This window comes from Kogia breviceps, chromosome 16, assembly GCF_026419965.1.
Source record: "Kogia breviceps isolate mKogBre1 chromosome 16, mKogBre1 haplotype 1, whole genome shotgun sequence".
Lineage (NCBI taxonomy): Eukaryota > Metazoa > Chordata > Mammalia > Artiodactyla > Physeteridae > Kogia > Kogia breviceps.
The window spans coordinates 17,652,860-17,724,948 of NC_081325.1; the positions used below are offsets into that span (position 1 = coordinate 17,652,860).

A 72,089-nucleotide genomic window follows, 5' to 3' on the forward strand; every position below is an offset into this window, starting at 1 on the left:
GCTGTATGATTATAGATTGTTCACATTTAAGACTATGACACATCTTAAATTAATTTTCCTCTACAGAGTGACATGGGAGTTGAAGTTTATTATTAAAATATGGATATCCAGTTCTTTCTAGCACCAATTACAAAGACTTTCCCCCATTGATTGATTTTTGTCAAAAATCACCTGAGTATGCATACATATATATAGTATAAGTTCTCTAGTTCTGCTAGTTCTAGTTCTCTAGTTCTCTAGTTCTGCTGAAATTTTGAATGAGATAATGTTGAATCTGTATATCCATTTAGGAAGAATTAACATCATAATATTGAATGCTTCCGATCAATGAACATGGTGTATCTTTCCATTTATTTTCATCTTTTATTTCTCTCAGCAATTTCTTATTATTTTCAGCATACAAGTATTCCACATATTTTGTCATATGTATCCCCAATTATTTCTTACTTTTTGATTTGTTATAAATGACATATCTTTTAAAGTTTCAATTTCTAATTGTTTGTTGCTAGTATATAGAAATACAATTGAGTTTTGAATATTGACCTCCTGCAAACAAGCTAAGTTCGTTTGTTAGTTCTAGTGATTTTTAAAATAGATTCCCCTTGGATTTTCTACATAGATAATCATGTTGAATGCAGAAAAAGATAGTTTTACACTTTTCTTTCTGATCTGGATGTTTAATTTATTTTTCTTGCCTTTTCCCTCTGGCTAGAATCTCCTAGAACAATGTTGAATAGAAATGGTGATAGTGAACATTCTTTCCTTGTCCCAGATCTTAGGGGAAAAGCATTCAGTTGTTTACCATATGTATGGTATAGCTGCATGTTTTCAAGGACGTACTTTTTCAGGTCGGGGAAGTTTCTTTCTATTCCTAGTTTGCTGCAAGTTTTTATCAGGGATAGATGTTGTATTTTGTCAAATGCCTTTCTGTATCTATTGATATTATGATATAGTTTCCTTTTTTAGACTGTTAGTATGGTGTGTTTCACTGAATAATTTTCAAATATTAAATCAATATTGCATTCCTGAATAAACCTCAACTGGCTATGATGTATTATAATTTTTATATATTGTTGGATTCAATATGCTAAAATTTTATTAGCATATTTGGGGCTTGTTTCTGAAGGACCTGGGTCTGTAGTTTTCTTGTATTGTCTTTTCCAGGTTTTGGTGTTAGGATAATACTTGCCTATTAGTATGTATACCTTCACTGTGTGTAGCAGACACCGTAGGTTGGCTGTCCCACTCTCCACATACAACCTCTCTTTTATTTGACTCTTCTCTTGATGTTACAAAAACCAAATATTTTTCTTTTCAACTAAGGATGGCCATATGATAGTGTTCTGGCCAATTACATAAAACGAACTCTGTTGATACCTGTGTTTTTTCTTCCTCCTTCTTCATGCCTGGAATCCTGACCAAATGCATGGATGGGCAGTTGACATCTTGCAGCCAAGAGGATGAAAGCCACCTGCTGAGGATGGTACAAAAGGAAGCTAAAAGGAGCTGCATTCTTTCATAACCTATCATCAGCTTCCCTCTCCCTCACCTGAGTTTCTGTTACACATGCTAAATCCTTATTCACTTAAGCCTCACCTAACTGGGTTTTCTCCTACAGCTGAATGCAGTAAAAAAATGACACACCATGCTTTCTTTTTCTTTTTCTTCACAGCACTTATCATTATTGGACTTTATGGGTGACATTTATTTGTTGATTTGTTTATAGTCAAACTTACACTAGAATGTAAGTTTCTTGAGGGAGGGATTTGTGCTTTTTTTACTTATTTCTGTGTCCCAGCATCTAGAACAGTGCCCGACCGGTTAAGATACTCACTATTAATATCTGCCAGGTGACTGCATTGCTTTGCAACTTGCTTTTTTCCATGTTAGCACCTGTAGTTCTACCTATTTTTTGTATCGGCATTCATTGTAATAGGGATATATGCTATCCTGGTGTTCCCTGATGTTCTATGATTTTATGTATCCTTTCCCCTACAGACAGGTATTCTAGTTATTTGCATCTTTTTTCTTTTTTAAAAAAATTACACACGTTGTGACTACAATTGGGTTCATATGTGATTATTTCTGTAGGACAAAATTATCCTCCAAAAAGACTGACTCAGCACACTCCCACCAATTGCATATGAGACTAGCCATTACCCTACATTGTTAGCTAAGTATATATTAATCAACTTTTATTTCTGCCAACCTGAGGGGTTGAGAAGTAAGGAGTAAGGCCATATCTGAATTTTTAAAAATATTTTAATTTTATTAGAATATAGTTGATTTACAATGTTGTGCTAGTTTCAGGTGTACAGCAAAGTGATTCAGTTATACATGTACATATATTCCTTCTTTTTTAGATTCTTTTCTAATATAGGTTATCACAGAATATTGAGTAGCATTCCCTGTGCTATACAGTAGGTCCTTGTTCATTATCTATCTTATATATAATAGTGTTGTGTATTCATCCCAATCTCCTCATTTATCCCTCCCCCCACATTTCCCCTTTGGTAACTGTAAATTTGTTTTCGATATCTGTAAGTCTGTTTCTGTTTTGTAAATAAGTTCATTTGTATCTCTTTTTAAAAAAAGTTAGATTCTGCATATGAGTGATATCCTATGATATTTGTCTTTCTCTGTCTGACTTATTTCTCTTAGTATGATAATCTCTAGGTCCATCCATGTTGCTGCAAACGGCATTTTTTCATTCTTTTTTATGGCTGAGTAATATTCCATTGTGTATAAGTAACACATCTTTTAAATCCTTTCCTCCACTGATGGACATTTAGATTGCTTCCATTTCTTGGCTGTTGTAAATAGTGCTGCAATGAAAATTGGGGTGCATGTATCCTTTTGGACTATGGCTTTCTCCAGATATGTGCCCAGGAGTGGGATTGCTGGATCATATGGTAGTTCTATTTTTAGTTTTTTAAGGAACCTCCATACTGTTCTTCATAGTGGTTGTACCACTGAATGTTGATTTCATCTGCATTTTCCTGATAATTAGTAAGACTGACTATCTTTTCATATATTTATTGGACCATTGATTTTCTCTATATCCTTTGCCTATATTTCATTAAAATCCATCTTATAAAAAAAGTTTATAGTTATTCTTTGTATATTCATATATTAATCCTTTGCCTGTTTTTTATGTTGTGAATATATTTCCTCAGACTGTACTTGTTTTTAAATGTTATTCATGATGTCTTTCATCAAATAAAGTTTTAATATTTTATATAATAAAATCTATCCAGTTTTTCCTTTATGATGTATACATACCGTAGCATGTTTAGAAATGCCTTTCCCACTCAGTAATTATAAATATATACAGTATATATTTGTATATATAAATATATATATTATATATTATAATATATAATATATATAATATATATTATATATTATATATATTATATATAATATATAATATATTATATATATTATATATTATATATAATATATATTTATATATTATATAATATATATTAATATATTATATTATATATTATATAACATATAATATATATAATATATAATATATATTATATATTATATATTACATATATTATATATAATATAATATATTATATATAATATATATAATATATTACATATATTATATATAATATATAATATATAATATATAATATATTATATATTATATATTATATAATATATTAATATATATTATAATATATATAATATATATAATATATATAATATATAAATATATAATATATATAATATATAATATAATATATATTATATATTATATATAATATAATATATAATATATAATATATAATATATTATATATAATATATATAATATATAAATATATAATATATAATATATATAATATTATATATAATATAATATATTATATATATTATATATAATATATATAATATAATGTATATAATATATAATATATATAATATATATTAATATATATTATATATTATATATAATATATATATTTATATATATATTATATATATATTTATATTTATATATATATTTATAAATATATATATATTTATATATATGTATATATAAATATATACAGTATTTTCTAACTAAAGTATTTAGCACTATATTATTTATGTTTGCATATGAAGTTGGAACAGATCTTTGTTTTCATCTAAATGGATAGCCAATTGTAATACCACTAATTTTTCCTTCACTGATAAGACATAAATGAAATTATACTTTAATATATAGGCTATATAGAGAGATTATCATTCTAGTATATATATAAATACCTGTTTTTACTCTATTATTTATTTGTCCATTTCAGTACCATTACCCCACTTTTAAAATTAGTACAGCTTAGAGTACATTTTGATATGTGTTAGGGAAAGTCCCTCGTAACTGTTCTTATTTCAAAAATTTCTTGGTTATTTTGAGGCTTTCTCTTCTAGATCAACTTGAGAAGATCAACTTGGGAATGAGCTTGCTTAGTTTTATAAAGATTTTATTGAGGTTTTCTTGGAATTGCATTGGGTTTATAGATTAACTTAGAGAAAACTGATAGCTTTACAAATGTGGACTATTCAATTAGAAAAGAAGTATTTTTCTCCATTTATTTAGATCTTCTTTTATAGTTTGTAGTAATTTTGTTTTACATGTAATTTTTACCATAAGTCTTGAAAATTTTTATGTTTAGTACATTGCCAGCTATTTTGTAGCTTTGTTGTTATTATGAATTGGACCTTTTTCCTTCTGACATTTCTAATCGGCTATTGTGGTACATAGGAAAGCTAATCAGTTTTTGTATGTTGACTATATGTATCTGAAGTCAATTCTTCTTTGTTCATATAGTTTTTCAATTTATTTTTTTGAATTCTCTAGGCAGATGTTTCTAGCATCCATAAGAAGTCAATCTGTTAGCTTCCATACTGTGTTGCTTCCCCTATGAGTGTTAAATTTGGGAATTTAAAATATTAGCATGGAAATTTAAGGGGGCTAAAAAGGTTTTAATTAGAAACACGAATATATATATGGGCAAAATATATATTGCCCACCATATATATTTTAGATTTTGCCCTGGTTTTGGAATAATAGTCATTAAACTTAAAAAAAAATAAGGCATTTTTAAGAAGAATTGTGTATTAAAATAACATTCACTTAAATTATTTTATATATATATATATATATATATATATATATATTTTTTTTTTTCGGTATGCGGGCCTCTCACTGTTGTGGCCTCTCCCATTGTGGAGCACAGGCTCCGGACACGCAGGCTCAGCGGCTATGGCCCACGGGCCTAGCCGCTCTGCGGCATGTGGGATGTTCCCAGACCGGGGCACGAACCCGTGTCCCCTGCATTGGCAGGCGGACTCTCAACCACTGCACCACCAGGGAAGCTCAAAGTATTAGATTTTATTCTTAGCTAAAATGAATAGGGCATTAAGAATTCCTTTCATGTTTCTTTAACAAATTATCTACCATTATCTAAGAATGATCCACCAAAGACTACAATTTAAGCTTCTGAGGAAGCTTAGATAGTTGAACAGAGGTATTCAAGATCCTATTGAATGTGGTTTTAATTTTCAGATGGGAAGTACAGACCAAATAAAATTTACATATGATTTTTTTGAACAAATACTTGGTAATTTGATCACTTCTATGGAACATTTGAGTTTTATGGTCAGATTAGCATCTATAAGATCCCACTTGCTAATTAACAGTGAGCAGTCAGTAAAGCAGATGATGACAATTAAAAAATAGACAGTCTTTATACTGAAATATGTAATGCCATATTTTTATGTAAACATAAATTTTAAAGTATTTTATATCTTTTTCATCCAAGGAAAAAAAAATGGGTCACTTCAATCATGTGGAGCAGATTTTTATTTTTTTAATTATTTTTACCTGATTTAAATTTTTCTGACCATTCTCAATAATATTTTGAAAGAAAATGATTAAAATGACCAAACAAATAAAGCAAGCAGGTCTGTTGGCCTCTCTTGTTTTCCTAGCACAGAGAGCCAATGTGGGAAGGCACTAATCCACCCCTCCCACCACTATTATTCAACATAGTTTTGGAAGTCCTAGCCATGGCAATCAGAGAAGAAAAAGAAATAAAAAGAATACAAATTGGAAAAGAAGAAGTAAAACTGTCACTGTTTGCAGATGGCATGATACTATACATAGAGAATCTTAAAAATGCCACCAGAAAACTACTAGAGTTAATCAATGAACTTGGTAAATTAGCAGGATACAAAATTAATGCACAGAAATCTCTTGCATTCCTATACACTAACAACAAAAGATCAAAAAGAGAAATTAAGGAAATAATCCCATTCACCATTGCAACAAAAAGAATAAAATATCTAGGAATAAACCTACCTAAGGAGGTAAAAGACCTGTACTCAGAAAACTATAAGACACTGATGAAAGAAATCAAAGATGACACAAACAGATGGAGAGATATAACATGTTCGTGGGTTGGAAGAATCAACATTGTGAAAATGACTATACTACTCAAAGTAATCTACAGATTCAATGCAATCTCTATCAAATTGCCAATGGCATTTTTTACAGAATTCGAATTTTAAAAAAATCTTAAAATTTGTATGGAGACACAAAAGATCCCGAATAGTCAAAGCAATCTTGAGTGAAAAAAAATGGAGCTGGAGGAATCAGACTCCCTGACTTCAGACTATACTACAAAGCTACAGTAATCAAGACAATATGGTACTGGCACAAAAACAGAAATATAGAACAATGGAACAGGATAGAAAGCCCAGAGATAAACCCATGCACCTATGGTCAACTAATCTATGACAAAGGAGGAAAGGATGTCCAATGGAGAAAAGACAGTCTCTTCAATAAGTGGTGCTGGGAAAACTAGACAGCTACATGTAAAAGAATGAAATTAGAACACTCCCTAACACCATACACAAAAATAAACTCAACATGATTTGAGACCTAAATGTAAGACCAGACACTATAAAACTCTTAGAGGAAAACATAGGAAGAACACTCTTTGACATAAATCACAGCAAGGTCTTTTTTGACCCACTTCCTAGAGTAATGGAAATAAAAACAAAAATAAACAAATGGGACCTAATGAACTTTAAAAGCTTTTGCACAGCAAAGGAAACTATAAAGAAAACGAAGAGAACCCTCAGAATGGGAGAAAATATTTGCAAATGAATCAACAGACAAAGGAACAAAGGATTAATCTCCAAAATAAATAAACAGCTCATGCAGCTCAATATTAAAAAAACAAACAACCCCATCAAAAAATGGGCAGAAGACCTAAATAGACATTTCTCCAAAGAAGATATACAGATGGCCAAGAGGTACATGAAAAGCTGCTTAACATCACTAATCATTAGAGAAATGCAAATTAAAACTACAATGAGGTATCACCTCACACCGGTTAGAATGGGCATCATCAGAAAATCTACAAACAAAAAATGCTGGAGAGGGTGTGGAGAAAAGGGTACCCTCTTGCACTGTTGGTGGGAATGTAAATTGATATGGCCACTATGGAGCACAGTATGGAGGTTCCTTAAAAAACTAAAAATAGAACTACCATATGACCCAGCAATCCCACTACTGGGCATATACCTTGAGAAAACCATAATTCAAAAAGACACATGCACCCCAATTTTCATTGCAGCACTATTTACAATAGCCAGGTCATGGAAGCAACCTAAGTGTCCACTGACAGATGAATGGATATAGAAGATATGGCACACATATACAATGGAATATTACTCAGCCATAAAAAGAAATGAAACTGAGTTATTTTTAGTGAGGTGGATGGACGTAGAGTGTGTCATACAGAGTGAAGTAAGTCAGAAAGAGAAAAACAAATATGGTATGCTAACACATGTATGTGGAATCTAGAAAAATGGTACAGATGAACTGGTTCGCAGGGCAGAAAGAGAGACACAGATGTAAAGCACAAACGTATGGACACCAAGGGGGGAAAGTGGGGGGTGGGTGCTGGTGGTGGGATGAATTGGGAGATTTGGATTGACATATATACACTAATATGTATAAAACAGATAACTAATAAGAGCCTGCTGTATAAAAAAATAAATAAATATAATAAAGTTTTAAAAAAACCAAAAAATTGGTTTAGTTCTCCCTTGCTGCACCCAGGGTTTAAGAGTTAGAGACTGACTTGAATCTCCCAGTATGAAGTTTTCACTTCATGGAAACACAGGCATAGTGATCTTGTAGCAAAAGCTAAACACAAAACCATGTGCCTCGAATCTCCCCTTTCACCCCCTTTTTTCACTATAATTACCATAGGAAAGGGATCACTGGAAAAATAGAAGGGAGGGAGGAGAAAAAGAGAGGGTGGATAAAACCCCAATGTCTGTTCAACCATAAAGCATGACAGAAGAGACACCGGAGAACAAGAGTAGATAATTTCTTAGAGGAAAAAACAATGCATAAGGGTATGGGGATGAATGTAAGGAAAGGGATAGGGAAGATTAAATTTTTAAAAATATATCAATCCAAGTCAAGCATTTTTTTTCCCCATCATGTTAAAAGGGTACCTATCAGAGCCTGAAAATAAGGGTGATCATGAAGAGTGATGAGGGTGGTTACATTTTTTTTCCACTAAGATTAAAGAACCTGGAATTTAGTTGGATTTAAGCACTCCCCATATTGATCTCTTTTCCATTTTTATTACTATTTCTCCCCCAGTTTCAATATTACAAGCCATATCTACACATACAAGTGAGGGTTTAAGAGTTGGAGACTGAACTGAATCTCCCAGTATGAAGTTTTGACTTCATGGAAACACAGGCATGATGATCTTGTAGCAAAAGCTAAACACAAAACCATGTGCCTCGAATCTCCCCTTTCACCCCCTTTTTTCACTATAATTACCATAGGAAAGGGATCACTCTTCAGAAAGCCAAGCAGGCTTTAAATTTTTCCCACCAAGGGTAAGGATATTCTTCAGGGGTTACATCTTGTAATCAGAAATAAAGGAGAAAACCCGGCAGGGCTGTCTTGTTGGAATCATGTGTAGGCAGCATGAAAATCCATGGCCATTCTCTTACTCTTAAGCACGAAATCATCTACCAAAGGTAGAAGAAATAGGAAAAGTTATATTTACTCTTTTAAAATCCACTTCTGATTTTTTTTTTTTGCCAACATCAAGAATTCTTCCTGGAAATAAACTTATAATTAAGACAGAACCAAGTAAAATGATGTGTATGTCCAGAAAGAATTGCATTTTGTGTCGAGGAGTTTAACTGCACATCAGATTATGTCAGCACAAGCAGATGGGGTTCAACATTTTTAACTTCTCTTTTCCCTCCCTTTACTAGACTTCCCTATTCTTCTACACTTAGTTTTACCAAGCTTCCCTTAGCTTCACCAGCTTAACAGGGTCTGGGCAGGCAGCACATACAAGATGTCCTGAAAACACATTGCCCTATGTAAACAATTGTTTTTGGCAATTCAGAGGTTTCGTGGCAGGACTGCATTTTTTTTTTTCTGAAAATCAAATGTTTAGGCCAAAATTAGACTTGCATGTGCATTTTTATGACTTGGCATATTCAAACATTACAATTGTGTGTTTAAAAAGGGAATTTGATCTTTTTTTGCTCTTTTTTCTTTGGGCTTCCATCTTTTCCTAGTTCCATTGTTTTCTCTTTTACAGTACATTTTCATATCTCGGTACATCGCTTAAGCATCTGTTTCTCCTCAATCATAATTTTCATTCAAGAATAATAACTCTTTGGTCTCTTTGCACATGTTTTGTTTTGCCCCCACCTATGAACTTCACCAGAGTGTGTTGAAGGTTAACGGCTCCATTTCTGGAATTTTCTTGGATCCCTTTTGGAGAAAATTGCCAAAGTATATAAGGAGGGCTCAAATGTATCTGGGCTTTGCCAAGGCCTTTGAGAAAGTCTCCACATAGCTGCACCTTCTTCCAGATCCCTTCTGTTCTCACTGTGCCTGGCTTCTTCATGATTCCACATAGGGGTTCGTATCTTTTGCTCATGTGGGAAAAGAACCTTTGGGTTAATAAAGCACCAGAATACTTGTTTATCTAGCAATGCTCTACCTTGTATATTAATGGGTAGAAAATTGCTTCTCACTTCACTGAGTTTTCCATCCTCTTCCCTTTTCCATCCCACACTGCCCAGAGTCATGAATGTCTCCGTTGGTCATTTTCTAATGCTCCTGTCAGTCTTTAGGAATGATGACAGTTGCTCAAATATCTTTTCCCACAACTGCTAAGGTAGTAGAAAGATGAGGTAAATGACATAAGCCTTGCTGGAAAGGTTGGAGGGACCTTTTAGCAGTGTTTGCCTGAGGGGCACTGGATCATGGGGTCACTGCATTAGCTTATCTATCCTGTAACATATGTCAAGCAGTTTGCTTCAGTTGTGACTTTCTGCTGCAAGAGGCAGTAAACTCAACCTAAAGTAAATGCAAGCAAAACAGATTTTAGTGGTTTGTATAACTGAAAAGCTCAGAGATGGGGCTCTCCTCTCATGCAGCACAATGAGGGGCTCAGATGGTATTATAAGACCACTGGTCTCTGTCTAGATCTCTTAGCTTTTCTCTCTTAAGTGTTGGCTCATTCCTAGGCAGGCACTCCCCTCAAACTCACAAGATGGCTGCAGAAGCTCCAGAACTTACATCTTCTCAGTTTCACATCCACAAGGGGTCACTGCAGTCAGCCATCTGATATTAGGAGTGTTAGCCTCATGAAGCTAGATTTCCAGTGTTTCTGGAAAGAGGAGTACCCCTGGATATCTGACACTCCTGAGGATTAATCAACCCTGGAGCCATCCTACCTTAAGGCTTGTGATCTGAGACAATAACTTATTGATTAAACTATTTTATGTGAAGCTTTCTTGTTAAAGGGGAATTCATGTTTTTTGCCGTTTCATCTTTTGGCCTACACCTTCTTCTAGTTCCATTATTTTCTCTTATACAGTACATTCAGCTGAAAGCATCCTAAATGAGATTGTCATTGGCTGTAGTTGGGTCATGTGCCTATTCCTGACCATTCACAATGGGAACTTGTACTGATGTGTGACTGGCCTCAGCCTAGATGCTCCAGTCCACTTCTGCCATGGGACATGTTCATCCTACCTGATGACATGGACTGAGTGTAGAGGAGGAGGAATAGCTACTGGGAAATTAGGGTATGGTTTACATAAAATAGTGAAATAGATACTGTGAAGCAAAAATATTGGTGTCCAGTACTTCATCCTTTGAATGTGCCTTTTATTATCCAGTGGCCTCAAATTGTCAGTATAGTGAGTAGGGAGCGTATAATTTGTTACCTGGTCTGGTAGCCCAGCGTATATAACTTTGGAGCTGTTTTAGATCAAAGGCGGATCTGCTATGCTATTGACTCATCTCAATAGTCTATGTATACTTTTCTTCAGCTAGGACCTCATATATCCAGCTTTGGAACATCAGCCATTTCAGGTTATGGCAAAGGAAAAGGTGGCTCATGGCCAAGACAGACAAAGCCTTGAGTTGCTGGATAATCTAGTGCTCTCTAAAGAATACCAGAAAACCTAGGCAGCTGTTGAAGCCTCATGTACCATCCCGTAGGCTCTATGGTTTTCTGGTCCCCTCTCTCTTACCTCCTGCAGTTCAGTTGGTCTCATGGCTCTCAGAGTCAGCCTGGTATGTAGAATAGTGGGGCCTCAGGTCAGCCTGTGTCTAGTGATTTCAATTCTGCAGTTGGCTGGAATTCCATCTGTCAAGAAGCTTTTGAGTCAGTCATTTGATAGTGGAAGAGTTGGCCTACTAGGGTTTCCTGCATATCTGGAAAGAGGAGCACCCCTGGAGATCTGACATGCTTTGTGAAATTAGGGGTTCGTTTTTGTTATTCACAGTTAGTCTCTGCTGAACCTAATGTATTTCAATGTTTGAGGATTAAAAAAACACATAAAAAAGAATTTCTCTCTTTTTCGTTATGAACTTAAGTAACTTCATCAAGAGAATCTAATCAATATTAAACTATTTACTTCCCTCCAAAATAATTTCCTCTCTGTCAATGCACAGACATGCGTTTTTACTTACTTATAATTAGTGTGAACATACTTGTTTTTGTTTAAGAAAGGTTTTCTTTACCTTGGCATTCAGATTTGTTTTCATAGGCGAAGAAAACACTGAGAATTAGAAGGAACCTTCACTGGAGAGTTGGGAGGATTATATTGGGTCATACTATCCCAGAGTTAAAGAAACCTTAAAGGACCCCAAATCCCTCCCCGTATCTCTGATGACTGCACTTCTCGACTAATGGACTCACTGGAGTAGCTTTCCCATGCAAAGGCCTCCCCAGATCTTATTCCACAGCACCAAGGGTGGACTCTCCCTTCTAAAGGAAGAATGAAATCCCATCCTCTGGGTCTGCTAGGGTCTACTTGTCTGCCATGGGCCTGCACCCTTGTCCTCTGCTTTACTTCGTGTAGAGTTATCTACATGGTTTCCCATGCAAGAAAAAAGTGGAAAAACCGTGCTACTCTGAGACAGTCCTCCATACCATTCCCCTCAAATGTCTTTTTTTTTTTTAAAGTGTAATCGCACACCAATAGTTTCCAATCTATCAAAGCATAAATTTGCCCGTCTTTTTGCCTAAGTCAAGGAAGTAGCGAAGTGAGGTTTAATTAAAAGCAGCAACTATTTGTACAGCTGTCCCTGGGTTCATGGCTTGTAAAAGGATTTAGCTTCAAACTCTGCTGCCTAAGTCCTTCGGGAGTTTCACAAAAAAAACCATTTAGCCTCCTCATCTGGACAGTGCCAAGCCCTTGCTTCGCAAGTTGCGACCATGCCAAGCCCTTGCTTCTCAAGTTGCTTCAGGAGCAGGCCGAGCTGGGCCCTGATGCAACTTCAGCTTCGGCAGTCAGGCCTTCTCAGCACATGTGGCTTGGAGCAAAGCGGAGAAGATACCCAAGTCCCCTTCTTTTGTATGGGGGACAGGAGCCTTGAAGGCTACTCCACGAAGTTCCTGATAATTCCCCTACGGTTGGGAAAGGGAGGGAGGAGGATCAAGCACAGTTTTCGTTTTGTGAGCTTTTCTCTGGCACCTCACACCTTCCGGTTCCTGGTGGGTCTTTGACCCGTGCACTCCCATCCCTAGTCCCCAAGGCGTGAACGGTCACCGGTAGGCATACTTCAGAGGAGATGGGGGCGGGGTATACCTGCGGATAGATGCATCCACACAGAGCGGCCATGCCAGCGTAAGCCCTGGAGAGGAGGAGGAACCAGCGCTCAGCATTTGGCTGATTTTCAGGTGTACGGGAAGCAGCACTTCAGGCAGCCTTGATTCCGAGCAAGCCTATTCGGACTTGAAGCGAACGCAGTGGCCAGCGTAGGTCACTGACAGCTGGCGGGGGGCGGGACCGGCCCCACGCGCAGAGAGGCAAGGAGGCGGAGGAGCGGCGGCTTAGGAAGAGTGACCCTGGCGACCCCAAACGCCCCGCCTCCTTCGCTCGCTGCTTCACCTGCCGGCGGAGCGCGCCGAGCCGCGGGCGGAGGCGATGGCTAGCCCCGCGCCCTTAGTGGCCTCCATCAGCCACCAAATGGTGGCTCTGCACACCCTGCAGCTTCTGCAGCAGGAGTGGGGCTGGGGGGATGGTCCGGGCGCCCCCGGGAGCCCACGCGACCTGGACCACGTGTCCGCCGCCCCAGAGCGTCGCTCAGACCCACGGCTGGCCCGTGCCGGGCAGGGGCGTGGGGAGGAAGGCGGGGGCAAGGGGGCCAGGAATGTGGGGTCCGGGGCGCGGGCGAGCTCCCCCGAGGGGGAAGTGGTGCGAGGCGCCGAGGGGGGCGCGGAACTGCTGCCCTTACCCCGGGGTCGCGGGCCCTGCACCCTGGCCCAGATGGCGATGCGCAGCGCGCTGGCCCGCGTGGTGGACTCGACCTCGGAGCTGGTCAGCGTGGAGCAGACGCTGCTGGGCCCCCTCCAGCAGGAGCGGTCCATCCCCATCCACCTGAAGGTGAGTCTGGCCTCCAGGACCCATCCCCCTGCGCCGGTTCCCCGTGGGGCGGGGCAGCGGGCCGGGATGGAGACGAGGCTGAGTCGCAGGATCCAAAGTCGAGCTTCCCCCAGAGATTCAGCACCTCGAAGTGGGAATGAGGGAGGTGACATTCCGGGGATTAGGTACTTGGGACGGGGAACTCAGGGCCCACCTGGGGCCCACCTGACTGCAGAACGGAGATGCAGAAAGGCTTTGCCAAAACCTTCCTCTGGCCCTTTCCACATGTGCAGTTTCTAGGGACAGCTCCTCCCACTCCCCTTTCAAATTAAAAGCCGTTTCTCCAGAGCCTTAAATATACGTATTAAGTTCCCTCTGCCTTTTGTATGACGAAATCACCTACATTTATTTGAAGTTCCTTCACACTTATGAATGGCAGTTGTTTTTGCATAAATCCAATTCCGCCCAGAGCTCGGGGGCCTCACAGAGTCAACCTAAATTCTCATAAAGTAGCATGAGAGCGGGCTGGGTCCCGGGTGTTGAAGCAGGAATACTCATGCTAAACTCCTGCTAAGTCACGCAGCTCATATTTGTAGGGCACAGTTTCCTCTTAAGGTACCAAACTGTGTTAGCCGATTTAGCCAGGGAACAGAGCAGCTGCCTCCCAGGCTGAGTGGGTTTGTGGAAATCTGGGGTTCTGGAATCCAGTCTCGGCCTTGCCATTAACCTAATTGGCTTAAGGTCACAAATCTCTCTGAGACCTTCTGGCCTTCCAATTTTGATCTGGAACATTGCTTCATTCATTCCCTGGGGAGTCTAGTGGAAGGAAATGGGGGAGGGGTAATGAAAAAAGAGCATTTCTCAAGACTTGCTGTTCTTGCTCTACAAGCCAAAGTTTGGAAAACATTGATATATATTAGGTTGCACTATATATTGTAAAAGATTGATTTAAAATTAAAAAAATAAAGCATAGCATACACCTGAATAAATATTGTTCCTCTAAACTAGGGTTTCTCAACCTCCACACTATTGACATTTTTGTCTGGATGATTGCTGTGGGGTTGGCCTATGTACTGTAGGATGTTTAGCAGCATCCCTGGCCTCTACCCAGTAGATGCCAGCAGCATACCCTCCCCACCAATTGACAGAACCGAATACTGCTAAACGTATGTGGTGGGAGGGGAAATAAGATCGCCTCCAGATGTGAAGCACTGATTCATTCTGAAAAGTTTAAAAAAATGAAGCTGCATTTCACCAGTGCTCTTGACTGTAAGAGGTACCTTTTTTTGTATCACCAAGAAATTTTAAAAATCCTGCCAATTAAACTGTGATACACATGACGAGCGCTGTGATGCTAGGAACGTATACAGGGCACAGGTAGGTTGGCAAAAGGAGAGACTGAGTGATCAGTCTTACCTTGGGTGATCCTGGAAGGCATCTTGGAGGAGGTAACCTTAAAAAAAAAAAAAAAAAAAAAGAATGTTTACTCTCCAGGCATTAAAGGGAAAAAGCATTTCAGAGGAGCTGTGGGATCCAAGGCCAAGAAGCAATGAAAGGGCCTAGGGCTTTGGGGGAACTAAAATTAGTTCAGTATGGCAGAAGGCAAAAAAAAGGATGCTGGAGAGTTAGGTGGGGTCAGGTGGGAAAAGGCCTGTGGGTCACGCTGAGAACCTGGACTGTCTTGCAGGCAAAAGGCAGCCACTGATATGACTGAAGGAAGGACCCTGATAAATCACAGAGGCAAGGTCAGGTCAGAAGACCATTGTCAGAGGGCCTGACCCGGTTTAGGAGCAATGGCACCCTCTGCTCTGGACTATAAATCATGCCACTTGAGGTTAATGCAGCTGCCACTTCTACTTGGTAATCCTTTTAACCCTCTCTACTTGACTTTTTGTCCTAAACGTTTTCTACTCTCCTCAAACTTTCTTCATCCAAACCTCAACCCTCTCACTCCTTTACTGAGAAAATTGAGGCCATCTGGCACAAATATCTTCCATCCTACCTAAAAAAATCTCATTTCCAATCATCTTCTTTCTTGTCTCTAATAAAGAAATACTGTTTGGTTCCCACCCCCTCTGCCTCCCAAATAAATTCTTTCTCTTAAGTGCTGGAGCAATCTTTCATCGGCCCCTGCACTTTTTCTCTCAATTCCTTCCTCGCTCTTTGTATTTTCTAGTGCTTCCACTCTGCCAAGTCCTCTTAATCCATAAATATGCTCAAATCTTCCTTCACCTACCCAGCCCCTTGAGTCTTGGTCCCCTTCTTCTCCATCACGAGCAAATGTGCAGATGTCTGGATGTGTTGCTGCCAGTGTTTCTAGAGGCACCCAGAGTCCCCATTAAGAACAGGGATCTCCACAAGGAGCTCAGCTCTGTGATGACCTAAGTGGGTGGGGTGGGGTGGGGAGGGAGGTCCGAGAGGGAGGGGATATATGTATATACAGAGCTGATTCACTTCATTGTACAGCAGAAACTAACACAACATTGTAAAGCAATTATACTCCCCCCCGCCCCCACCAAAAAAAAGAATATAGGCAACAAGAACGACAACAGAAAAAGAACACGGATCTCAACATTCTTGCTACTGGAGTCTGCTATTCACCTACAGGGGAGTAATGAGTTTCAGGGCTCCTGAGAACAGCCAGTGCTTTCAAAAGCAGGGAGAGAAGCAGGGAGAGGTTTCTCTGGATGATTTGCCTCCTTGCCAGCATCTTGAAATTTTGCTTGGTTTGCTGTTTGGAGAAAAGGCAGTATCTCCACTGGGTTTGTAAGGTAATGCTTACAAAGCACTTAGACTCAAGGACACAGCAGTCTGTCTCTCCAGGGGGGGCTGGTTATACAGATTTGGCATCATCATTACTGGTGTTAATTCAAATGATTTGGATGAGTGTTCTCTATATTTTTAAATTAAAAACATGCAGATTGATTTTATACATGAGAATGGTTTCAGGAGGATTTGTGCTAAAGGAAATAATGCTTGCATGTCACTTGGAAGTGTGTGGAAATTTCCCTAACATCAGATCTCTTCCATGGCATTCCTTGCCACAGAGAGGAGGAAGACTCACTTGAACAGCACAGCACAGGACAGCGATCAGGTCCCATGAAGCATTCCAAACCTACTGTGCCACTTCGTGCTGCAGACCCTTGGGCAAGTTATTTAGCCTTCCTGTGCTTCAGTCTCCTCACCTGTAAAGTGGGAACAGTGGTATTTAACGTTATTGAGATAATGCATATAAAGTCTTAGCTACTGGCTGCTCATGGTAAATTGTAACACCTTTGAACTTTATTATTATTATTATTGATTGATTCCTCAATCTTCTTCAATAGTCTTATTGACTATTATTATATTTCATTCTTGATATTGATAGATCTGACTCCTGAACTCTGTATTTACTTTTGAGACTGTTGACAAAAACAGAGTTAGGATGACCCAAAGAGACTTCCAGGAAGCCTCCACTTTCCAGAGGTCAGCTTTAGCCCATGGCTGATGACTGACTTAGAGATGTGACCATTGAGTGACTCGCTGATCAAACCACCAAAATTAAGGGAGTGAAATTTTCAGGCCTGAAGGCAGAGAAACCCTCACCACAATAATAATGGATATCTTTAAAGTAGTTTACTATTTTCTTAGAGAAGCCAACACTTGATATTCCTTTTGAGCATTTAGAGATTATCGAACTCATGCAAAACAAACAAACAAACATGAAATGAGTCTTTTCATGCTGGTTAAAAATGCTTAACAAAACTGAGTCTTGTTAAATTTGGTGGAAAGGATGGAGTTAACCAGCTTGATAAAAATTTATTATGGGAGGAAACTGAGGCTCAGAGGAATTTAGAACTGCTGAAGAGCCTGCAGCTGAGAAGTAGTGGCCCATGATTCAAACGTGGTTTTGTCTGACTCTTTCTACCAATCACAGTGCTAGCTCATAGGGGTGTTATGAACATTACACTGAAATAAAGTACATGGGAGTGCACAGTTGTCAGGGCACGGTCACACATGCCATGCACTGCACACCACTTCGGCTGCAATAGTCATTCTGCACACTGAGTATCAGAGTCAGCTTGGGCTGCCATAACAAAATGCCACAGACTTGGGTGGCTTAAACCACAGACATTTATTTTCTCACTGTTGTGGAGGCTAGGAAGTTCAAGAGCAAATTTGGTTTCTGGGAAGGGCTCTCTTCCTGGCTTGTGGACTGTCACCTTCTCACTGTGTTCTCGTGTGGCCTTTCTTCTGTGCCAGAGAGAAAGAGAGATCTTGGATGTCTCTTCCTCTTCTTGTAGGACACCAATCCTATTGGATTAGGGCCCCACCCTTATGACGTAACTTAACTTTAATTACCTCCCTAAAGATCCTATCTCCAGATACAGTCACACTGAAAGTCAGGTTTTCAACACATGAATTTTGGTGGAACATAATTCAGTCCCTAACACTGGGTGATTTGTGTCTCCTCTAATGATGGTCACCTTACATAGTGACAAAAAGCCCCAGGTAAGCATAGGAAATCTTTATCAAACTAGTAAAACTAGCAAAGATGCTATAATACTTGCCACCCAAAGGAAGCATAGAAATGTGTGGAGCACCAGAAGGAAGAGAGTCTAGGATTTTAAAAACTTCTAAAAATGACCAACCCAAAGAGATCATTAACTAAGCCAATCATGAAGTCACTCTGGTTGAGTTTTGTCTGTCTTCCTTTGATAGTTAAAAACATTTACGGTTTCCAAGAGTTCTGTTCTGAAGCAAGTTTCATGGAACAGTGGCTGATGCCAGCTTTTAGAGGCAGAAGAACTTTCCTGCCTTTGCAGATAAAACTTGCCTGTGAGCTCACCCATTGCAATTAACTAATTCTGGTACCAATAATTCTATCACGTTCAGTGGTACACGCTGGTTTTCTTATTCCATAGAGCAAGAGCAGCAGTTGTAAAACTATTGGCTTTGGCTCCACAGTCATTGCTAAGGCTTTTTGCAAATTGCAAGTGTGGATATTGAGTTACTCAGAGGCAGACATTGATGATGAGTACTTTTTTTCCCCATTAACATTGGTTAGTGAAGCCAGTTTCTGCAAATTTGGGAATTGTGTCTTTAAAAATTGCTAATATTCTATTGAAGAAATAAATTCTCATGGTTATATTATTAGTAGCCTTAGCCAGGGGATTGTTCTTTGTCTGGGACAAAATTGTGCTTTTATGTTAGGAAAAGGCCAAGTGACAGCTCTAGAAGCAGCTTAGTTATAGCTTTGTCATTCCTTATAAAGTGAATGATATGAAAATCAGGACCTAAAAGCTTTCTGAAATGAACATTTAGGGAAAGATATTGCAGGAAGGCCCTAAAACAAACCTACTTATGTTTAATGTCTTGTGGAAATGCTGCCTTGCTTTATTTTACAATTTGGGGGTTTGCCTTGTGAGCATACCTGAATCAAGAGCTTGTATCCATCACAAAGTGCTTTTCATTAGACTTTTCTGATGAAAATGGTACTGTACCCAAAGCAAATGCATAAGGAACCTTAGTTACTTGTGAGCGTTTACACTGGGTACACCACAAGTAAAAATGTTTAATTTCCTGTGGGCGATAGACTTTTTATGGTGATGGCAGATACTGCAGTTCTTCACTAGGTGTTTTATTAATACGAAGTTGCATATCTATTTGAGATTGACCTAGAGTTTAGGCAATTGGTGATTGATCTGGGCCCTGTGAATTTGTTGTTCAAAGCCAGATGTCAATGAACAAAATGCAGTTGGGGCAATTTGTAGTATACTGTTCCTGATAGTATGGTTTTCATAACGCCACTCTAAAATAGAGAACGACACTCCCATTTTCTGTGCATATCTAGCATGGAGGGTTGTGTTGGGTGTAGGGAAGAGATCTGTGCTCCCTCGTAGTTCCCAGCCCTGGGAAACTTTAGTGGAGAGTGGTCTGCTGTCCAGGCCGAAGTTCATTAAGGTCAGACCTCATCACAGAAAGCTGGAGGAAAGCTCTTTCTTCCATTAATACTCTCTGTAGAGTACATTCGGCATTCAGGGAGAGTGAGAGGGAAAAATGTGAGAAGAAACAAGTTTGTGGAGGCCATTATAAGAGAATATAGCTCAAGAAATGAGTGTTTTGTAAAGAACCAACTTATTTTAAAGCCAGGAGTGAAGGGAATAGGAATTGATTTATAGTTCGTGTAGATCTAGAAGTGATTTTGAAGATGATGTGATAGAAAAAAAAAAAACCAAAAACCTTCTTTGTGTATTGTTTAAAATTACCTGCATTATAGAGCCTATAAAGTCGTATTATATATTTGACTTTATTATCTATTGGTGTTGGTTTCAGAAATCGAGCTTTGAAACTGACTCCTAATGCTAGATTGTTTTTGCTTTTAAGCCTTTGGTTTTTGTTTTGTTTTGTTTTGTTTTTTTGCGGTACGCGGGCCTCTCACTGCTGCGGCCTCTCCCGCCATGGAGCACAGGCTCCGGACGCGCAGGCTCAGCGGCCATGGCTCACGGGCCCAGCCGCTCCGCGGCATGTGGGATCTTCCCGGACCGGGACACGAACCGTGTCCCCTGCATCGGCAGGCGGACTCTCAACCACTGTGCTCCAGGGAAGCCCAAGCCTTTGGTTTTGATGGGAGTGTTTATTTTCAATAAGAAGCTAAAAATGGGCTTAACTTTTCTTCCCTTTTTGGACTTTGCAGGTGCATTTTCAGTTGTTCAAAGATTCCAGAAGTACACATTCCTAATAAACACAATGCATCATGCAGAAAAGTACAAGTGGGGTGGATTTTCTAAGAGACCTCCCTTACACTGGGTAGGAGAGAACAGACCAGAGGAAGGGAGAGCTCCAACTAAGAGGTCTCTAATTAGCTAGGAGTTGGCTTTACATGGGGCGTGGAAGGTTCCATGCCTTGAATCCCTTCCAGATAACCACACCCTCTCAACTATGTTGCAGGGAAGAGGGCTGGACCGATGGGACAGTCTTCAATTTGGATATGACCATTGCCAATTTGAGCTTTGTAACACTTAGTTAACCTTAAGAAAAATAGCATGAATATAGCCAGAAAACAAACAGGAGACCATTCACATACAGACATTTTTGTTTCTCCCTCAAAGCTAGTTGGGTGCCTCCCAGCTTGCTTCCATGGTGTCCCTGTTCACCCCATGGTGGCATCTGCAGCTCTGTACTTCCCATTCACTAGTCTGTCCCCAGCACTGGACGGTGAGCTCTGCTCTCTCTGTCATCCTGGCATCTGGCCCAGTTTCTGATTTGGGGTGTCTTTGATGAATACTTGAGTTTTGAGAGAGAGGTTAATTCCAGCTCTGCCACTTACTTGCTGTGCGATTTAGGGATGTCATTTAATCTCTCCAAGCAGCACTTCTTTTCATCTCTCATTCACGGACGGTTGTGAGGACTGAGTGAAATAAGGTATATTAGGAGCCTTGCTTGGAGCCTGGCGCCTAGTAGGTGCTCAGGCTCATAGGCCTGACCAGTGTTCTTCAAACACTGGTTTGCCATGTTCCTCCCATGCTCAGAAGTTCCAGGGACTTGACTGTGACATTCAAGGCTTTCTGCACTAGCTTAAACTGATAGGCAACACAGAGCTCTGTTTTTTTCAGACTGGACTCCTCCTAGTCCTAGCCCCTGCTTGGCTCCAAGCCTTTGCTGGTATGGTTCAATCTCATTGTGGGGCCATCTCTTTTCCCTAGGGGTCAAATACTGCTTTCTCCAACACCACCTCTCGTATCATGTCTATACAGTCCTGCTCACCTACCACTTTGCTGACGGCTCATCCAAATTTCCATTCCCTTCTACAAAGGCTGGCAATAATCTGATGGTCTCAACCACTCTTTTAAAAAAAATTGTATTAAAAAAATACAAAACAAAATTTACCATTTAAAGGGTAGTGTTAAGTACTTCACATTTTTGTGCAAATAATCTCCATAACTTTTTCATCTTGCAAATCTGGAAACCCTATACCCATTAAACAAAAAGTCCCCATTTCCTCCCTCCCTCCAGCCCCTGGAAACCACCATTCTACGTTTTATTTCTATGGGTTTAACTACTCTAGGTACCACATATAAGAGGAATCACACAGTATTTGTCCTTTTGTGACAGGCCTATTTCATTTAGCATGATGTCCTCAAGGTTCATCCATGTTGTAGCATGTGTTAGAATGTTCTTTCTTTTTAAGGCTCAATAGTATTCCATTGCATATATAGACCACATTTTGTTTATCTATTCATGTGTCCATGGATACTTGAGCTGCTTCCACCTCTTGGCTGTTGTGAATAATGCTGCTATGAACATGGGTGTGCGAATATCATTTTGAGATCCTGCTTTCAATTTTTTTGGTTATGTACCCAGAAGGTGGAATTGTTGGATCCTATGGCAATTCTAGTTTTAATTCTTTTGAGGAAACTCCATACTGTTTTCCAAAGTATCTGCAGCATTTTTACGTTGCCAGCAGCAGTGCACAAGGGTTCCAATTTCTCCACATCCTCACCCACACTTGTTATTTTCAGTTTTTTGGATGGTAGACATTCTGTTGGATCTGAAGTGAACTGGGCTACTCTTTCTGAGCCTTAATCTTATTCTGTGTCACATCTCCACTGAAGGGTTTTAATAGGTTTTATCTCACTAATTAGAGTCCAAGTTTCTGTAGAGAATATTTTTCTTTTCTCTTCTATACTTCCTTCCTCTCCTCCTCTTCTTACTGACCTCCCATTTAGTGGAGTATTTAATTCATAACTTTAGATTGATGGCATGCTTTATAAATACAAAGAGCTTTCATATTCATGAGCTAATTTGACTTCTCATGGTAGCTTTTATTGTTCCCATTTTACAGATGAGAAAACTGAATATTCCATAGATAAAATGACTTTTCCACAGATGGCTACCTAAAGGATAGAACCAGGGCTCTAATGGCTATTCCAGTGCTTGTGAAGGATTGAGCTTGCATTCCCAGGGGCCTTTGAAGCTGCCTGGAGTGCTGCACTTCCTGACTGACAGCTATAAAGTCCCTTTTGCCATGTAATGTAACATACTCACAGGTTTGGGAAGAGGCCACAATTCTGCCTACCACAGGGCAGACTTCAGCTAAAAATTAGGAAGAAATGTTCTAAAAGCTAGAGCCATCTCTTCTAATGGGTTGCCTCCTAAGCACGAGTTTCTCCAGTGTAGCCAAGCAAATTCTGGACAAGTGCACATCAGGTATGCTATTAAAAGGATTCACCCACAGAACGAGCTCTGTATGAACTCTGTGCAATGCTTAGATTGTGAGTCTATAAATGTCTGTTCTTCTATAGGATTGGGCTTTTGTGTTTTTTCCATAGCCCTCATCACATTTCACTGGACATTTGGAGATATCCTGTATGTGTCTCATTTCTCCTACTAAGTTATAAGCTCTTTAGAGATCATGTACCATGTCTTATTGTCTTTTATCTAGTGTAGTAATAAGTCATGTAGTGGAGACTAGATACATGTTTGAAATAAATTTAACTGATTTATTAACTGAGGCAAATAGGCCGAGGCCATTACCCCAGTAGATTAGTTGAGTCACGAGACATTATCTCAACACACTTTATTTATTTATTTACTTTTTAAAGTCTGTATTGAATTTGCTACAATATTGCTTCTTTTTTTTTATGTTTTGGTTTTTTGGCCATGAGGCATGTGGGATCTTAGCTCCCCGGCCAGGGATCGAACCCGTACCCCCTGCATTGGAAGGCGAAGTCTTAACCACTGGAGCGCCAGGGAAGTCCCTCAACTCACTTTAAATTTTTTTTTTTTTTGCGGTACGCGGGCCTCTCACCGCTGTGGCCTCTCCCGCCGCGGAGCACAGGCTCCGGACGCGCAGGCCCAGCAGCCATGGCTCACGGGCCCAGCAGCCATGGCTCACGGGCCCAGCCGCTCCGCGGCACGTGGGATCCTCCCGGACCGGGGCACAAACCCGCGCTCCCTGCCTCGGCAGGCCGACCCTCAACCACTGCGCCACCAGGGAAGCCCCCCTCAACTCACTTTAAAATGTAAATGCTGGCCATTTACATTTGGACCCCTGTAGCAATCAATACATTTCATGTCCAAAAATCTGAGATTACACAAGGCTTTAGAAGTTCCAAAACCTGCTTTTAGATTGCTCAGCCACCATCATGTTCTAATTCTGGCAAAGCGCTCAAAGCACAGTGTAAGATATTACATCATTTTTGGAAGCATCTGGGACTTGCTAAATAAAAGCTGCTGGGAGGATATACTCTGTCATTGAGTGGAAAGCACCATAAGTGAAATCATCACCAATATTGATCATGTGAGTTTCCACCAAAAGTCCATGAGCCATTTAATATGCTGTTGCCTTAAGGCTGTCACTGGTGGCTCCTACCTTCTGCAGTAGAAGCTGGGTTGGAAGCCATGATTACTGGATCCATAGTTGGCTTTCAGACCTTCCAGAAAGGAAGAGAAGTGACCACCTGTTTTATTTTTCCCTTCCTTGGCTTAAGAGTCCCATGGAAAGCCTACTCCTATTAATTTGTTTTCTTTGACTGTTAATATATTTGAGAAAGGATTAAATGGAAATACTGTACTAAAATAGTAAAATAAAGAGACTTTGCAAAGCTCGCCAGAGATCTGAAGTTTACCCAGGGCCTCAGGGACCAGTACAGCCCAGCAGTGGAATTTTATTGTATGTATAATTTCCCCCAAAGATGCCTTCTTTGTTTCTTTACAATAAATGTGAAATTGACTTCAGATTTTAGGCCCACAAATATATTTTTAAAGGCATTTTAATCTTCTTTGGGTGATGAATGCCTTTGCAGACTGGTTAATAGGCACGCGTCAGCACACATTTCAGTGGTTCCTTCTATTTTAAATTTCCTTTTGCATGTTGTCTTTGATCCTTCCACTTTGTGCTTAGAGTTGGATTACTTCTATAAAGCAAGTGGACAATTTCCCTTGATGTGGATCTTGGGAAAGTAGTCCAGAGTCATTTTTTCCCCCTACTTTCTCATTCCCAAGCAATGTGCTGCAGCAATATAGGTGACCCCATAAACTGTGGGACAGATTATCTAAGTAGCCCCTTGATACCTTCTGAACAGACATGAGCAGTACTCAAAGGCAGGGAAGCAAGAATGCTTTAAAGAGAAGAAAACCAGGAAGTGTGGTAGCCTGTGAATACTTGAAAAAGGGGACTGTGCTGTGTTAGCCCACATGGAGTCCTGCTGCTGTTGTTTGCTGAATTGAATGAATAGATGTCTGTTTTGCTTCTTGGAGGATGTTTTCTAATAAACATTTTGCCAGAAATCCAGGTCCTTCTTCTTACCCAAGTGAGAGAGTTTTTATTAGGGAAAAGAATAGCTTCTCTTTCAACAAAGAAGTAGGAAGAAAACTAGTTCCTCATCAAACTTTGGTTCAACTTTTAGTTCTTCTTTTTTGGGGGATTATCTATTTTTCTTAAGTTTTTGAGTTGAATTCTTAGCTCAGGGACTTTCAGTGTTTAAGTGGTTTTTCTTTACTTATATAAGAATTTAAGTCTATGCTTTTCTCACTGGAGCTACATCCCACAAATTGTGATATAGTAGTTCCATAATTGTTCAGTATAGAGCATTTTAAAATTTCAAGTATTTTTTCCACTGACCTATGAATTATTTAGAAGTGGATTAAGTCATACATGTTTTGGGAAGGTTATATACATTACTGATTTCTCATTTATTTGCTTTGTGATTTGAGTGCTATAGACTTTGATATTAGTTGAGATTTGTGGCATTATCATAAAGTCATCTTTCATAAGTAATACATAGATGTTTGAGAATAATGTATATTTGCTTATCTCCATTAGACCAAGCTTATGATTAGAAAAGATTTTCAATCCTTTCTCTCTAGTCTGAATGTCCTGTTGTTTGATCAGTTTCTGAGAAAGATGGGTTAAAATCAGTCTTTATGTCTGGGGATTGAATGTAAATTGAGATTATCATATTAGACACACACAAGTACAAAACTGTCATATCTTCTTGGGGAATAATAGTTCCTGTTATTAATTGAAGTTTATTTTATCCCTAATAATGATTTTTCTGGATTTATTTTGATTTCTCTTTGCTTGATGTATATTTAATATATTTTCATTTACTTTCAATCTTTAGGTGATTTTAGTTTTAAACGTGTTCCTCGTAAGTAGCACATAGATAGATTTTGAAAATCCAACATGGCAACCACTTGCATTTCAAAAGGTGATTTATTTGGTGATTTCTATTCACCTGCTTTATGTTTGTATCTTTATTTCTCCATTTTTACCTTCTATCAGTAGAATCAAAAAGGTTTTGAGGGCTTCCCTGGTGGTGCAGTGGTTGGGAGTCCGCCTGCCAATGCGGGGGGCGCGGGTTCGTGCCCCAGTCCGGGAAGATCCCACATGCCACAGAGTGGCTGGGCCCGTGAGCCATGGCCGCTGAGTCTGCGTGTCCGGAGCCTGTGCCCCGCGGTGGGAGGGGCCACAACAGTGAGAGGCCCGCGTACCGCAAAAAAAAAAAAAAAAGGTTTTGATATACCTTTTGCCTCTGCTGATTTTGAAATTTTATTATTTCTATACCTTTTTTTTTTTTCAAATCTGTACACCAAGGAAGGTTTCCCATGGATAGAATCTCCCACGCTGTCACCTTCGGGTATTCTCGCGGTCCGCTGCAGCGAGCGCGGTCTCCCAAGAGTCGCAGGAAAGGGGCATCGAAGCCTGCAGAGCTTTGCTAGGTCCGGGAAGGCGCAGCCGGGCACTTGTGCTCGTCCTGCTCATTGCCGCCTCCCGGGCCTCCTATTCCTCTACTTTTAACGATGATCCTTACATTTCTCACATGTATAACTTAACAAGCCTGAAATTTATCAGTTTTGCCATTTTTGTCTTCAATGATACAATGCCTTAGAGTGCCATTGCATCCTACGTGTTCCTGCTCCTCGGCATTTTAGAACCATCTTGCTTTTTTAAACTCCAAGTTAGTTGTTATAATTTTTGTTTTGATTAATCAAATCTTCAGATTTACACTGCGTTTTTAAGTTTCTTTGTCCACTGTTGCTTCTTACATCCTTTCTTTCTGAGTTGAATCTCCTCTTTATGAATTATATCTTTAAGAAGATCTGATAGTGAGGGTCTATTTGTGGTAATTCCTTTTGTGCCTCTAAATAAAAGTATATTTACTTGGCCCTGATGTTTAAATGGTAGTTTAGTGGGACTAAAAAAAAAATCTTGGTTGACAGTTATTTGAGGATATTATTCTATTCTATTCTATCTTCAATTGTTATTGCTTAGAAGTTGGCTGTCTGGTCATCCAGACTGAACTCTTGTCTTTTTCTTTTCTGGTTGCTTTTAACAGCAGTTTTACCTTAATGAGTTTAGATTTGGATTTCGTTTAACTTTTTCTGCTCAAGGCTTGTTTTGTTTCCTGAATCTAAGGATCAATTTGGGATCATTTGAATCAATTTGGGATAATTTTAATCCAGTATTCTCTTTGACTACTGCTTCTCCCCCATTCTTTTTCTTGTCTCTCCTGGAAATGTATCTGTTGTACCTTGTCATTCTGTCAATCCATGTCACTTAACTTCTCATTCATATTTCCCATGACTTTACTTTGCATCCTGGGTAATTTTCTCAAATTTACCATCCAGTTTACTAATCTTCACTTCATATGTATTTATTCAGGTGTTTAACATTGAGTTTTTACTGTGTCATGATAGTTGTCATTTCTAGAAGTGGTATTGGGTTCTTTTTCAAGCCTGTTTTTTCTTAGGACATTTTTTTTCTGATTTCTTCTTTTATATCTTTAATCATTATAAATATATTTTATAGTTTATATATGAAATTCTTGGAGTTTAATCCTGCCCTACACTGCATCTACTATATCATGGTGGATTGTACTTAAAATTTCGTATTCTGAGTTTGTCTTCGACAGAGCTTTATGGGATTACTACTGAGGCGCATGGGTTGTGAACGTGTTTCTGTGGAATAGGCTTTTGTTTGCTTTTGCCATGTGTCCATGGATATCTCAGACCAGTTCCAATTTTTAAATTAATTTCTTCGCATGAGTGTTCCAAGAAGATGTATATGGTATAGAGGACAACTATAAACTTGAACTACTGTATAGTATAAGTCCACAGTTACAAATTCATAGGGACAACTTTACCTTCCATACCAAACCCAGCTCAAGAGAGACCAACTTTCTTTTCTTGATAGGTACTGGCAGGCAGCTAAAGTAATCTACTTTTCTTTTATAACCGGTCCTTGGGGATCTCCATTACTTTCTTGCAAGCTCAGAAAGGATGTTTGTTCTGTACTATTTAGAATATAGTAGCAAGGCATTATGGGGAAACTACATGTGCCATGTGCCAGAACCAGAAGTCTGGGGGGAGTCATTTTCATGTACATTTGAATCTTGAAGGATGGGGGCTTAGGGGCGCCAACCCCCCAAGCAGTCAAAAATCTGCATATAATTTTACAGTGGGCCCTCCATCTCCATGCCTCCAAATCCACGGATTCAACCAACTGTGGATAGTGTAGTACTGTAGTACATATTTACTGGAAAAAAATCTGCATAGAAGTGGGCCTGTGCAGTTCCAACTTGTGTTGTCTCAATCAACTGTATTTAAAATAAAACATATAGTCAACATTATCTCTGATGTGGAATAATTTCAGAGTACCATTTACATGTAATGGATTTTAGAATGTGAATATTTGAGGATTAAAAAATCTATTTAATTAGCTCATTCTTTAAAACTACCAACGAACTATTTCTAAATCTGCACTGGACATTTCTTGGGACCATGTTCATTAAATACCAAATCCTGTATTGGAATCTTGAAGACAGTGATTATGGCATAATAAGAACGAAGTCTATTTGTATATTCATCAAAGCTCTTTTAGGAACAAGTAAGAGAAACTCAACTCCAAATGGCTTAAGTAAAAAGAAATATTTATTGATTCAGATAGCTAAAAAATCCTGGGATTTATTGTTCAAGTACAGCTAGATTGACATGCTCAGAAAATGTAATTGGAATTAGTCTCCTTTAATCTCTTGTTTCTACTTTTTTTTTCTGTGTTGGCCTCACTTTCATTTGAATTCTCTCCTTATGGTGGCAAGATGTTTTCCAACAGCTCCAGTTAAACAGAACTTCTCTTTCCCAGTCTAACAAATATCCTGGGACTGTGGCTTATTGGCCTGCCTTGGGTAATCTGTCCATCCTTGGCCAGTCCAAGTGGCTGAGGGATGATGTGCTCTGATTGACCTGGTCCCTGGAGTTGTGGAGTGGAGTCAGCTTTGGTCAAACCACATAGGCTGAGAATGGAGGAAAGTATTCTCTGAGAGAAGAATCGAGGTTCTGTCATCAGAAGATTGGACTGGAGACTGGGTACACAAAACACAATAACTGTCTTCCATAACCTATCTGATTGCTTGTTTATGTTTGGTCTTCATTTCAGGACAGTGTTGAGTTTAGAAACATCTGCAGTCATTTGGCTCTACAGATTGAAGGACAGCAGTTTGACAGGGATTTGAATGCCGCTCACCAGTGTTTGAAGATGATAGTCAAGAAGCTGATTCAGTCTCTTGCTAATCTTCCTTCGGATGCCCACATGGTAGCCTGTGCTTCCTTGAGACAGATCTTACAGAATCTCCCAGACATATGAGTGTTCAAGACACTGGAATTAAAACCACAGCGAGCACTGCTAAGAGAGCTGGCTACTTTAAATTCCTAAGTGGATCAGCAGACAATGGATGTTTTTATTCCCAGGAAGGAGAGACTTGGTAGCATATATAGCAGTCTGACCTGTGGCATCTGTAACCCTTGGGAATTATAGCATGTTGGTGAAAAATTTTTAAAGCAGTAGTTCACATTTTTAAGTGTGTTGACATATTTGCTGACTTTTTGATTGAAATATATTCCACTTTGTGGAACTGACTGGATAATATATGTATATACATTTATGAATATATATTAAGTATTAATTTTAATTGAATGACACCTTAATCTACATTCATCTTAATGTAGGCCTATGAGGTTTAATATGGCTACTGGATGATTAGAGCTCCATGGTTTTTAAAATTATTTTGAATAAATGGGGTATTTGGTAATTGATATGTTCTACTTACTGAGCACTTCATTTTATGTTATGAGAATGATCTTTGGATGTTGTAGGACCACACCACATGTGTCAGTAATTATGAGTTCCAATCTTGGCATTAATAACTTGCTGTTGGGCAGCGAAGAGCTGCTTCTAAACCTTGTGCTTTCATCTACTGATTTGTAACTTAATGATAATGAGCTCTGAAGTACCAAGGCTATATGATATGTAAGTACAAAGTACAGTGTTGTTAAAGTCTCATGTGAAAACATCTAGCCCCTCATACTCTTTCTAAATATTCCCATTGAAGTAGGAAATTCTTGGGAAAAAAAAAGGACGGAGTGGATATACTGGCAGATTTCCCTAAATATTTAGAGCTAGGCAAAGAGAGAGTGACGTTTTTGCAACAAAAATCTACACATGCTTAGGAAAAACTAAATTTCCTGTTGTTTAATGGTGACTGCGTTGAGAACCAAAGTAAATTGAAGTGCTGCTTTTCCCTTAAAGTTTTAATAGAAACGGCATCAGGTTTAGAAAAAAAAAAGTATAATGTAGCTTGTTTTCTGAAGGAATTATAAACTGGGTCTGTATGGTAAGAGTATACCTACTGTTAAAACAAGTAAGTGATAAGAATAATCAAAGCCTTTTTAATCACACATATTCGAATCCTACTTGGTTTCACATATTTTCTTCCACAATCTTAAGATAAATATAGTGCTTCTTTTTATTTTTTTTATTTGTTTTTGCGGTATGCGGGCCTCTCACTGCTGCGGCCTCTCCCGTTGTGGAGCACAGGCTCTGGACGTGCAGCCTCAGCGGCCATGGCTCACGGGCCCAGCCGCTCCGTGGCATGTGGGATCTTCCCGGCCCCGGACCGGGGCACGAACCCGTGTCCCCTGCATCGGCAGACGGATTCTCAACCACTGCGCCACCTGGGAAGCCCTATTGCTTCTTTTTAGATGTAACTGACCATTTCCGTAGAAGAGAAATAAATTTATGAGACTGAATTTTACCTGAAAGATGAGAGGTATATATTTATGCATGTGCGTGTGTGTATAGGGGAAAGGGTGGGCCAGAAGGGAAGGGCATTCATTTCTTGGGAACAATCTTTAGCACATTGTTCTCGCACTCCTAGGAAACATTGTATTCTGGGGGTACCACTGTACTTTATGGTGCAGTCCTTCCCCACGGAAATTATTCCAAGACTCTTCTCTAAAGACATAGCATTATTATAGGCTGCCTTCCCATTGTAATCAATATCCCTATCAATAAATATTAATATTACGGGTTTTTTATAACTCCTATTCCAAGAAATATTGAAGATTGTTGCTTTTCTGTCTATACTTGTGCTTTTTCCTCCCTTTGCAGTGTGTTTCCCACAGACCAGTTGAAACGCCATTCATCCTTCAAGGCCTGATTTATTCACCATTTCTTTCATGAGCCCTCCTGGGTCATCCTAGTAGGACATGGGCTCTTCCTCCTCTGAACTCACATAAAAACACACTTTGTGCTACTGCACAGGCATTTATCACCCACCATCTTATAGCATGGCTATTGGTATACCTGCCATCAAGATCAGCTTGCCTGAGGGCAAGGATTATTCTAGACATCTTTGTATATTGCATAGCAGCTATAATTCTAAAAGTTCTTTGACTCTACTAGGACTTCCATGGCCCCTACCACTTTTTCACAAACACACACACACCCATTTTTACTTCTGTGGCTTATGTTCTTTGCTCAGTCTGTATAATCATCTGGTTGTACATGCTGCTCTCTTCTTCCCTTTGGTTGAGTGCTGCTGGCAAAACTCCATTCTTGGTCAAGACCAACTCTCCTCCTACTCCTATGTCTGCTCGTGAGTTCTGAATATGGCTTAAGAACAGCACATGGCTATGCCAACTCACTTCAATTCATGGCTTGCAATCTCAAGGGGCCCTCATGTCCTCCATTAGTGCTACTTCATTTCCTAGGACTGCATTTTCCAATATGGCAACCACTGGCCACATGTGACTTTGAGCACTTGAATACGGTTAGTCTGAATTGAGATGTGCTGAAAATGTAAAATGCACGTTGGCTTTCAAAATTAAAACTGTTTTTATCATTAAAAACAAAGAATGTAAAATATCTCAATAATTTTTTTATACAGATACATGCTGAAATGATAATATTTTGAATATATTTGGTTAGATAAAATACATTCTTAAAATTAATTTTACCAGTTTTGTTTTACCTCTTTAAGGTGGCTACTAGAAAATTTTAAATTTAATTTGTGGCTTGCATTGTATTTCTATAGGGTAGTGCTGTCCTAGAAAATTCACTGGGCAATTCAGTGCTGTCCTTGACAATTACTCTCTGAGGGGTTTGTTCCATACCTTCTCAAACTTGATCCTTCTTCATTTTTCTCATTCTCAGCTGATGACCTTGCTTCCAATTGCACTGAAAAAAATAAAAGCCCTCTGAAGAGCATGTTCATCTTCACACAGATCTACCATATACTTTGATTCCCTTTTCTTATAAGGAGGACTTGCCCTGCTCCTACCTGAAGCTGATCAACCACTCAGGCTCTGGACCCTGTCCTCTCTCACTTGCTTGAAGACTTGCCTTTTGCACTCATTCCTTTGCCTGCCTTACCAGTTTTTGCTTCTTAATGGGAGCATTTCCATCAGCATGATATTATGTTATAGAATCTCCAATCTTTAATTTTTTATTTTTATTTTTTTTATATTACTGATTTTTTTTACATCTTTATTGGAGTATAACTGCTTTACAATGGTGTGTTAGTTTCTGCTGTATAACAAAGTAAATCAGCTATATGTATACATAAATCCCCATATCCCTTCCCTCTTGAGCCTCCCTCCCACCTCCAATCTTTAAACAACAATTTCTCCAGCTACAACTCTATTTTTCTCCTTCCCTTAAGAGCAAAATTGATTGCAATAGTCTAAATTAGTTGTCTACAATTTGTTTTTACTGATTCCCTTTTGAACTCATACCAAATGGATTTTGTACCCACAACTCCACAAAAATTGCTCTTGTTAAGGTCCCTAATGACTTCCTCACTGATAAATTCAACGGTAAATTCTCAGTGCTCATCTTATTTCATCTATCAACAGTTTTTGTTTGTTTGTTTTGCGGTACGCGGGCCTCTCACTGCTGTGGCCTCTCCCGTTGCGGAGCACAGGCTCAGCGGCCATGGCTCACGGGCCCAGCCGCTCCGTGGCATGTGTGATCCTCCCGGACCGGGGCACGACCCCGTGTCCCCCGCATCGGCAGGCGGACTCTCAACCACTGCGCCACCAGGGAAGCCTATCAACAGTTTTTGACACAATTGATTACGTCCTACATGAATCACTTTCTTATCCTGATTTCCGGGTCAGCAGACTTGCATGGTTTTACCTTTTTTGTAGCTCACTTCACAGAACTGTTTCCTGGTTCCTCCACATCTCCCTAACTTCTTAATTTTGGAGTGCTTCAGGGTTCAGTCTAGGTCCTCTTCTCTATCTACACTTATTCCATGGTGATTTTTAAATTATCAGCTATTCACCAATGACACCCAGGTATATGTCTTTTGCCCTGAACTCCAGACTCCTGTAGTAACTGACTACAGGATGTCTTTACTTGAATGTCTACAAGGCATTTCAAATTCCAAAATGGAATTCTTGATTCCCAACCCTGCTTCTCCCCATCCTCTAAATCTCATGTGACAGTGGCTCATATGCATGCAGTTACATAGCAAAAAGGAAAAACACTGAAGAAGCCATCCTTGTCTCCTCTATTACTCTCACCTCTAGCCACTCAATCAGCAAAACCTTCAAAATACATCTCCAATCAGATCACTTCTGACCACTTCCATAGCCACTATTATCTCCTGCCTGGAATACTGCAGTACCTTCCTGAATTGTCAGACTACTTCACTGGTGTCTTCTCATCATCTATTCTCCACACATCAACCAGAGTAATATAAACCAGATCAATTATTGCTCTGCTCTAAACCCACCAATGGCTGCCTGTTTTACTCACAATAGAATCCAAATTCTGCCTCTGACCCATCTCTTGTTGCACTTCTGTTCTAACAACACCGATCTCTTTGCCACTCTCACCTCTTCAAACACAACTGGTTTCAGGGACTTTGCACTTGCTTTTCACTCTGCTTGAAAGACTTTTCTCTCATCTACTTTAAGTAGGTATTGACTTCAATGCCACCTCATTAAAAAGGCCTCTCTAAACTCCTTACTGAAAATACTATCCCCTGTCACACTCTTATCCCTTCTCCCTGCTTTGTTTCCTTCTTAACTCTTATAATGGCCTGAATTTATTTATGGGTTTATTGACTGTTGTAATTGGGTTGGCTGGCGGCCCCCAAAGGTTATGTCCATGTCCTAATCAATGGAACTTGTGAATATTACCATATATGGCAAAAAAGTGAATATACTTGGATGGTGACAGATGTGATTATATTAGGGTTATTGAGATGAGATTATTTGGGATTATCCGGGTGGACCCTAAATGCCATCACATGTCCTTAAAAGAAAGAGGCAAAGGGAGACAGTATAGGCAAAAGAGGAGGTGGCAGCGTGACAGAGACACAGGCTGGAGTGATGTGTCCACAAGTTAAAGAATCCTGACAGCTATCAGGACCTGGAAGAGGCAAAGATCAGATTCTCCCCTCGAGCCTTCAGAGGGAGAGCTGCCTTGTTGACACCTGGATTTTGGACTCCTGGTCTCCAGAACTGTGAGAATAAATTTTTGTTGTTTTAAGGCACCCGGTTTGTGATAACTTGTTGTGGCAGCCGTAAGAAATGAATACACCTGCTTTTCCTCACTGGAATGTAAGCACTGGGACGTCGTGCATGGCTGTATCCCTAGTGCTGCCGCAAGGCCTGGCACAGAGCAGCAGCCCAATAAATATCTGATGAATGAAGACATACAAGTCATGTGGTTAGTTATTTCAGCTGTTTTGTTTGTTCTTTCTTTTGTTTGTTTTTTTACTGAGGGATTTGATTCCTCCAGAAGTTTCCCAAGTCTTATATATCTTCTGGTAAATATCTAAACTCAAAGAAAAAACTAAAAGGACAGTTTTAAGGGTTAAATGAATCAGCACATTTCGGTCAGGTGTTGGGTTAAAAATAATCATGTAGCTATCATTCAATAAAAGGTTAATAATTATGATGGTCATCATTGTAACAGGGACTGGGCCAGCCTAGGCCACTCTGAAGAGTGGGGTCCTTTTTCTCTTCTCCCTTACCCCAAAGACTACATAAATGTGCCTTTAAAAGCAGATTTTTAAACTTTATCATCGTGGGCTATTTTCTTCCACAGCCATGTCATCATCATGATCATCATCATCAACAACCATAACACAAGTTCCCACATTTTTGTGGCTCAAGCAACGTCCGGGGGGGATTTGACCATCTTGGAGCCAAGCTGTGGTTTTTTTATTTCAGACCATATAGCACCTTGAACAAGCGTGACCCTTGGGTGGGTGAGGACAGTTTGTGGGTGTCTCTTGATAATGCTGAGAAAAATTTGAGTCATCTGATAATTTCTTTGTTGTATTTCCTTAGATATTTAACCCTCGCATTCTCCTGGACTCTTACGTTTGTATGCTCTTAGCAATAGATTTCTGGAAGCACGTTTGCTTATGGAATAAAAATAGGGGCCATACCGAGGACTTTCTAAGTAGAGCTGGACAGCCAAGTGACAAGCTCATACCTATAACTCCTTTCTCTTATCCTTAGATACTCTCCTCACTCTTGTCTCTACTTTTCTGGAAGCTCTGCGAGGTCCCAGATTGGCCTGATCTTACATCCTTTTGACTGCATGCCTTATTCTCATAGAGAAACTATCTTTGGGTTCCTTTGGCTGTGTTCCATTTTCTTTTGTCTCATCAGAATCAGTTCTGTTCTCTCATTTAACTGCTCTTACTCTTCTTACAGCTTCTCCCCAAAGTGGATTAGTTTCCTTGGTTTAACTTAAGGCCTTTGGAGGGTAGCAAGCCATTCAGATACTTGTTCTATGCAGAACACAAGACTACCAGGATCAAATTTTTCACGTCTAAAAATTCCCTGCAACAGTTGGCCCCATTATCCACTCTTCTTCATGCTCTGATGCCAGATACTTATGGAGTAAATCTATCTGAGAGGAGTATAAATTCTGTGGGTCCATGAGTTTCAAGACACATTTAATTCAGCAGAACTTTGAATAAGAAGTGTTCTGTATAATCTGGGTATTCTCATCAAGGATCCCAGTGTTCCATTCTACAGCCAAAAACTTACCACAGTCCTGGTTTCACTTAGCTCATATCAGAAAGGTCTAGGTTATTATGGTCCTGGCATATGTTACTGGAGAGCTTACTTTGTCTGATGTGACTTCTTTACTGCTATGCTCAATAGAAGTGATATTGAAAGCTGAGCTATGGTTTATAAATTTCTCTTCTTGTAGACAAGCTCATATTTGCTCCATGCTTACAGTCATAAGTCAGGAGACAATTTTAAGGCTGACAGAAATCTCTCCCAACACAGAAGTAACACTAATATGTTCCTCTTGCCTTGATGAAGAATTTGATATAATCATGGCTTCAGTTTCTTTTTCCTTAAAAAAGCATTATGAAATGTCTGGAGCGTAGAGGGTATCTGGTGGAAAAATAAATTTACCGTGATCCAAGAAATGAGTCGCCAAAGCCAGTGTTGGCTTAAGCTGGTACAGAGAGAAGAGAGGAGGTTCCATAAACCCTCTTCCCCTTCCCTGCATGTGTAACTCTAGCTCTAAATGTAACTGAGGCGTACAGGGGCACAGCACATGCTTGGAACACGTGTGTGTGTCTGTGTGTGTGTGTGTGTGTCTGGGCTGGAGGAAAGGAGGGCAGGGGAGGAAGTACACCTGAGTCAGGTGTTATAATCCCAAACATGAGGAAAGCAGTGGGATAATTTGGAAAATGAATGTCCTTGGGGATATCTGCAGACTCACGTTGAGGAGGTCATCAAATGAATTTGATTGGTTTATTGATTTGCTCAAATAAAAAATATAGGGCTTCTTACACATGAAGGTTTTCATGCCATTTGATAATTTGCTTAGTGCTGATGTGACAGCTATTTTATGTACAACCTCATCGTCCTCAAAGTCTGTCTCCATACCCTCTCATCTCTCAGCCTCAATCTTCCCAATCTTCTCTGAGCCCCTCTCCAAGTCTTGGACCATCTTGCATAGAATTTGAGGGCAAAGGTATTCATAAGGCTATTAATTGCATTATTTTTGGTATTTAAACATTCTTTTACGTATAAATAAAGTTAACAGATATTGGTCTTTTGTGTTTTTCTCTCAATTTTTCATATGTTCCCTTGCCTCTCCTACAGTCTCAGATTACATGATAATTTGTTAGACACCTATTTCCTGTGTAACTCAAAAGTGAACTAAATGTGCGTATAGTAGGAATACTGTTTACACGCACATAGGATGAATAGTCATACCTAGCGGGAACGTGAATAAAGCTCCTCTATCCATTTTTCTCTCATGGCAATTTTGATTGAAAGACAAAAAAAGAAAGAGATAAACTTTGTGGGTGCAATTTCCCTTACACTTTTGCTTAATTAAATTTGAATGGTTGATACAATACCTATATTATTCTGTATTATGAAATTCTCTGCTTTTGTATAGCCACTTCAAGAATATTTCCTGTTTCTGAAATTAAATTTTTGAATTTTTCATTAACAAGGTGAGTAGCTTTGCTGCTTTTTAAGTATCAGGAGCCCTAAAGTTAATGGGGCTGGAATTATTGCCATGAGGTTGCACTGAATGTTGTTCTGCTCCTGTTCTCGGCTTTTGTTTCTTCTGGGAGAAATATTGCAAAGCCAAGTCACAAACATTCACAGAGTTAGGTGCAGCCTAAGTGGGTCCATGGGCCGATTTAATTCAAATTTACCCAAAGCATCAATAAACATACATTGTTACTCAACTTGGGCCTAACTCTAGTGCAAACCACCATCTATTCTAGATGCAAGATACAGTCAGTCCATTGTTTCCAGGTGTTTTGATGACTGAACCTGCTCAATAGTTGATCTAATTCGTATGGAAATAATGAAAAAGAGTTGACAACAAATCCAATTTATTCAGTAGGAGTGTGTGTGTGTGTGTATATGTGTATGTGAGTGTGTGTGTGTGTGTGTGTGTGTGTGTGTAATTCCTGTATCAATAAACACGTGATTTCCAGCTGTTCCCTCTCACTCTCCTTTACTCATTTCAGTAGTTTAAAATCAACAGGTTGAAAAGATCTTTGAGTGGAGAGGTTTTTCTATTAACAATGGGTACCCATAAAAATAAAAACTCCAGAATGACACCCAGTTCTAAGCAATGATTACATATCTAACATGTTCCTAAATGGGCTTTTTGAGTACTAATTATGACATATAATTTCTCAGAGGTCTTTTAGTTATGGTTTTAAAACTGTTCATTACAAATAAAATGAGTTCTTGGGAAAATGAAGGTGGCCCTTAGCAAAGCAGTATGACTAGTGAAGAATACGGTTTTTCCAAATAAAAGACTCGGGTGCTTTTATATTTATCCAGGTAACTTGTTATCTAGGCATCTACTTATTTTTAACCTTTTATTTTGAAATAATTATAGATTCATAGGAAGTTGCAAAATATCGTGCATGGGGTCTCATAAACTCTTCACCAGCTTTCCCCAATGATGAAATCCTATATGACCATAGTACAATAGCAAAACCAGGAAACTGACATTGGTACAATAGTGCTAACTGGATTATAAACCTTATTCAGTTTTCATCAGTTTTTACATTTACTAGTGTGTGTGTTAATAGTTCTATGCAGTTTGATTCCATGTAGAGTTTTCTGTAAGCAGCACTACAATCGAGACAGAATTGTTCCAAGACCTGTACTCTGAAAACTATAAGATGCTGATGAAAGAAATTGAAGGTGACACAAACAGATGGAAAGATATACCATGTTCTTGGATTGGAAGAATCAATATTGTCAAAATGACTATACTATCCAAGGTAATCTACAGATTCAATGCAATCCCTATCAAATTACCAATGGCATTTTTTGCAGATCTAGAACAAAAATCTTAAAATTTGTTTGGAAACACAAAAGATCCCGAATAGCCAATCCCGAATAGCCAATAGCAATCTAGATAAAGAAAAATGGAGCTGCAGGAATCAGGCTCTCTGACTTCACTGTACTATAAAGCTACGGTAATCGAAAAAGTATGGTACTGGCACAAAGACAGACTTATAGATCAATGGAACAGTATAGAAAGCCCAGAAATAAAACCACGCACTTATGGTCAATTAATCTATGACAAAGGAGGCATGAATATACAATGGAGAAAAGGACTGCGGTGCTTCAATAAGTGGTGCTGGGAAAACTGGACAGCTACATGTAAAAGAATGAAATTAGAATATTCTCTAACACCATACACAAAAATAATCTCAAAATTGATGAAAGACCTAAATGTAAGACCAGATACTATAAAACTCCTAGAGGAAGACATAGGCAGAACACTCTGACATAAATCGCAATAATATCTTTTTGGATCCACCTCCTAGAGTAATGAAAATAAAAACAAAAATAAACAAATGGGACCTAATTAAACTTAAAAGCTTTTGCACAGCAAAGGAAACGATAAACAAAATGAAAAGACAACCCACAGAATGGGAGAAAATATTTAAAAACAAAGTGACCAACAAGGGGTTAATCTGCAAAATACACAAATCGCTCATGCAGGTCAATAGCAGAAAAACAAACAACCCAATCAAAAAATAGGCACAAGGTCTAAATAGACATTTCTCCAAAGAAAGCATACAGATGGCCAAAAAAACACATGAAAAGATGCTTAACATTGCTAATATTAGATAAATGCAAATCAAAACTACAGTGAGGTATCCCCTCACACAGCTCAGAATGGCCATCATCAAAAAGTCTACAAAAACAGGGCTTCCCTGGTGGCTCAGTGGTTGAGAATCCGCCTGCCGATGCAGGGGGCACGGGTTCGTGCCCTGGTCCGGGAAGATCCCACATGCAGCGGAGCGGCTGGGCCCGTGAGCCATGGTCGCTGAGCCTGCGCGTCCGGAGCCTGTGCCCCGCAACGGGAAAGGCCACAACAGTGAGAGGCCCACATACCACACACACACAAAAAAAGTCTACAAAAACAATAAATGCTGGAGAGGGTATGGAGAAAAGGGAACCCTCCTACATTGTTGGTGGGACTGTAAATTGGTACAGCCACTATGGAAAACTGTATGGAGGTTCCTTATAAAACTAAAAATAGAGCTACCATATGATCCAGCAATCCTACTCCTGGGCATATATCCGGAAAAACCATACTTTGAAAAGATACATGCACCCCAGTGTTCAATGCAGCACTATTTACTATAGCCAAGACATGGAAGCAGCCTAAATGTCCATCGATAGTTGAATGGATAAAGAAGATGTGGTCCTATATACAATAGAATATTACTCAGCCACAAAAAGAATGAAATAATGCCATTTGCAGCAACATGGATGGATTTAGAGATTATCATACTAAGTGAAGTAAGTCAGAAAGAGAAAGACAAATATCATATGAAGTCACTTATATGCGGAATCTAGAAAAATGATACAAATGAACTAATTTACAAAACAGACTCACAGACTTAGAAAGCAAATTTATGGTTACCAAAGGGGAAGTGGGGGGAGGGATAAATTAGGAGATTGGGATTAACATATACACACTATTATATATAAAATAGATAATGAACGAGGACCTACTGTATAACACAGGGAACTCTACTCAATACTCTGTAATAACCTATACGGGAAAATAATCTGAAAAAGAATAGACATATGTATATGTATAACTAAATCACTTTGCTGTAAAAGTAAAACTAACACAACACTGTAAATCAAATATATATATATATATATATATATATATATATAATATGAAGACAGAACTGTTCTATTACTCCAAGGAACATATCAATAAATATTCATTTATATGAAAAAATAAATAAACAACATAATTTATATGAATAAATTAAAGTTCAATTTACTTTCAGGAATTATATTATTTCTCAAAAATATGTGAGTGGATGAATATATGGATGGATGGATGGTTGGATGGTCTACGTTGGTCAGGGCTCCATCAGTATTGGTCCTGGCTCCATCTAGACTGAGACTTGATTGTTTTGTAGAGGAGAGCTAAGGACTCATGGAGTCAACTTCTATTTGTTGCATTTTCTTGTTTTCAAAATTCTCTTTCTAAATAAAAGAGTTCTGCAAAACTCATTCAGTGTTCATATCTGGAAATTCTGCTATATTGGTAAACTCTTGGTGACAAAAATGACTACCATGAAAATCTTCATCAAAATTGTCAAAGTTAAAGTATTCTCTTACCTTGGGCTGAAAGAATAAATTTCCACTCGTGGATTCCTCTCTTAAATCCATACGACAAAATCATGAGGTAAATATTTCCAAGTGTCCCTCTGTCTCTTTAAGTGATTTCCCACATTTTCACTTCAAAAGAGATCCCTTAAAATATGACAGTGGTGACAATGACCTCACTCAAATAGACACAGAGCCAGTTTTTTCCATTTCTAATGCATTTTTCTGTAGTTTAAACTAGATTGTAAAATATTTCTCATTTGATCTTCTATCAGGTGTGGCTGGTAATACTTGGCTAATTTGAAAACTTTCCATGTTGAAGTTTAGTCTAAGTTAAAAAATATATATTGCTTAAAGTGCCATTTTTGTGTTCTCCTTTTTGTTATTCTAGACATTAAATATGGGAGTTCAGGCTCTTTAACATAAATTGGTTATTTATTTCAAAGATCAAAATACGGCATTTGCTATTTCATTTAAAAACTGATACGAATACATTTATAGAAAGAAATATCTCCTAGAAATTCCATTGCAATCTAATTAGAGAGAAATTTGGCATAATTTATATAAAAGAAGTATATCATGGAAAATAAATGGAACTTATACAAAATAATGCATATCTCCTAAGATGGCTGAGCCACAAAACACAGCACTTCTTTGTTTTACCATAAAATTCCAGGATCATCACTTTAATATTTAAATCAAAGACCTCTGTAGTTTACTTTAAAGTGTTTATATATTGGATATAAAAATTGCAAAGAAATTATGGAGACTTTTCAGTTATTAAAGGGAGGATATTTAAACTCTGTTATCCTATTTCCCAAGGCTTACAGCCTTTTTGGTCAAACTCAGATGTATCAGTGTAAGTGTACATTTTACGTGACACAGCTATCATACCACCAATCTGAAGCGTTCTGATATCTGTAGATTACTCTGAGAAGAAAAGAATTTATTTAGTTTTTTTTTTCTTTTCAGAGCATTTGGTTTTTCACATGCAACAGCTTAAATCAAACTTTGAACAGAAGTTTTAATTTTAAGGCATATATATATATATATATAAATTTCCCATGCATTCTACAGCTTTTGCTATGTTCAAGATTTTCCTGTTACTGTAAATAATCTACTTATCTATGAACTAGATTTATACATGTAAAACTACACATAACTATTCACATATATTAACAAGCTACATACACCTCAGTCTCAACTGTGAGTGACTGACAGGCATTTGTTTTTGATTCTGTAGACTAAAGCTTATGCCTTTCTGCTGACGTGGCTGACGGTAGTGGCCTGTGCTAGACCTTAGGCCCTTCGTAACTGCTTTTCTGTTGCTCAGAAGTAAGCTGTTTATCTTGCCATGGCCTTTCTTGCTCTTTACCCTACAGACAAAAACTGCAATCAGACAAAAACGCATCTTTGAAAACATTAACCACACAGATACATCCAAATAGACTTTCTGTGGCTCTAGCATAGAATCAGCAGCTGTGAGGGCGAGAAGGATGTCGAATCCCACCTACCCCGTGGTCTCACCAGGGGCTTCTCAGAGCAGGTGTGACCCTCCAGCCCAAGGGGTGTGCCTCGGCTCTGAGTTCCAGTACCCACTCACCAAGGCCCCCCTCCACATCACCAGGCTGGCTTCACATTTATTTATATTACTTTTCAAATAGCATTTCTATTGAAAATAAGATTCCACTGTGGGAAACAAAAGTAAACCAATAAGTACTGTAAAGAATAAAAACAAAAAACACTGATAAACAATTTTCTTCATCTCAACAGGTTTTGAAACATGAGGCCAGAGAATTCGGGCACCTTTTTTACTATTACAGAGACCAGTCCAGTTCTCCTGATTCCTCATTCAACCTTCCTTCTGCTAGCCCTTACAATTAAAACACATCAGGCTGTTGGGATAACTAGTCTTTCCCTACTTGGCTTGGGGTTCCCAGGCCAGGTGGCTCGGGTGGTAGGGCTGGTGAAGGGTGGGAGGGCCGTTAATGCTTAACCCACCAGATGGGTTCGTTTTCTCCATGGGCCTAACCACAGAAGTCCCTGCCCGACCCCAGCCGGGAGCTTTTCGCAGGTGAGCAGACTTCCCTCTGAGAAATGCCAATTGTTACAATCCTTTCTGGGACAGAAGGTTCCAACAAATGACATGCATTTCTGTTAAACAGGAAGAAGTCTACGAAAAGGAGAGCTTATGAGGCTCTGCTCAGTACTGCCACACATCCACAGAGGCCTGAGGGCTCGCTGTGACAAGTCCCCTTGGTGGCCTTCCTCCTGGCACCTCTCTGGTTGCTTCCCTTTCTAAATGCTTTCTCTGCGTCCTTAACATTCAGTTTCTGCCTGCACTCTTCTAATCTGCCTTTTTTTTTTTTTTTCCTGTTTAGAAGCCCCCTATAAAGGACCAAAAGTGTGGAGTTTATTAGGGTCAGAGTGACAAGTTTCTGGGGCCCTGACAAACACAAGCAGGGCTCTCCCTGGCAGGTGCTTCCAGCTGTCTCACACACACACACACACACACACACACACACACACACACACACACACACACACACACACACACACACACCCCTTCCTGCGTGAAACCACCAGGAAATCTATGTGTTTTTATTGGTACCACACGTCATCCTGAAATTTTTCAGAACCCTTTCTACAGTAACACTACTTTAAAAAATCAATTTCTAAGGTCAAGGTCATTAAAAAGAAAACATCATTAAGCTCTTTGAAATTCCACTGGGCTTTAAAGATTTAAGACTCTTGCGGTGTTTAATATAAATTTTGCCAAATTTTTAAATAAACTAAAAAATTCACAACAGTTGACTCCCCCCCAGGGCCCCTTTAAAACACTTACAGATTGCTGAGATATGGGTCATGATGGATGACTCCGAAAGGGCTAGGCATGGACAGCCTGCAACGAAACACCTCCCCTTTCTACAGTTCCCGGCACCAGAAGTTCTCTATGGTCTTTTCCCTAATGGAGTGATTTCCAAATGCCAGTCGTGGGCCAGCGCCGGGTTTTGACATAGTCTTCAGCTTCAGCGGTGAAACGAGAAGGAGAGGGAAAATAGACTGAACTGTCTCATACAGCTGAATGCATTCAGTGCCAGGCTCTGTCCTTTATTTTGAGATTTTTGTTTCTGCTTTTCTTGCCTTTCTCTTTTGGTATTAAAATGTTCATTTCTTATAGAAAGTGAGGCTCACAGTGGATGACAGACATATCCTGTTTTGTTTAAATGACCTTTATAAAATTAAAAGATGAAACTCTGTATTGGTTTTAAAACCAATTTGAACTCTCCATGAAATTTAAAGTCAGGGAAACATTGCTGTTAGGCTGGGTCAAATCCCAAGACCCAAAGTGAATGCCTGCAACCACTGACATTCTTAAGAGAACTTAGGTTTTCATATGTTTTTTAAAAAAGAGAACTTCCCTTCCAGAAAGTATAGAGAATACGCATGGTAAAGGGTCCATCACCCTACTTTACTCTCTTTTCCCAACGTTCATAGACATTTAGATGGTCTGAATGCAAGGTCGTCTTGAAATGTGAAACAGAAATATGGTAACACGATGTGAAAGCTGCCTCTGTTGTTAATCTGTTCTTGTGCCTGCTGTCTCAAAGGACCATGAAGTGTGACACCGTGTCACAAACAGAGTCCCTGATGTGCTTACTTTTTCCTGACAAATACTATAAATTTTCTTCTTGTAGTGAACAAACACTGTTTATGCAGCTGTGACTCCCTAAGTGAAAACTGACTTTCTATCCTGATGTATCTTTGTTTCAAAGACACTTAAGGAGAGCTCTTTCCTGGCATTTGTGCGTGGGGGCACTTTTCGGGTAAGACCGCCTAATTAGGAACAATCACTGTGCATTAGATCCACCAAAAAGAAAAAAACATTTGGCTTTCTTAAGTGTTTCCATCTTGGGTTATAGGCTTTATCTAAAGCAGCTTCTTCCCCAGCCTGAATGGCCTTTGCTGTGGTTGTTGAAGGTAAGAGCAAATGCTGGCCAGCCCAACAGATACAGAACAAACTCAGGAAATCTCAGCCCCTCAGGCAGTTGAATTCCCACTCCTCTGAGACCAGCTGAGATTATTTTCTTACTTCATTTAACTAGCCAGATGATAGCTTGACTGATGGGGCCATTATGTCCAGAGCAAAGTAATTTTAGAATGAAAATTATGCAATAGGTTAGACCACAGCTCAATTTTTATCACCCCAAATGCATACAATGTCCCTAATGTGACTGCCTTTGGGCTAAGGCTGAAAGAAATGTTTAGTCCCAAGGTGGCTATAATTTCTGAAATAGATTGAGTGAAACCTCTCTCTCTCTCTTTTTTTCCTACTTAAACACATGGAAATGAATTTCTTAGGTTTTACTTTTTAAATATCTGGTACAAGGTGAAAACTGCAGTGATTAATATTTCCCATGGGGTCAGTGGTTGGTGAGGAAAAGTCACCAAGCTGTATCTGACAGTTCATCAAGTTGCTATTATCATTTTCATGGTTGGGTCCAACACGTAGACAAGCTTCATGACAGTAAATCGCCTGGGAAACTGGGAATTGATCCAATTTTAAAAAGTCTTCAACACAAAGATTTTGCTAAAGTGCCTTCTGAAATAAAATGTACCCCAGGACACCACTGTAGTTTCTCTTTGTGGCTTTTTTATTTTTCTGGTTATTCCTGTTGACTTTCTTTTGAAATGAATAAAGATTTTTAATTTCATGATTTTATAGAAAAGCTCAATTTGCAAGAATATCAAGGATTTCTCATTTGAACACCTCATGCTATTCCTGATGGCTGGAACTTAACTTTTGATTCCTAAACCCAATTTGTAAATCAGTCATCCTTTTCACCCTTACCCACCCTAAACTGACTCCTCTTCCTGGAGTTCTTATCTCATTTTTTGGCATCCCTACCTACTCAGCAGCAAGAGTACAGAGGAAATCTTGCAGTCAGAGATTTTCCTTTCCATCCATCACGCTACACACGTATATTGGGTGCCTATTACATGCCACACATTGCTCTAGGAATTGGAAGTGTAGTCATGTACAAGATAGATAAAGAACTGTTTTCACAGCAAATACATCCAAGTACATTTCTTCCAAAAGACTCTCTCTCCTTTCATGAATTCCCCATGAAGTATCATTTAGTGTTTGCAGAAAGACTACTCTTAAAAATGAAAGGCAGGGCTTCCCTGGTGGCGCACTGGTTGAGAGTCTGCCTGCCGATGCAGGGGAAACCGGTTTGTGCCCCGGTCCGGGAAGATCCCACATGCCACGGAGCGGCAGGGCCGGTGAGCCATGGCTGCTGAGCCTGCGCGTCCGGAGCCTGTGCTCCGCGGCGGGAGAGGCCACAGCAGTGAGAGGTCTGCGTACCGCAAAAAAAAAAAAAAAAAAAAAAAAAAAAAGAAAGGCTGATGGGACTTCCCCGCTGGCTCAGTGGTTAAGAATCCGCCTGCCAATGCAGGAACCACAGGTTCAAGCCCTGGTCCGGGAAGATCCCACATGCCACGGAGCAACTAAGCCCGTGTGCCACAACTGCTGAGCCTGCACTCTAGAGCCTGTGAGCCGCAACTACTGAAGCCCACGTGCCTAGAGCCCGTGCTCCACAACAAGAAAAGACATCACAATGAGAAGTCCACGCACCCCAACGAAGAGTAGCCCCCGCTCACTGCAACTAGAGAAAACCTGCGTACAGCAACGAAGACCCAACGCAGCTAAAAATAATAAACAAATAAAATAAAATTTATTTAAAAAGTGAAAGGCAGAGAAGCAGCAGAAATAAAATATTGAATAGTATAATTATAACTAAAATTTCATTTCATTTTAAAAATTACATTTATAAGTAAAAATTAAATTAAATTTAGTGAAGATATTTGGACACAATGGTTTTGGAAAATATGCAAGTATATTAAAGTTCTAAAAAAATTGGTTTAATTTAAAAATAAGCTCAATATGTAACTAAATAAGACCTAGATAGCAGAAGAATTTGAGGGTGAAGTTGGGACTATTTAAATCATATTATTTCCAACTATTTTTTAATATTTATAACAAGGTTTATTTATAGTTACTTCTGAAGTTTAAAATGCTAAATATCACTTTGAACTGTCTGCTTCAATATGAGTCAGGATCTAGAGCAACAGAAAATATAAAACTGCAAAATTTCTCATTTATTTATTTTTAAATTTTGTGTTTATGTTCTCCATTGAGAACTAAATCATACTTAAGAGAATTATAAAAATCATAAAAACAATTAAATTAAAGAGAAAATACTTACATATATCTAGGACAAAGATATTTAGTATGCTAGGATCTTTCTTCAATGACCAAAAAACCACCAACAAAAGAGGCAAACAAAAAACAAGTTCTTGGAATATCATCTGAGGAATTCTAATTTTAATATGCAGAGCAAAGTCAGCATTTTCTCATTCACTTCTCAGAAAACCACCCAAAAGCAGAAAGGAAAACAGGGAAAATAGTAATGCAAAGCCCATCCTTTGTAAAAGTAGTAAATGACAAGAGACCCCAAAACAAAAAAGGAAAAAAAAGACTTCCAAAATCAGTGAAGGTCAAGCAAGGACACAAGAATCTCCACAGTGAAGATTCCCCTGGGCCGTTGAGCTGAGAAAAAGTTGTGAGAGTCTTAAGAGACACAAATTGAAATGTAAACCCAGCATTTTACAACAGGAGCCAGCAAACTTTTTCTTAAAGAGCCAGATCGTAAATATTTTAGGTTTTGTAGACAGTATGGTCTCTTGCAACTACTCAATTCTGCCATCGTAGAGTTCTGACAGCCATAGACAATATGTCAACAAATGGGCATGGCTGTGGTTTAGCAAAACTTTATTTATAAAAACAGGCACCTGGCCTGTAGTTTGCTGACCCTTGTTCTGTAGTAATAAGGATGTACCAGCTTGAGTGAGAGCTTCTCTTGATTTCAAATTGATGAGGTTTCTAGAAAAAGGAGAGGAGATGAAGCTAAATGAAAAGTTGTACAAAAAATGCCATACTTGAAGGAAGCAGTCTACTGGTGTGCCCCTGAGGAGGAAAGTGACCTTCCTCTAAGAGTGGTCCAAAGCTACTGGTATCAATTGGCTGGAGAAAGTTAAAGGCTAACATAACTCACTTTTTCATAAGAAAAACTCCAGCTAGTTGGAAAATAGCCCATACCTGTCTCTCACAGAGCCTTTTTTAAAAAGCTGATTGAGGAAAACTTGCCTTATTCTAATGTGATTAATCAAAAAGAAATCAACTCAGGAGCTATAAAAAGTTGTTAAAAGAAGGTGAAAACAAGCATGGAAGAAAGAGGAAAACTAAGTGGTGGTCAAGAAATATTCACTGGAAAAATGTCTAATGAGGTAGGTAAAAATTGTGACCAAGTATATTCCTGAATTTTTGAAAACGAGTGAGTAATCACCTATCTGCAATTTCACAGGAAAAAATGATGAAACAACAGAAGTAGATCAAACATGTGCTGGAAGAATTAAGGGAAGATATAAAAAAAGACCCCCCAAAAATCACAGAAATGGAGGTCAAGGTGCGATTGGAAGCTGTGGAAAGATTGAGCACTGACTGTTGAAAACACAGCTAGGAATGGGGAAGATGGATCAGAAAAAAGGGTGTAAAGAATAAACAGACAAGAAGCTTAAAAAGATTATAGGATAGATATGGAATACATACAAAATAAATTAAACATATACATAATTGGTGTCCCTGAAGAAGAAAACCAGAATTATAAGATATCACTGTTAGGAATACTACACAAAAATAACCAATATAAAACATTATTAAACAAAATCCAGTAGCATATTAAAAACTAACACACTGTGACCAAGTGTGATTTATTCCAAGAATGCAAGGATGGTTCAAATCTGTTAATTTATTTTCACCACACTAATAGATGAAAAGTCATGTTGTTAGATGCTGAGAGGCACTTGATGAAACTCAACAGCTGTTCTTATTTTTTAACCTTATCAATAAAATGGCAGTAGATATTTTCTTAATATAATCAAATTTATTTATCTCAATCTAAAATTTAGCACCATTTTTAAGGGGGAATCTCAGAACTATTCATAGTAAAGTCAGGAATAAGACAAGGATGTCTTCTATCACCATTAAAATATACACTGATCTAGAGATCCCAGCCAATTCAATTAACACAAGAGAAAGAAATAAAATGTAGACAATTTTTTAAAAAGACAAATCATACCTGCTTGTAGGTTAAAAGATTTAATATTGAATTACAATAAAAAGTAATCCAACTGAAAAATATTACAAATAATAGTGGAATTTAGTTAAGCCCTTGGTTAAGAAATTAATATATAAAATCATTAACCTTCATATATTAAAAGAAAATATGTATTAATAGTAGAAACGACTTCATTTTTAATAACAATATGACTAGAAAATATTTAGAAATAAATTTATCAGATGTGATAGATGTGTATGAAGAAGCCTTTACCATGCTACTCATGGACACAAGGAAGCACTTGCATAAATGTGAAGATATACTATATTCTTGGCAACTGAAGCTCAGTATCATGCATCTTTCAATTCTCTCCAAATTAATGTAAACATTTAATAAAGACAGTTACTATGTCAGTGGAATTTTGGGGGCTATATATGATTCTAAAGTTTATATAGAAAAATAAACAAGCAAGAAAAACCAGGAAAATTCAGAAAAAAAGAAAATATGTGGTACTAGCCTTACCAGATGTTAAAATATTTAGAATATGATAAGTACATGTGGCATTTCGAATCAATGGGAAAAAAGTTGAAATTAAATAATAAATGTTGCTTATTCTGGCCCAGTTATTCTATTGGATTGCCTTCTAGAAAAAAATAATATTGAATTCTATGCTCACAACTTATATCAAAATAATTTCCTGATGAAACAAAGATTTCTATGTAAATAATACAAATATAAAAATACTAGGACACTCCATGGGAAAGTTACAAAAGTACTGCTGTGGAGAATACCTAAGTATATTGTGAAACTCAGGAGCCGTAAAAAAATATTTATGAATCTGATAATATAAAAATATAACTGGCCCAAAAGTATGCAATTTATAATGTAAACTAGCACAGTTCAATAGAAATACAATGCAAGACATTTGTAATTCTAAGTTTTCTGGTAGTTACATTAAAAAAGTAAAAAGAAATGGGTGAAAGTAATTTTAGTAATTTATTTTATTTGACCTGACATGACCAAAATATTTTCTTTTCAGCAAGTAATTAATATAAAATACTATAGATGAGATATTTTCATTCTTTTTTTTGGTACTAAAAATTCTGGTTTGTATTTTATACTTATTGTGCATTGCAATTTGGATGAGCCACATTTCAAGTGCTCAAAAGTGGCTGGTGGCTATTATATTTGACAGCACTTTAATGAGTTAATTTCCTTAATATAGAATATTCTAATATAGAAAAAGTTCTCATAAGTCAATAAGAAAAAGTCTAACAACCTAATTTAAAAAGGACAAACATAATTCACTAAAAATTAGAGAATTTCAAGTTAATCTATAAGAAAATACCATTTCATCTCAGATTGGCAAAGATCAATAAATTATATAACATGCTGTGTCCATGAGGAAGAGATTCAGTCATCTCATACCCTGATGATAAGAATATAAATTGGTACAGTCTCAGTGGAGGGAAATTTGGCAATATCTATCAAAGTGATCAATACACATACCTTTGACCTAGCAGCACCAATTTCAAGATTTTTTTCCTACAGTTAGACTTGCAAGTGTGAGAAATTGCTTATGAGTTAGTTATCTATTGAAATATTGCTAATAAATTTGTAAAACTTTGGAAACTGCCTCAATGTTTATCAAAAGAGTACTGTTTAATTTATAGAACACTATAAAATGAAATATTATGCAATAAAAACTAATAAGAAAATAGTTTATGTAATGCAATGAGAGGCTATTCAGGCTGTATTGTTATGTGGGGAAAAAAAAAGGCAAGGCACAAATAAGTATAAATAGTTTAGTACCGCCTCTACAAAAATCATTTGTACACATATATTGCATACCTATGTATATGCATACTGAATGTATCTGGAAGGATCCATGAGTAATTAGTAACAGAGGCTGCCTACGGGGAGAGGAACTGGTTGACTCTGGGACAAGGTATAAGAGACAGAGTTACTTTGAACTGTATATCCTTTTATGCCTTTTAGTTTAGTACCACATATGTATTACTTATTCAAAACTTATACGAAATATTTAAATATATTAAAGGGCACTGAAGCAACAGGGATATCCATTGAGACGATTTCACTCAACTTTTTATATCTATTGCAAATGTATATTTTAAAACTTCTGCTTAAAATTCACCTCTACATAGTGGTGTTAAGGCAACATCCTGTTCCAAATGCAGGCACCAACCCAAATAACACAGGTTTGTGCTCCGAAAGTTTTGGTTTGGCTCTGGTTTTCTTAACAGTCACAAATACCTGTTATATTGTTTGCTTTCTGACCTCCTCTGTTCAGTGGGACCAAATAGCAGTTATTTCCAAATCAGAATCTCCTCTCCCCATTGCTCTCTTAATCTTACTGTAAGCTCCCGAGTGGGAAAGGCTCTGTTAGGCTTCCATCAGAATCAGCAAGTGCCTGAATGTCTGAGGGGCTGCTCTGGATGTAAAGGGCATACTGTAAATATTTCTGAATGTATTTCCAGGAAAGGTAGTGGGCTTGCATTTTTTCAGGGTCCAGAGGTCCCCTTGTTGACTTTGCCTTCCATCTTTCCCGAAAACCCGGGCTGGTTACAAATTCTGACGACCCCCACGAGGAGAATCACAGCTGGAACTTAGTGGCACTGATCTAAGCGGGCCTTCCCTGCCCACCTCCTGGCAGACAATGAAGGCACTGCTAACATGGTACCTGGCACAAGGTGAGTCTGTAGGGGAGGTTATTATACCTTTTGAAAATGCGGTTACAATTGCCAATGTGAGTTTAAGGCATTTAAAAGATAATAATAAATCAGTTGGAAACTGAGTAGTCATTAATATCACCAAGGAAATAAATTGACCTACATTTCTCAGATCCCTGTGAATGCAACCTTGAGCGTCCAAGTCTGGCAAGCAGAATAGTGCTACAGCCTGCATGGTGCGTGGCAGTGCAGGCGGCCTCGAGGCCCTTCAAGATCTACGGTCCCACAGTTCAATGTCGGGCCAGAATTTCTCAGAATCTACATATGTAATCCCAGGTTACATATGAGGTAGGTTTATACTCGTTTAAAATATCAATCACCATTGAAATGCTGGCGCATCCAAGCAAAGTGCTGGCAGGCTCTCTGCGCAGCCGGTGAAATTGTACGGGGTCTAGAGAGAAAGGGATTAGGTATTTCTACGCCAACCAATGGAGGTCAGTGTTGAGTCACTGATCTCCCGTGTTAACTGGATGCAGAAGTTACCACAGTAGACGCGTCCTTGCTCATAAAAGAGAGACAGAAAAAGGACACTCAAAGATGAAAAATGTGGGGCTGGGACACACATCAAAGTGTAAACAGCAGCTCTAGGCTGCTGAAGGATGACTGCTTGGAGTAGCTGATAACATTTGGAGCAGCCTTGTGCGTGGGGCGCTGCAGAATGAGAAGGTAGGTGGAGGGGTGGCTGTGTGTGCCTGGCGCTGGTCCTGTCTTTTAAACTGACTACTTCCCCAAAGTCCTCTCTGATGAGAGATTCTGGGATCCACAGAGAGCATGCTGGTCTCTTCATTATGTAAGAGAGTTTTAAAACCGAGGAGAGGCTGGAAGTTGCTTCCCAAGGGTAAACTTGCAGGCAGTATGTTTCTCGGGGTCACAATCCTTATTTCTGTAAAGTTTAAAAAGCCTCCTCAAACATTCTTGCCAAACAGGGAGTCACTGCAGGCTTGCTAGTGGTCACTCTCTGGGTGGGCCACCCTTATTAACCTCTAGATACCGCACAAAGAGAAATTTAGAGTAGGAGGGAAGAGCCTGCGGTGGTGCGCTCCAAAACTAACCCACTAACCTCAGGGGACAGAAAACTCCAAGAGGCCATTGATAGCTCTTGTGTCGCCTCGCCTCACCTCTCTTAATGGCCACAAGTTTTCTCCCCATAATTTGAGGATTTGAGGGTATGAAGAACTGAGTGGAGTAGCTGTTCAAATCAAATACTTAAGCTCTTGGAGTTGCACTCAGCACTATTATTTTGGTCTTCATTATTAAAATAACTTGGCTGGAGTGGGGCATGGGCAGAAGTTTTAATGGGCAAGAAAGCCCCACTTTACATGGTTTTAACATCCTTGTAGGTAGTGATTATATTTTCAGATGCTTATTTTTCTTCATCAAGGGGCTCCTAAGGAGGATGGATGGCAGCTCTCTTCGTTCCTTAATGCCTGGGGGTGTAGGTAGCAATTAGCAACTTAAAATTATACTTAATGGAGAGCTCTTTATTCCTCAGAGAGGATGATTCCTGTACAAAGCTCCAACAAACAAAAGACAATTTTTGAAATGGAGCCAGAGGAATACTTTCTTGGTTTCTGGGTTTGGTATCCTCTTTTACATTTTTGTGCTTATTTATTTATTTATTTAGAAATTTTCAGTTTCTTTTACACTCAGTCAACCAGGGCTGAGCACTGGCAACGATATCTCTCTTCGGATACAGGTAGCATGTCCTTTAACTACCAGAAGCTGCCTCTGTTCTTCTCATGCCACAGCATCTCATGCACCTATGCCTTCTCTCGCGGTCCTTTCTGTTTGACACACTCCTTTGCCTGCGCTCTCTACCACCTGCCACCTCTAAGACTGCCATATTTCCTGAATGATGCAATTCTGTTCATTCTCCAAACCTAGTTCAAATGTCACCTATTGCATTAGGCTTTCACTGCCCCCGCCGATCCTTCTTTCCCCAGGCAAAACTAATCATTCCTTGCTCCATCCTCCCCACCACCAGAGCATTACGTACATTTTGATAGTGTATACACACATATAGGTGGATGTAATGCACAAGAGATATCATCAAAACTCCCTGTTGCCATTGGGAGAATGAAGACAATGCCATACAGGCAGTAACCACAGAATAAATGACTCCAAACAAGTGGAGAAAAGAGGAGACAGCTTTTCTAGCTCGTTTCTAAACAGAAGAATTTCCAATTGCTGTCCGCAACTCAGCGGGGCCTATAATACCACTCCCCTCCATAACAGTGCGGAGAGGAGAAGATAGTTTGTAGCAGTCATTTTGTAGACTCCATTTTAGAGGAGACTCAAACCACCGAAGTTTCTGCATTTGCCCAGATATGTTGTTTCAACCATAAATGGAAATAGCTAGTGCTACAGAAATGTAGTTGTTAAAGAATCTCATGTTTATAACCTAAACTGTAACGTCAGAACAACTTTGTAAAATTGCAGAGTTCTCTGAGATTAATAAAAATCACTCAGAGAGTAGCTAATCTGACCAATCTTCCAGGTTAGGCTGGGACATAGACAAAGTGGAATAGAGAGCAGCAGCATCAGATAGCACAAAACAGTGAAACCAAATACAAGGATCCAGACAGGGTTAAGGCTCAGGTGTGTTACATGGCCATTTGGGGTGCAGGTTTTTTTTTTTTTTTTTTTTTTTTTGTGGTACGCGGGCCTCTCACTGTTGTGGCCTCTCCCGTTGCGGAGCACAGGCTCCGGACGCGCAGGCTTAGTGGCCATGGCTCACGGGGCCCAGCTGCTCTGCGGCATGTGGGATCTTCCCGGACCGGGGCACGAACCCGTGTCCCCTGCATCGGCAGGCAGATTCTCAACCACTGCGCCACCAGGGAAGCCCTGGGGTGCACGTTTTATCGGTGCGTTAATGAAGAGGGACGCTGCGTGAATCCAGACCTCGATTATCTCTGCGTAATTTGGAGGTTGGGGTATGTGTATGTGTGCACACATGTGCAGTAGAACAATATTGTTAAATCTTGACCCATCTACTGCCCTACCCCCAACCAGAAAAAGCTCATTGTTTGTGGTTTACTGACTCAGGGGAAAGGGTGTGTTAACCAAAAGCAGAGAAAGGGGAGTCTCTTTTGGCTTTTGAGTTTCCAAAACCAAAGCCCAGAAGAAAGCAGGGAAGGTGAAAATCAGAAGTTCCAACTTCCAGGAGAAAGAAAAAGCTTCCCGAGCTTGGGCAAAAGAGAAGAGCTGGAGGGGAAGTGAGAAGTGCTTAAACAAGGGGTGTATCTTTTCTGCAGGGGTGGGTAAGGTGGGAAGGATGCCCAAGTAGGTGTGTGGGATCCAAGAGCAAGGGCTTACCCAGGATCCTAGCATGCAGAAAGACTCCAGAGAAGCAACAGTGTGGCACTAGTGCTTTGTCAGTTCCATGCAGTTGATAGTACTCTTATGTAGGGAATGACCAGTAACATTGTCTTGCTTGTAAGTTCTGTCGTGGCTTGGAGTAGAGATGGGACCTGGACAGCCTCTGAGAGTTTTTCATGTCTTGATGCAGCCTGGGAGCAGCCACATAATTTCGCAGGGGCTCAAGAATAGCATAAGGGGGCTCCAGGCTGGATGAGGCCCTGCACACATGACCGAGGGACTATGGGCTGAGAAGCAGATAGGATGGTGGCCATCACAGTGGAAGCCAGCGTCGTCAGGTGATGATGAAGAACCAGATGCCCTCTGGGAGCCCTGGCACCGCACGGCACCCCCTCTCCCACTCCACGCTGTCCTGAATTTACGTGGAATCAAGAATTTCCCAGGTTTCAATTTATGTCCAATTTAGCCAAAATGGGACTTAATTTATAAAGTCAGGTGAGTAATCAAGAAAGTAAAAAGTTTTATTTTGGGCACAGTTGAGTTTGCAGTGAGGTTTGTGAATTTTTGGTGTTTTGTACAATTGCTTAATTCTTCATCTACACATCTGTTACACCGTGAATTCCTTAGTCATTGTTGTTTTCCTAATCCCAGACAGTGTGACCCAGAAGAGGGGCTTAATAAATACTCACTAAATAAGTTCAAGAATGTTCCTAAGGGTAGGGGACAGTGGTTCATTCTTACAATTCTCTTGTGTCCCCCCAACCCTTAGATTCTGGCAGATTGCCGGGCACAGAATCAGGGCTCAATACTCATTGAGCGAATGAACTAATAATAATAATAGCTAACAACAACAATAATAATAATTATGAGAGATAAAATATGTGCCATCAGAGGGATATTCAGTGTCCTCAGCATTTTCCAAAGGAAAATGAACCTGTATTTCTGTCCGTTTTCCTAGGTTATATGTCTAATGATCTGAACAGGACAAGCCCCTTAATCTTTTCATTATCATTTCCTGCCCTGAGAGTAAACAATTGCTATTGAACTCCACACCTAAGATAACACATAAATAAGAAGAAACTAACACCTACTCTTTTTCCATCTCCCATCCTACTACAAAACTCTTTCTGATTCTCTTATTAAAATGCAAAAACTTGCAAAGAAAAAAATGCTTCTTTAAGTGTTGCTCAGTGATTAAAGCCTTAAAAGTATGATACAAGGCCCCTGTGTCTGAAGCCCTTATTATATTAGCATATTTCAGAAAAGGATTAGGTTTCTCTCAATATTGACTTTGGCCGAGTTTCCTCCCTCATGTCCCACTCCCCCAGTGCCTGAGCTTCCGGCCCTGGACTCCAAGTTGGGATTCTGACCTCTGAGCCCCAGTTCCTTGGAGGATGAATCCCAGCACCCTTTTGAATGCCAACTGCTTCCCTTGCATTGAACCCAGGGTCTAGACCTACTCTCTGGACCCACTTGCCTGCCCGCTTGTCCCCGAACAACAAACTTCATCCAGTGTGCTCCAAGTGCAGGTCTTACATCCTCTCAAACCTTACCACGTACCAAGTCTGCTTCAAAGTCTGTGATGGATCCCTGTTTTCTATGGCAGAATTTTCCTTCTGCTTTGTCAGGAGCACGTTTTGTTCAAAGTACTGGTCAAGATGGGCTAACTGCTGTAACAACCCATCCCATATTTGTAGCGGCTTAACCCACAGAATTCGATTTACGCTCACAACACAGTTCAGTGCATGCCAGAAGGGGAGTGGCGGCTCTGCCCCAGGTGATATCTCAGGGACCCATTTTCCTTCTGTCTGGTGGCTGCCCTGCTCGAGATCGTCACAGACCTCATCATTCAACCAGAGGATGATGGAGGACGAGGGCTGGACGTAGGAGGCTCTCCTGCGCAGGCCTGGCGGTGGCACTCCTCACTTCTACTCAGATTCCACCGACCAGAACTCAGGTCCATAACCACCCCCAAATGGAAGTTGTAATCTGGTAGTACGCTGAGAGAGAAGACAGAACCAGTAAACTGAGTCATAACTGTAGAACTTTCACTACCGAAGATACATAGTTCTTAAAACTTTCAGGCCAAAAGTGTCTATCGTGCATAAGACAGATTACGCCACCCTAACTAGATCAGGCCACCATGATCTGGCCTCACACTTATTTGCAGTCACATTCTTTCCTAGATACAAGAATTGAGACATGAGTGAACAGAGATCAATCGTCGTAATCGTACAAATTATCTTCAATTTCCAGTTTATGTACCTGATCTCAATTCTGTAGTTTGCTTTAAAATAATTTCAGTATGGGTTAACATTTTAGATTGCTGTTAGAAACATTTAAATTGCTGAAAGAATATTTAAATAACATTTGCTATTTATGAATGAATTCAATAGGAACCCAAGTATGTGTAACACACATATAGTATTGAATGGTTCAAAATGGAGAATGTTAATATTTTAACTATCATTTGAGTTGAGAAATACTGAACAGAAACAGGATAAATTCCATGGTCCTTCCCAATCTAGCCTGAGCTCACTTTTTCAGCATCATTTTTACCACTCACTTCCAAGGAATAGAACTGAGAGCTGGAGCAGGGATAAGAAAGGTGAGGGACACATTTCCACTCTCCCTTTACTGTCAAGCTGCATTTGTTGACTGAGAGAGTAAGCAAGGTACTGGACAGCAGTGGGTGACCATGGTGGCATGGGCATGAGTTCAAGGTAAATCTGCTTCTTTCAAGTAACTGTAGCCCCTAGTCTCATGGCCAGGGACTCTTGGGAGAAGACCTCTAAAGCCCAGGAGGATCTGTTTGGTTTAAGAAATGTATAACCCACTGCCCAGAAACTGGTTTTCTCAGGTCAGCCTCCTTCTTTAGGAAAGCACGTATAGATTTTGTGTAGATGATACAAGCTAACGTATCTCCAGCTTTTGGCTCGTAATGGTAATTCACAAAGCAAGCCAAGGACTTCACAGCTTGGGACCATTTTGTATGGTTTTTAAAGCCAGACCATGGGTGGTAGAATACTTAATTAAGTCTTAGTTAGAGATCATATATCACCCTTGCTTTCACCAAATAATTTTATTGTGTTTCATAACCATGTACTAGAAGAAAAGTGTTGGCATTAAATACTGCCTGTTGCAAAATTATCTTCCATAGTTAGAGCCTGGGGGGAACTTCTGTTTAAATAGGATCTACACTTCCAGGGCCCGTGAAGAAATGTGACCTTTGTTTCAGGAAGGCTTCCTCCACCCCTCCCTTCCTTCCTCTGGGTCATCTGTAATGTTTAGGTGATGTGTTACCCAAGGGTACCTGCTCCATCACTTACATGACTTACATGCTAGACAGGGACAGGTTCACAGGAAGCCAGGGGAGCTTGCAATTCAGGGCCCTCCCACATAAGGGGCATTTCCAAGATCCTGGGAGGAGGAAATGTGTTCACATGGTCCATATGTTTTAGTAAAATTTGCAAAAAGCAGATATTTATATTGCAATCAGTTAAGATTGCTGTCTATTTCCAATCTCACTTCTCCCTGTTGTTGAGTGGTGTTAGAGTGGCTGAGGACATTTTTGGGAATAGCTAAAGGGTACTTGCATTGGGGATTTCTTTACTTTGGGTTTAATGAGGTATGTACATGACACGCAGTCACTTTGTGTAGTTATTGAGCCAATACCTTTTGTGTGTAGAGATATTTTCCAGGAACAAAAGTACAGGCATATCTCAGAGGCATTTCAGGTTTGGTTCTAGACCATTGCAATAATGCAAGTGAGCAAGTGATACAATAAAGTGAGTCACACAAATCTTTTTGGTTTCCCAGCGCATATATGTTATATTTACACTATACTTTAGTCTGTTAAGTGTGCAACAGCATTAGGTCTAAAAAAACACTGTATGTACCTTAATTAAAAAATCCTTTATCGCTGGATAGTGCTAACTATCATCTGAGCCTTCAGTGAGTCATAGTAGTGACATTAAAGGTCACTTATCACATGTCACCATAACAAATATAGCAATAATGAAAAAGCTTCAAAGGTTGCCGGAATTACCAAAACGTGACACAGAGACACAAAGCAAACAAAGGCTGTTGGAAAAATGGCGCCAATAGACTTGCTCAATGTAGGGTTGCCACAAACCTTCAATTTATAAAAAACACAATATCTGCGAAATACAATAAATTGAAGTTCAATAAAATGAGGTCTGCCTGTAATAGGCAGATTCTTGGATTACTTGATAAGTCAGTGAAAGAAGAGGAGTAAATCATTTCTATGATTTATTGAACACATTGAAAAAGTTTTTCATTTCCTGCTGATTTGACATAAAGTGTTGACTTTTGATGAGGAAAACAGGAAACTCATATTCACCACTACAACATGGTATGTTATGCTCTGGTTGATGAGTGTTACCAATTTAAAGAATATCTAGGATTAGTCACTGTGCAAGAAAACTCAAAATAACCTTAAATCCTACAGCTTATATATGAAAGAAACTTGACAGAGGTTTCCCCACATTTGACAACAATTCAGAAACAAAAAGTAAAACACTGCCAATAAGAAACTGTGAAGCTGAAAGTTTTCAGCTAGAAAGCAAAGACTTAAATTGAATTATCTTTCCATTCTCTCTGCAGAAAATGGTATTACAATATTATTGTCAGAGGAAAACTGGGTCGAAGAGTAGCCAAGAAAAGGTGGAAAACATATAAAGGTGTCAGGCTGCTACCAAAAATATGTTGCTAGACTTGGCGATGTTTCTGGTATTTGTCAGATCTTTAAAATTGTTATTTGTTGTAGTTTCTTTCCTCATTCTAAATAAATATTTATTTTCATGCAAACTGGTATTCAACATTTTGTAATTATTTTTCTTAAAGAAAGCCCAACTGTGCAAATTTTAGGCTTCACAAAACTTGAATCCGTCCCTGCAACTGGCCTGCAGGGAGGTGATGGGGAGACTCAAATGTTCCTGGAGTGGCCAAGAACAAGTATACACGCTCACTGGCACACGCACGTGCACCTTGCTCTACCCTGTCCCAACTACTCCCTAGGTGGCCCTGGGGGTTCTTCTCCTGGAGATGCAAGTCGCACTGCCCACATTCTCCTATCCCCACATAGTCAGCTCCTCTGGGGACCTGGAGTGGGCTGGGAAGCCCTGGGCATGTACTGGGTGAGTGATTGGGAGAGAGTGTAGGTGCTCCCGGGTATATGCACAGCCCTGCCTGGACCTTCAGATGGCTCAGGGAAGAGCCTGCCAAGCCCAGGGGGTGCATCTATGCAACAGTAATTCTCCCCAATCCTGATGGGACTCATACGCTGATTTAATAAAGAGTGTGGTTCATGGAATCACAGGTTGGGTACATTGACGGTGAATTTCACCACTGAAACCCCAGATCAGAGCTCTCACTGACTCTTCTTTGGTGTCCTTACACCCCTCCCCTCTCCCACTCCTCTTCCACTCACAGCCACTGTCCAGAATCACTAATTCAGATGGAGGAGGGGGTAGTCCTGGTTGTTCCTTCCAGAATGCAGTGGAACCTTGAGACAACATCCACGTCTAATCTCTACAGGGAGCCTCTGTAGCTGTTATTTCCTCATCTGTAAAATGGGGTCAATGATAGTATCCACCTCTTTGGCTGAACGGCTGAGGACAGGGTCCTCTTTGTCCCCTAGCTAGCAAGTCTGTGGCCAACCACAGGCCAACCACACCAGCCTGACCATGATGGCCTGGCCATCCATGCTCCCTGCCGTTCCAAAATTCCCCCCAATGTGCTTCCTCCTCACTTGTGTCTGGGAGACCAGTAATTTCTCCAAGCTGTCTCTGAACAAGAAAGATGGTCAGACATCATGGCAAATACCTCAAAGATAACAAGAAAAAGCAGCAGGGGTCTCCTTAAACAGGGAGCCTTATTTTGGTTCACACAAGATCCCTGTGGGCCTAAGAGGGAATCTCAAAGTCCACATTGTGTCATGAGAAGAGTAAGAAAGGATCTGAAAGGAGAAAAACAAATTTCTCTCCCACACAACTCCTACTCTTTCCCCCTTCAGATCTTGTCTTTTTTTTTTTTTTTTAAACAAAACAAAGAAAAAGATATACAAATAGTCGTGCGAATAGATAACTTGGGAAACAAAGACTTGTGGAAATATTTGCTATTTCGTTCTGAGATGTTTCAATTTACCTGATCAGCACTTTAACTAACATTATGAAAAATTTTATACAGGCGACATATTTTGAAATATTAGAAATGTCCAGTAATTTATCTAACCGGGTTTCAATTTTCTCAGCTGCAATATGGAGAGATAGAACAGAATGATTTCCAAGGTCGTTTTTCAGGGCTAACATTCTACGATTTCATACTAATGATGTGAACAATATTTGGATATTTAACATTTCTTTTGTTTCATGTTTTGTAAGTGCCATGGGATCATGTCAACAGGCATCAGTTAAGAGGCCACAGGGCATATAACTCAGAAAAGTACTTTTCTATAGGAAACAATTGTTTCTTGAAAGTGTGAATGAAAAGTGTACTTTAAAAATGAACCCACGTCTCTTTTATATATGTACCGTGAAGTTTTCTGCCTTCAAGAATCCCATGGAACAGCTTTTAGCAGAGTTTATTTATCTAGCGTGTCAAGTTCAGTTTTCTTAAAGCAGGTACAGTAACACTGAGAGCTCGCACTGTGCTGAATCTCATTTTCCGGAGGCTCGCGTGAGGCACGAGGAGGTTAAACGGGGCTGCTGAGCTGTAAGGGCAGCAGCAGGACCAAGGCAAGAACTCTGAACTCTTGGCCCACGCTTGACGCCCGCACCGCATGTGTCATTCTGTGGTTAACTCTTGCCGAGAATTAACGTGTTAACGTGCCCCCAGGATGGGCAACCGCGGATCACGCTGAGCTCTGAGACACCAAGCACCCTCTGGGCAACATTTCATGAAAAACAGACAACCTTCTGGATGCTGTTGTCATATTGTGACGAGGCTCTGTCTGTTTGGCAATACAACGACACTCCAGATATATGTTTCCCCAAATTAAAACCATTTATTTACAGACATACAAAGGGAAAATAAACCTCAGTCTGCTGCAGACTTCTTAGTAGCTGCTCTCTCCTTTGATACAACCCGGGCTCTCCCTCTCTGTTTACGGTTGGAAATAAGGCCCAGTTGGCGGAGTGGCTGCCTCCACGGAAACCCGGGAGGGTTAAGTGGAGGATGTTCCCCAGGACTCGGGACTTCTGCTTCCTCACGTTCGCCCCTGTGCTTCGCCCCTCGGTGAGAACCTTTGCAAACAGGGCCAGATCACCCTTCCTCACGTGACTTGCACCAGGAACAAGGGGCAAGTCTTTAGTATGATTAGAAGTCTGAACCCATGTGAGTTTCTTATCATCCCTATGTGAGGTACTTCCCCATGTCTCATTTCCACATCTGAAAATCCCAGGCGAGGGCCCTTCGCGTTATTTTCCTCTCAGGAAATACTTCTTCCCTTATAATATTTTCACTTCTTGACCCCTTGAAAAATGATACAGTTCCGCTCTGCTTTTCACTCCAGGAAACAGAGAACAGTGTACTAGTCCTGTGCTCTAAGGGGTGTGCTAGAGCTGAAGAGGGGAAAGCAGATGGACAGGGGAGTCTAACTATTTAAAGAGTGTACTTGACAATGAGATTCTTTCTACTAAATGCTTAAATACTACGAGTTGCTTTTCTTGCCTTCATCCTTTTCTTTCATTGCTTTAGCATTATCTCAATGTTCTCTCTCTCTCTCTCTCTCTCACACACACATGCACATACACTAAGTGAAGGGCCTTGGGCTGGGGCATATATGGGAGATGTCCCGGGACAGCCTGGAATTGTGCACACCGCCTGAATTGACCGAGAAGTGTAGTGTATGTGCCTTGAAAGATGGGGAGTTAGGTTTTCTAAGCATCCAGTCAGGCTCTGCCCCAGGAAAAGTGTTGGAGCAAGGCTATGCCACTCGATAAATGAATATTTACTACTGGTGACCGTGTGTGCACTGGGCCAGAGGCAAAATACAAGGTGAAGTGAAACTCACGGTTGAGAGGTAGAGAGTGTGTCGTCTAAGGGATGTGACACAGCCTTGCGGGGAAGCCCTGCCGGGCCTGTGAACGGGGGTAGGGGCTGTCCTCTGGGCTTAGGGAAGGTTTCACAGCAGAGGTTGCTTTGAGTGAGTCTGTGAAGGGTGAGTACAGCTTTGTGAGGAAGCAGGGGCGGCAGGTATGAGCAGAGGAAGTCTCTGAGCCTGGGAAAGGCGGGCAGGTGGTCCTTCGTGAATGAGGGATGAGTATACAGAGTGAGTTGCGGGAGACGGGTGGAAATGGTCTGTTGAGGATAGATGGTGGGGAATCACTCGGGAGTAGGTCATGACTGAAGGCCGGGTGGCAGGGGAGTGACATGGTGGGATCCTCGTTATAGCAGGTTCTAGTGGCTGTGGTGGAGGATGAAGGGGAGGTCAGAGAAATAGCAGGAGGGAGGGAGCCCAGCGAGGAAATTACTTCAACACTCTGGGCAAGAGACATCAGAGCGAATGGTGAGAAGGAGGGGGTTCAAGACTTCTCAAGGGATCTGACTGCCGATTGGATGTGGCGGGTTAGGGCTGGGCCCTTTGATTCTCTCTGTTTGCCCCGCCCAGCACCCCCTGGTGCTCCATTTTACTCCCACCACAAATGCTAATGTGACTGTTGGTAATTACAACTGCTACTGTTACTCATTTCTCTTCTGATTTAACAGTGGGAAGCCCCTCCTTTGTGGAGAAGTGAGGGTAATGCTGCTAGTAGTAACATTTTTGATTTTTGCTCTAAATCCCTTCTGGACATTATTAAGTGGACCTGACTTAACTGGGTGAACCCATAGTCAGAATTACTTTAATAGCATTTATGAAATAAATGCCAGGTACTGATTTAAGGACTTCACGTGTATTAACTCATTTAATCTTCACAATAATCCAATAACATAGATACTGTCAGAAAAATTATCCAAAATTTAGGATGAAGGCAACAAGGTAGATGACACATCCTTTCAATGTAAGAGGGTAAAGGTTGCCCAAGGATTTTCTCAAGGAATGTCCTTGCTTTCCCTCATTGCTTAATCTTGAGTCAAGTTCTCAGACTTAGGGAAGTCACTTGTTAATTTGAAAACTTTGATCCAGGAGATTTACAAATAATTTCTCACGAGTGAAACACATAACCCCAATAATTTATGTATGTTGGATATTAACCAGGCGATATCTAACCCAACAATCTTATCCTTATAGTTCTTTGTTAAATTGTCTATAAATATCCTAGCTTCTCAGATGCTCTTTGAAACGATGAGTTTTAAAATTATTTTAAATTTTTAAAACATTACATTAAAAATTATTACCCTCACTTTATAGAAGAATAAACTGAGGCACAGAGAAGTTATGGGACTTGCCCAAGGTCAGAGAGATCTTTGGTATCTCTCTGTGTAGAGCTGGCATTCATACTAGGTAGTCTGTTTCCAGAAAAGTCTCCTTATTCACTCACCATATATTTATTGACTACTTCTCCATTCTTGACTTTTCTGGATTACTCCTCCTACTGAATCCAGGGGTTATTTGTTGAATTTAACAAACATACGCTGAGCTGTTATTATGTGGCAGGTTCTGTATTAATCTACTTCATGGTAAGTTGTTTTAATGTTGTACAGTACAAGCTTAAAAACAAGCTCTTGTCCATGTGTCCAGGCTCAAAAAAAAACCAGGCAAAGAGTCTTCTGGGCATTCATATAATTTGCTGTGTCCTCTCTGTTGGAGTCTTACAGTTGGCGATGCATTTGGGGAAGCAACTGTACTTCCCTCAGGCAGAGGGAGGAACCAGAAGAGGTAAAGATCAGACTCTGATGATGGGGTTAGGGCCAATGTAAATTCCAGGAGCTGGTTTTCTTCTAGAACCTTGGGCCATGGCATTCATATCTGTAGATCTGGACGCGCAAAATGATGTTATATGAAGGTTCCCTTCTGCCAAATGTTCATCGTCCACGGTCTGATTCAAAATCACCCCACGGCTTCCTTCAGTTTCCACACCCAATTCGCATCTTAACGGTGGTCCTTTATGCTAGAATCTTTCCAAGCAATTAGAATTGATGGTTTCCTTCTCTTCTGGCTGTCAGTGTGTTCTATTGTTGTTCTACCTGTGTCTTCCTTTAGGTGATAAAATCATAGAGTAAAGGGACTGGGATAACTTTGGCCACACCAGTAATACCAGCTCTCTGTTCCCTGATAACATTCAGCAAGTGCTAAATGTTGGTGCTAAATGTTCTGCTCTTGAGGTTCTTCCCTCTACTCTTGGAAGTGTTTATCTCCACTTCACGGATAGCTAGGTGAACTCCAAAGTCAGGAAATTCACCTGCATCCCAGAGAGGAAGGAAGTGATGCTCCAGGCATGTTCCCCAGCCAGCCTGTCCTAAAGTGATAAAGTTGCCTAATTTGCCATCTAATTTTGCAACCTCTTAATCTCCCAGTCATTGGCCAAGCTGCCTTAGGTGATCCTTTCTATAGTTGGCAATGGGGCTGTAATGACTATTCAGTGCTCCAATTTCCACATTCCAGTTTCCAATGGGTTAGGTTGACTCCAGTATCTACTACCATATTTGGCTTCTAAAACTGCAAAACTCTGGGAGAAAAATTTCTTATCCACCTTCTCACCCCAAAATAATCAATAAAATTTAAGGAAATGATAACATTATACTAGCTGCTATTATTATTAACTGTCACATCTTCTGATTTAAGCTAAAATGCTTCAAGATGTTAACTGACCGAAATACTAGTGAGTGTCTGGCCTCATTCCTGATTCCTGGTGCATCCATCTCTGTGTCTCACTTATTCCAGCTCAAGGTGCCTGTTGAATTTGGGTTTCCTCCAAGTGACTCAGTATTATGGTTAGGTGAGTTACTCTTCAGCTTGAAGAGGCGGAATTGAGGAGGAATGTTGACACGGGCCGCCTGGTAGAGGACCCCTTGGCAAACTCTGGCTGCAGTGGACCAGATGGGGTCTCAGTGACATGTCATGGCACTTCTGTAGTGCATGACATAAACTGAGGGGCCATCCCTATTCCTCCTATAACTGGCCCAAGTAGAAGCACAATCATGTTCAACCTGGAGAACAAGGAGTCCTCCACTAGGGAAGTGCGAATTTGTGCATTCGGATACTGCCAGTTTCAGGTTGGTGACTGACAGCTCTAGGGAGGAAGAGTTCACCCAGAGCTGCAGGACAGGTGGGAATCTGAGTCACTTACACAGCCCCAGGGAGGGGATTACATGGCAGGGATCCAGGGAAGGAATGTGAATGGCTAGATTGATCCCCTACTGAAGATCAGAGGAAGGAGGCTCAGACAATTCAAACGGCTTGTCTGAGGTCACTGCTAGGGAGAAGTGGCAAATCAGGAACGGGGGTCCAGGCTTTCAAATGCAGTGGTGATCTAATCTATCTGTGAGGGTCTCCAGGACTGGCTGCCACTTGTGCCTATAGGAAAATGTAGTTGAACACTTCCCCAGAGTGTAAAATGCTCCGTGGAAGGAGATGTCCCTTGCTTACTTGGGGCACACACGCCTTTCTTGAAGAAAATGTGCTTGAAACTTCCCATTGCTGCTCCTCCTTTGAGATGGAAACAAGTTAAGGGAGACGTGTGAAGGTGTGAAGTGGGCACCCCAGGAGAATAAAAACCAGCTAAATCAAGGTAGGTATGCAAATAGAATTTCAGTATGTTTGACTTTCATGTGAGATGCCTGGCTGCATTTTTCCATCGCTCCTTATGGGCCTCTAAGGAGCTGTGAAAAGCACCTGGTGTCTAGGGACCAATATTCTAAAGTCAGCAGTTAGGAAAAATCCTTCTTTTAATGTGTCTTGAAATGAACTCATGATTGGACCAGAAATATAACTTCACTCAACATGAGCACATCAATAAGCCAAAAAAATAGGGATGCTTCCAAAGCACTTCAAGTGGGTGTTGGATTATATCTCATAGCCCATGGCAGCTCCAGAGCACGTCTGGAAATTCTCTGCATCCAAGTTGAACAGAAACCCACGTGCAGAGGGGAATGGGTCTCTTAACTGAAGCTGGAGCTTATGGCTTTGCAAAGAGTCTTTACAGCAGCGGGTGGCCACTTCTGAAAAACAGGGAGTGGTAGGTGTGTGATCCCTTTTCTGTCAGGAGCAGTCACGGCACAGGCTTAGGGGTCCTGGCAATGTCTGCACACATGTCCACTTGGGCACAGTATGGGCCAGCATTGGGAGGGCCCTATGGCAGAGGATCAGGGAGGCAGCCAGGGGAATGGGTCTGGGTCTGTGGGTACCTACAAAGTGTCTGCTACTGGTGTACACGTTAGATCACTCACTTCAGTTCACCAATACTTCTCCAGCATTTTTTTGTAGAATTTGGTGACCGCCTATTTTCTTTCTTTTTTATCTTCCTGCTACCTGTTTGTGGCAGACACTACTGGCTGTCAGTCCATCAGCTGTGCCATTTTCTTTTGCTTACCAGACCACAGTGTAGCCACCCACCTCTGAGAGGTTCCGTTAAGGGAGGCTAGACCGTTTCTTACACTAGGGAGAGAAGCTCTGTTGGTCTAAGTGAATCACAGTGATCACACTCCATTACTAATGAATGACAGTGCAGAATGATTATGACTTGGAGTGCAATGGTTTGTGGACCAGTTAGGCCAGAGGGTGTAGTATGTGTAAGGAATAGATGACACAGCCTGGAAAGTTAGGTTAGCATCAAGTTATGGGGTGCTTTGAACGACAGGCCAAGAAGTGAAAAATTTTGTTCAGTGTCATTGTTTGGGTTCAGAAAGTTTATCTGAGAGGTGATCATAGGGATCACAAGGGAAGAAGAAAGGGAATGAGATAGGGAAAGGAGAGAAGCCCATGAAATGTTTGTTAGTGAGTGATTTACTGAGCCCTCTGAGAAACTGGAGACCTACTAAGGGCTGAGAAGACAAACATTCAGCCAGTGACTCCCAAACCACAGTGGTTGCGAGCTGCCCTCAGGGGTATTGACTTTTCTCAACTTCTGGGTTATACCTTTAGCAGAATAAGCTCCCTTAGTGGTGGACACACTTTTAGGAAGAAAAGAGGATGCTGAGGACTTTGAGGTGAAAGATGGACCTGGGACTCTACCCCATGGCTGCCAGTAAACTTGGAAGGTGAGGAGATGTGGGCCTCGGGAATCAACAGCATCCTCTACATTTGGTAATTAATGGGAGGCACAGAAAATTTTTGAACAGGTAAAGGACATGATTAGAAGTTGCTTTGAAAAGATGTTTTCTGGAGACAGTATATATAATAGGTGGGAGTTCATGTTTTATTCAAAAGACATTTTTTGAATCCTGTGCAATATGCCAGGAGTATGGTAAGGAATAAATCTTTTGTCCTCAGGAAGCTCACTGTCTGGAAATTGGGGCTATTACTGTCAGAAGATGAGGTAGCTGTACTACTGGTCAACTGAGATAATGCAGAAGTAAATTAAAGCTGTGGCAGGGGATGGTAGAAAGGAGACAATGGATGTGAGAGACACTGCAGAAATAAAACAAAGAGGTCTCAGAAGCTAATTGGTGAAAGAGTCGAGAGTTAGGAAGGATTCACAGATGACTGGAGTTTTCATAACGGCTATTTGAGAGTATATGCCACCAAGAACAGAATTTCATATGTTAGGGAGAAGAGCTATGTTGGAAGATAGCATGGAAGCTGGGAAAATGATTACCATGGGTAACACACGTACAGGTCTGATTTCCATTAGACATTTATTAAAAAGATTTTTAGAGTCTACTAAGTCTCAGGAACCATGTCAGTCAGTATACTGGAGTCTAGTTACAAAGACCCATGAAAAATGGTCTATGTCTTCAAGGGGCTTACAGACTCTTTGTGAAGGAGGTGACCATCCAGATATGCTAGGAGCTCATGGGAACATCTCTAAGAGGAGGGAAGGAGTGGTAAGGAAGGTATAAGATGATATTTGAGTGAAGTTTTTTTTTTAAATTTATAGATAATATACTTTTATTCTAGAAGGCAACCCCTCTGTATATAAATACAACCACTGTTTGGATATATATGGAGAAGGACTTAGCAAATGTTAGAGTATTAATATCTTACAGAGCCTTAAATTAAAGTGTATTGTAGACACCTGGCATCAAATTTCAAAAATTTCTGACCACTAATATAAAATCTTTACAACAAAGCCATCACTTATCCTCAAAATATCTGTACATAAGACAATTTGGTAGAATTTTTCATTTAGTCTATTTTATCCAGGCAAAATATATGTTAAAATTATCACAATTTCCTAGTTGTCTGAGCTGAGACTAAAGGATGAATAGGAGTTTTTCAGGCAAGGATAGGTATGGCCCAGATCACGATGCTTTTGTGTGCCATACTTAGGTTTATACTTTACCCTACAGGTGATAAGAAGCTACAAAAAGGGCTCTAAGCAGAAGAATGTCCCAATCAAATGTGTGTCTAAGAAGATGGGTGAGGCAGTGACGTGGGGAACAAGGGATCCAGGGAAGGAGGCAGGAAGACTCTTTGCAGTTGTTGTAGGGCAGTGATTTTCAAGGTGTCTGGGAATCCTGGGGGTCCCCAAGACCTTCCTGGAAGTCTGTGAGGTCAAAACTATTCTCATAGCAATATTAAGATTGTATTTGCCTTGATTTTCACTTTGTCACTGCTGTACAGAGTTTTCCAGAAGCTAAATTATGTGTGATAACAATTTCTTCAGTGGCTAGTAAGATATGCTTTTCTTTTCTTGTGTTTTAAACATTTCTTTCTTATTTCTAATTAATTTCTAAAGTGGTTTATAGACAATATTGTAAATATCATTCAGTACAACCCACATAAACAAAAACTCTTTGGGTCCTCAAAGTTTGAGGACCACTGCTTTATAGATATTTATTGATTTGACCTGGAAAAATAGTCAAGGAATTTGCACTAAGAAGTACAGGAAGAATCACCCCTATTATATGGATGAGAAAACTAAGGCAGATAAGTCAGAGAATGATTGACTGATTAACTGATTTGTTGATTGACAAACCCAAGGATAGATAGAAAGGGGGATGGTCTAGGAACTCATTTGAAGAAAGCCAGTTTTGGGTGCTATATTAGTCAGGGTTCTCCATAGAAACAGAATCAACAGAATGGGGGAGAGGGAGAATTCTCCCTTACTCATCCTTTTTGTTCCACTCAAGGCTTCCACGGATTGGACGAGGCCACCCACACTGGGGAGACCAATCTGCTTTACTCAATCACTGATTCAAGTTTAATCTCATCCAGAAACACCCTCACAGACGCACACAGAATAATGTTTAACCAAACGTTGGGACGCCCTGTGGCCTAGTCAAGTGACACATAAAATTAACCATCGTAGGTGCTAACTCTGGGTAGGAGAAATGAGGATCCATCAGGAAGAAAATGAAATAACTGGAGTGGAGAGGAAGACAAGGCACTGCGTTTCCTGACTCCTTGGCTAGTCTCTGCTTGACCACAGACTCTCCCCGCTCCTTCTGCAGATGGACAGATTCCACTTCCATGAGGTCGACCAAATGCCTTCTCTTTCTCCCTCTGCCTTGTGGCTTATCTCATTTCTGCAGGAATCTTTTTGGGTAAGGACCAATGCTAATTCTACCTTCTGCACTGGGTTTGCTTCATCTCAGCAATCATGAACAATCAAGATGGTATTCTCTGCTGACCCCAAACCCACATAAGGCCTATAACTGCATCCTTACAGAGGCAGAGAACACATATATTTCTCCAGAAATGCAGTAAATGTTAAAGCTTGTTTTATGAGGGAATCCTTAGCCGTAATCCGATTCCCACATGATAATGTGTTGCAAATTACTAGTAAATGCTCTTTTCAGTAATCTGCAAACTAATGCTTGCTCTCAACAAGTGAGTCATTAGTAGAAGAGAAAATTACCCTTCACATTTGGGAACGCTGTTAAATCCAGGTTTTTAAATCAAAAGGTTCTTGATGAAATACGTTTGGTGGGCCCAGCTCACAAATCCACACAGAGCAATAGTCTGTGGGGTGCAGACACTGCTACTTGAGGATAATGCAGACAGAGTGGTTCTTTATCCTCAGGGCATACAACTAGGTCATCCTCTCCCGAGTGGCCCAGAGAGGCTTTGGGTCCCCACCATGGCTGTACACCCAAGTCTACCATCTTAAAGGCTCTGACCCCTTAGCCCTTCTGCTAGCTGTCCGTCAAAATTTACCAAGACTTCAGGCATTTGCAGGGAGGGGCTTGCTACCATAAACAGACAAACTCAGCATTGATATACTAATGGCATACTGTAGAGATCTTCAAATCGTGTTCCATAGAACATACTAGTTCTGAAAGATTAGGAAAAAGTATTTCATGGTAACATAACTTAGAAAAACCCTCTTGGGAGAGTCAGAATAATATTAGCATTTAAAAAGCTCTGAAAAGACTTTCAGCAAAGACAGCAG

General features: G+C 39.9%; 1 protein-coding gene and 1 long non-coding RNA gene across 3 annotated transcripts; one reads left to right on the forward strand and one right to left on the reverse strand.

Annotated features, from left to right (window-relative positions):
* Nucleotides 1-1,387: 1,387 nt before the first annotated feature.
* LOC136792815 (uncharacterized) lies at nucleotides 1,388-14,062 on the reverse strand. 2 transcript variants are annotated; one of them, XR_010837276.1, is made up of 4 exons: nucleotides 13,816-14,062; nucleotides 13,167-13,212; nucleotides 11,604-11,719; nucleotides 1,388-1,474 (listed from the first exon to the last, which is right to left on the reverse strand). It is a non-coding gene; the product is annotated as an uncharacterized lncRNA (long non-coding RNA). The 2 variants fall into 2 exon arrangements; XR_010837275.1 differs by having other exon boundaries at nucleotides 13,167-14,062.
* DLEU7 (deleted in lymphocytic leukemia 7) lies at nucleotides 13,181-31,296 on the forward strand. The gene is made up of 2 exons (XM_059041712.2): nucleotides 13,181-13,964; nucleotides 29,365-31,296. Exons 1-2 carry the CDS (start codon nucleotides 13,506-13,508, stop codon nucleotides 29,569-29,571), a joined length of 666 nt encoding a protein of 221 aa, XP_058897695.1. The 5' UTR covers nucleotides 13,181-13,505; the 3' UTR covers nucleotides 29,572-31,296.
* The last annotated feature ends 40,793 nt before the right edge of the window (nucleotides 31,297-72,089 follow it).

Excerpts from the sequence above, each read along its gene's own strand:
- DLEU7 (XM_059041712.2), top strand. The coding sequence starts at position 13,506 with ATGGCTAGCCCCGCGCCCTTAGTGGCCTCCATCAGCCACCAAATGGTG. Across the intron at positions 13,965-29,364 it reads CCATCCCCATCCACCTGAAG|GACAGTGTTGAGTTTAGAAA; the intron begins GTGAGTCTGGCC and ends TCTTCATTTCAG.